At 35.3% G+C, this 72,089-nt stretch overlaps 5 protein-coding genes and 1 pseudogene across 6 annotated transcripts in view; 4 read left to right on the top strand and 2 right to left on the bottom strand.

Moving 5' to 3' along the window:
• LOC18429624 (UDP-glycosyltransferase 72B1) overlaps window positions 1–806 on the top strand; it is a 2,354-nt gene extending 1,548 nt beyond the window's left edge. The window contains exon 1 of the mRNA XM_011623342.3: window positions 1–806. This exon is cut by the window's left edge and continues 1,548 nt beyond it. Within this exon, the coding sequence (XP_011621644.3) occupies window positions 1–275 (275 nt within the window). The 3' untranslated portion in view covers window positions 276–806.
• Window positions 807–10,398: 9,592 nt separating this feature from the next.
• LOC148783001 (beta-glucosidase 44 pseudogene) lies at window positions 10,399–13,532 on the bottom strand (annotated as a pseudogene).
• A 1,394-nt stretch (window positions 13,533–14,926) lies between these two features.
• Window positions 14,927–19,845, top strand: LOC18429623 (neurogenic locus notch-like protein). The gene is made up of 6 exons (XM_006838906.4): window positions 14,927–15,063; window positions 15,218–15,367; window positions 16,353–16,436; window positions 17,095–17,220; window positions 18,067–18,168; window positions 19,564–19,845. The coding sequence occupies exons 1-6, from the start codon at window positions 14,967–14,969 to the stop codon at window positions 19,638–19,640; spliced, it is 636 nt and encodes a 211-aa protein (XP_006838969.1). The 5' UTR covers window positions 14,927–14,966; the 3' UTR covers window positions 19,641–19,845.
• A 6,341-nt stretch (window positions 19,846–26,186) lies between these two features.
• LOC18429622 (putative ribose-5-phosphate isomerase 3, chloroplastic) lies at window positions 26,187–27,454 on the bottom strand. The gene has a single exon (XM_006838905.4). It carries the CDS (start codon window positions 27,308–27,310, stop codon window positions 26,453–26,455), a length of 858 nt encoding a protein of 285 aa, XP_006838968.1. The 5' UTR covers window positions 27,311–27,454; the 3' UTR covers window positions 26,187–26,452.
• Window positions 27,455–33,775: 6,321 nt separating this feature from the next.
• Window positions 33,776–47,195, top strand: LOC18429621 (PITH domain protein (DUF1000)). Of its 2 annotated transcripts, none has more exons than XM_011623337.3 (8): window positions 33,776–33,873; window positions 34,018–34,104; window positions 34,219–34,342; window positions 34,642–34,690; window positions 34,818–34,875; window positions 35,018–35,064; window positions 35,179–35,256; window positions 47,048–47,195. In XM_011623337.3, exons 1-8 carry the CDS (start codon window positions 33,820–33,822, stop codon window positions 47,094–47,096), a joined length of 546 nt encoding a protein of 181 aa, XP_011621639.1. In that variant the 5' UTR covers window positions 33,776–33,819; the 3' UTR covers window positions 47,097–47,195. The 2 variants fall into 2 exon arrangements, with proteins under 2 accessions (XP_011621639.1, XP_020520239.1); XM_020664580.2 differs by lacking the exon at window positions 47,048–47,195 and adding an exon at window positions 46,077–46,648.
• Window positions 47,196–67,511: 20,316 nt separating this feature from the next.
• LOC18429616 (chlorophyllase-2) lies at window positions 67,512–69,711 on the top strand. The gene is made up of 2 exons (XM_088861720.1): window positions 67,512–67,914; window positions 68,776–69,711. Exons 1-2 carry the CDS (start codon window positions 67,567–67,569, stop codon window positions 69,511–69,513), a joined length of 1,086 nt encoding a protein of 361 aa, XP_088717846.1. The 5' UTR covers window positions 67,512–67,566; the 3' UTR covers window positions 69,514–69,711.
• The last annotated feature ends 2,378 nt before the right edge of the window (window positions 69,712–72,089 follow it).

The raw sequence follows: 72,089 nt of genomic DNA, 5'->3' as shown, positions 1-72,089 counted from the left end.
CTAATGAGATTAAGGTTGCTCTAAGGCCCAAGATGGAAGATGATGGGATTGTTTATAAACATGAGATAGAGAGGGCGGTGAGATGTTTGATGGAAGAGGAAGAAGGAAAACTTTTGAGGGAGAAGATGGGAGAGCTTAAGACTGCTACAGATTCAGCCTTGGCTAAGGGTGGGACTTCTTATGAATCAGTGAATGATGTTGCTGAAGAATGGAGGTTTGGCTCCCCAATATGGAAGGACATGAAAAAGGTTTCATTTGTAGTTGGAAACCGATGATGATTTGCATGCTTTAAAACTTAAAAGACACAGTGGTGTAGTTTTATAATTTGTCCAGTGAGTTTAACATTTTTCTTCTCTAGTTTTAGCATTGACCAGTGGATTAGAATGCTTTGTCTTCCTTTTTCTATCTCCCTTTATGTTTTTTCCTATGCCGCCCTGTGTGGTTTTGTCACAGCAAACCAAGCAGAATTATCAGCATTGCTACAAGGGGTGTCTATATGGAGAGAGAGAGATTTGGGGAATAGATTGTTTGTGGCGAGGGATTCATGGAATGTGATCAATTGGTGCGATCGATCTTCTAGACCTCCTTGGAATTTAAGATCTTTGTGGTTACAGGTTTTGGATAAAACTCTCGGCTGCGTGGCGAGTATTAACCATGTTTATAGGGAGGCTGATGTGGTGGCAGATGATTTATCCAAGAAGGGTGCTTCTTTAGATAACTCGTTTATTTCTCCAGTGTTGTTTTGATGTATAATTATTGCAATTACCCTTTGATCCAATAAATCTAAGTACTTGTCAAAAACAAAACATCTTGGTAATGAATTATTTTGCTCAAATGAGATATCAAAGTAAACATTTACAAGAATTTTGTACAAATGCTTTTGTGGAACCAACCATACTTGCTTGATCCTCTATAACAAAAACAATGACAAAATACATAAGTTCAACTTCCAAAGGGGTCAGAGGAACCAAACCAAGGGCTGAAAATTACTGCACTAAGAGGACATCATGGTATGGTTGACAATAGACCAAGGTTGGGCTGACCTTAGCCTTGGCCCAGCCAAGAAGCCTAACATCTTGACCCCACCCTGTGGGGAGCTAAACGACCCAGGTTCTAACATGCCCCTTTGGTAGGGTTAGGTTAGGCCTGGCCTTTGGAATTTTCTCTTATATGTGACCGAGCATGAATTGTCTGTCCAGGGCTCAGGCCAATAAGAATCTGGGCAGGAAACATCTATCCCAGGCCCCGGCCCTTGGGTCACATATAATGGCTCATGATGGGCATTAGTGATCCGGGCCGCTCGGCATTTGGCTACCCTAATCATAGGTGACATACAGCTTGGACACAAAATGGTACATTCACATTGGACAAGTAGTAGAACAGCTCATGAGCTTGTGGAATTATTCTTTTGAACAGCTCATGAGCTTGTGGAATTATTCTTTTAAACAGCTCATGAGCTTGTGGAATTATTCTTTTGAGATTGTCAGTTGTTTTTCTACAACAAGATTTTCTTAAGTTTATGATGAAATAAAGGATTTTTTGGGCATTGTTATTTACACCAATTTTTGCTGTGGAATATTGGCTATTCCACCCCAAACATGGGTGGGATTATGAATTGGATCATATGCATGTATAATTTATATACATTAATATGTCTATTTCGACTCAAAATATTTAAATGGCATGGTGAATGGCGTGAGTGCTTATTTGCCATCGTGGTGAGGGTTCCAACAACCCCACAAACACTGCTCTCATTTTTTAAAGGGTGGGGTTTGTATAGAGCCGAGGCTCTAAACAATCAAATTGGAGCCTATTTTTAAATATATCAAGAAAAGTAGTTTCAATAGTGGAAATATTTATGATAGCTTTAAAATATATTTTTATATTTAATTATAAAATTTAAAGCTTTAAAAGTACTGTAACAGATCTATGACAACTTGAAAATCTTAAAAATTGATGGTCAAAAAACACACTAAAAAAAGCACTATTTCCAAAACTTGATATCGAGATAACCATATTAAATATATTTGGGCATCAAAACAACCTCTCCTAGTGAAATTTTTTGAAGTGGGCTCAAATTTGATTGTATAGAGCTACGGCTCTATATAAACTTTTCCCTTTTTAAAAAAACTTAGACCTTTTCCTAAGGAGTACTTAAAAAAGTAATCCACCTAATCAGTACGCATTTGACGTTGATGTAAGAAATGTGGGGGTTATATAATATGAAAAAGTATACATAACCGTTTATTTTAGGACCTGGTTTCTATGCTGCTCATATGTAGAATTGAGGGGCTCTTAATAAATCTATTTTGGAGATGAATTTTAAGACTTAATTTTTAAAGATATGTACATGAAGATCATAAATAGGAAAAAATAAATAAATTTTGAAAATTAAAAATAATAATTTTAGTAAGACAACATTTGGATCGTTAGTTTCCATTGTTTTTAGAACACCTACTTGCATCCATCTTCAAGATGGATACTTCACACTTTATGGACCGCATATGTAGAAATGCGATCCAGCCTGCATGAAACAATTTTCCTTCATTTTAACTCTGGTTGAATTCTTGCCATTCTTGCATGAAACAATTTTCCTTCATTTTAACTCTGGTTGAATTCTTGCCATTCTTGCAAGTTACCTAATCAGTATGTCATTTGGCGGTTGGCGTTTATGTAAGAAATGTGGGGGTTATATAATATATATTATCAAGTCATTTTCCTATACACTAGCTAAATAATAATAATAGCAACATCCCTTCGCTCTAAACCAATGGTTTAAAAACCGGATCGGTGACCCGGATCGGGCTTTTCAAAAACCGATCCGGATCGGCGAATCGGCGATCCGGATCGGCGAATCGGCGATCCGGATCGGCGAATCGACGATCCGGATCGGAATCGGGTGAATCGGTCAGAATAAAGCTTCAAAAAAATCCGAAAAAATTATTAAAATTCATTATAAATATTGGTTTTTAGGAATTCAATAAAAAATGAGGGTACTCCATTAAGAATTTTCATGTTTTTGAATGAATATGCGAATATTGATATGTTCTTTCCCTGCATGAACCGCCATTCAGCATTTAATTTACAGTATTTCGTGCTCATCCCTACACTGTTGCTGTTGGGACTCGATATGTGAATAATATGGCTGGGATAGGGTGGCCTCAGAATCATCATCTCTCTCGTTTTCTCTTTGAATAATATGGATTAAAAAAAAAAAAAAACAAATTTTCAAAAAAATCTATCATGGATTAAAAAAAAAATCACAAATTTTCAAAAAATTCTATCATGGATTACAAAAAAAAATTTGATCATGGATTAAACAAAAAAAATCACAAATTTTCAAAAAATTCAATCATGGATTACATAAAATTCGATCATGGATTACATAAAATTCGATCATGGATTACATAAAATTCGATCATGGATTACAAAAAAAAACAAACAAAAAAAACAAAAAATTCAATCGTGGATTACAAAAAAAGAAAAAAATAGTTCGATCATGGATTACAAAAAATTCAATCATGGATTACAAAAAACTCTATCATGGGTTACAAAAAAAGCAAAAAACAAAAAATTCAATCATGGATTAAAAAAAAACAAACAAACATTTCAATCATGGATTACAAAAAAAAAACAAACATTTCGATCATATATTACAAAACATTCGATCATGGATTACAAAAAATTCTATCATGGGTTACAAAAAAAAAAAAAAAAACAAAAAAATCGATCATGGATTACAAGAAAAGAAAACAAACATTTCGATCATGGATTACAAAAAATTCTATTATGGGTTACAAAAAACCAAAAAATTCGATCATGGATTACAAAAAAAATCTATCATGGATTACCAAAAAAAAAAAAAAAAATCCCTACAGAATCGCCGATTCACTGTTCGGACTCGCCGATTCCGTACAGTGAATCGGCGATTCACTGTACAGAATCGTCCGGTTCTCTCTAGAACCGGACGATTTCCGATTTTTGGGCGATCCGGTTCCTTTTTCACTATTTCCGAGTCGAACCGGGCGAGTCCGGTTCGACTCGGCGTTTTTTAAAACGCTGCTCTAAACAATAAAATTAGAGCCTATCTCAAAAATTTCACTAAAAAAAGTTGTTTTGATTCTCAAATATCCTCAAATTGATCATCTCAATATTGAGTTTTAGAACTAGTGTATTTTGTAATGCATTTTTGGACCGTTAATTTATCTGCTCAATCTACACTATTTTTGAAGCTTTAAATTTATAAATAAAGATGAAATATATTTTAAGGCTATCAAAAATATTTCCAATATTGAAACTACATTTCTTGATACTATTTGTCAAAAATGTTTCCAATATTGAAACCACATTTCTTGACACTACTTGAATATAGGTTATAATTTGATTGTTTAGAGCCTAGGATCTATACAAACCACACCATTTTCTATAGGGTGAAGATCCCTTTTTTTTTTTTTTTTGGGATAATTCGGCAGGGAAGACACTATTTGAATATAGGGTTTAATTTGATTGTTTAGAGCCTAGGATCTATACAAACCGTACCCTTTTCTATAGGGTGGAGATCCCTTCATCTCTTTCTTTTTTTTTATTTTTTTTTTTTTATTTTTATTTTTTATTTTTATTTTTTATTTTTGGGGTAATTCAGTTAAGAAGACACTATTTGAATATAGCCTCCAATTTGATTGTTTAGAGCCTAGGATCTATAGGGTGGAGATCCCTTCATCTCTTTCTTCTTTTTTTTTCTTTTTTTTTCTTTTGCTATTTTTTTTTTTTTTTTTGTTATTATTTTTGGGGTAATTCAATAGGGAAGACCCTACCCATTTTTTCAATAAGTTGAGGAGTTACATTTAGAAGGTGTCAATTGATAATGTCAACGGTAGAAATGGATACCACGATGTTGATCGGTAGAAATGGATACCACGATGTGATAACTGAGTGTGGAGATGCTACCACCCCATTTCTTCAAAATGTTTCGCCATCCTTTTAGAAGGTTGCCTCATTCCTCTTCCTCTCAGTAGCATTTAGTCGTGGGGTTTAACGTATCAAGTAAAGGAGGCAACGGTGGTTTAGTGGGAATTACGAGCCCCTATCCATTTAAATCATTAGTGGCTTTTGAATGCGTAGGTAATAATGGAAGCCTAGATCTTAGCTAGGGCATAAGTAGTGCTACCATCACATCCCCAACCCATTCTCAAAAAAAGATTCAACCTACCCAAAAAATAATGTCATGCAAGACTTATGTGTAATAAAAAAAAAGAAGGAAAATTTAACAAAAGGAAAATTTAACAAACTATTCATATGATCTAAATTATTAAATGGAAAAAATTTATATAAGATTACAACCTTAAAATGTAGAAATAAAGATGCATCAAAACAATCCATAGAAAAATGTTGTTTTACTGTTGAAAAACCCTCTAGTTGATCATCTCAACATCAAGATGTATGAATATGAAAAAAGAAAAAAGATTTTGAGAACTAAAAATAGTTATCTTCAAATACATTATCATCTAAATCGAGAAAGCATGAGCACAGACATTGAATGTAAATACATTATCATCTAAATCGAGAAGGCATGAGCACAGACATTGAATGTAAAGAGAGATAACACAAGATTATAGAGAGAATAAGAGAGATAACATAAGATTACGGAAAGAAGAAGAGAGATAACACAAGATTTATGTGACAGCTACATCTTTCCTATTTGGATCAAAGGTTACACAAATACGTACTGCTATATATAGAGAGGACAATCATAATGAATATTAGAGATACAGGAAAATAATTTGAGGCTTATCACCGATAACAAACTTGACCAAGCAATTTGACTTGATCTATCTTCAAGACTCCCCATAACAAACTTGACCAAGCAATTTGACTTGGTCTATTTTCAACACTCCCCCATAACCAACTTGATCAGGCAATTTCACCTTGATGAAGCAATTTAACGTTTATAGATGCTTATAGATGTACTTCATTTTAACTATTTTTAGAGTTTAAAATTTTATAATAAAATATGAAAAATAGATTTTCAAATAATCCTAAGAATTTTTTACACCAAATTACATGTTACAATAAAATTAGGAGTTGTGCCTTATAATTGGATTGTTTAAGATTGCAACTTTATAAAAACCACACCCTTATTGAATATATTACTTACATCTAATTTCCAAGGAAAAGGTTTATATAAATGCGAGGGCTCTAAAAAATCAAATTAAAGCTCATGGACATGAGAAAAAAAATGGTGCATCTTGTAATGCATTTTTGGACTGTTAATTTTCAAAATTTTCAAGTTTTCATATACTTGCTCGATCTACACTATTTTTGAAGCTTTAAATTTTATAATTAGAGATGGAAGTATATTTTTAAGGCTGTCACAATTATTTTCAGTATGGAAACATTATTTTTCGAAACTATTTGAAGGTATGCTTTACTTTGATTGTTTAGAGCCTCAGCTGCACCCAATTTCAAATAGCTCGTCCTTTTGTTTGTCAAAATTCAAGCAGCCCATCAAATCACACATGAATTTTGAAATTCATAAAATTAAATGTAGGATAACATGTTAAATAGTCGAATATGGAAGTTGCGTTTTTATTGTGAACTAAACATATGTTTCTTTTCTAGCTTCCAACACTAATATCACAAATTGAATTATTCTTTCTAGAATCAAGAGGCGAAAGCACTCTTCATAAATGTGAATCCATATGGAATCTAATCTCATTTATAATTTTATATTGTGCTTGAGGTCTGAAAAGTAAAATATATGCGACTTCTAGGAAATAATACATTGAAAAAGTAGAGCAGAGGAAGTACAGATTTCAAAGTTATTTGAAAAGTATGCCCCCAAATTACATGTCTTCAACTCATTGTCCATATTTCTATTTTATTTGATGTATTTTATTCGTTTCTAAACGATTACCCAATGACCATTATAGCTTTCGTAATTTTTTTAAGAAAAAATATATATATAAGTTCATAACTTTCAAATGTAGAATTCAGATGCACTTCAAAAATCCATTAAAAAAGGTTATTTATGTTGAAAAAACCTCTAATTGATCATCTTAACATCGAGATGTATGAATATGCGATCAAATAAGTGTCTTACAACACATTATATTGACCGTATGTTTCAAGATTTTTATATGTTTATAGATCTACTTGTTTTGAACTGTTTTTGAAGTTTAAGCATTCTTAATTAGATATGAGAATGGATTATAAGGCCATCATAAGAATTTTTTACAAACAAATACATCTTATGATAAAATTTGGATGTGCTTTTTATTAAGATTGTTTAAGGTCGCGACCTTATACAAACCGCACCCATTTTTAAGGTCCCAACGAAAATGATTATGTAGGATACATACATGTTTTATTAAAAGCAGTATTAGTGAGAATGGGGTTGGGGTCGTGGTGGTAGCACTACTTGTACCCCAATTAAAGTCTATGCTTTCATTATCAGCTAACGCATTTAAAAACCGTTAATGATTTTAAAAACAGATCGAGACTCGTCATCTCCATTGAATTAAAAAAAAACACGTTAGTATTAGCATAAACCGGACTAAACACCGAGCCAAAAAAGTGTTCAAACTTATTCAATTAGTAGTTTATCAGGCGCAATAATGATGCAGTTGATGAAAATGGAAACGGGGTGTAGTTTAGGATTGAATCTAAAGCCATGGACAGTAGTGGTTCAATCTAAGCCGTCCATGTTTCAGCCACATGCACAAAATCATTGAAAGTTGTGGACCCCGGATAGGAGCAGTTTCCTGCCGCTCATCCTCCCATATCCTCTAGTGGCTGTTGCAGATGATACTAATGGCCATGACTAGAGGTTTCCTTTTTTGTTTTTGTGTTTTTTTTTTTTTTTTTTTGGAGGTTTTGGTTTTAAATAGCCCATTTTTAATGTATTTTATTATTTAAATTATATTTTGTTCAAATCATTGGGACTTGGGCTAAATAGGTGGTCAATGAGGGATTAGAAGGTTAATCTAGGCTGAAGGCTCCTAAATGGCTAAGGGTAGGCTGATCTAATAGGGCCGGACTTTTGGGTGGTTCAAACAAATTAGGCAGGTTTATGTAATGGAATAATAATTAGGCAAGTTTAGGGACCCTAAGCAAGTTTGAGGTTAATTTGACAACGGTTTTGCTAATGATGGGAACCTCTTAGGTATTTTGAGGATGTTCCTATAGTGTCTAGAGTATAGTACTATGGTGCAGTAGGATGTACTACACTAGTGTGGTCCATAGTGTAGTTTAGAATTGAAATAGCGGGGTTTAGTGGGGCAAAAGCCTAGCTTTTTGGTCCAAGGTCGGTCCTTGAAAGCTCTTGAGTCTAGAGAATCCCCTTGGCTAGAGTATGGTGTCTACACTCCATCGCAAGATTTAAAATTTCAACGGTGAAGATCCAATAGTTTCGAGGTGTCTATCCAGATATTCATCCTACCTAATCATTCCCTTCCCTTAAACAATGCTGCCATATTTCTTTTAAGCTAAACTCGCAAGATTTACACTACAGAACTGAAAAAGGGTCCCTTTTTATATAGGTCGCAACAAAGTTGTTCTTTTTTACTTAAGGTGCGGTTTTTATAAGGCCGATGCTTTAAACAACCAAATTAAGGCATACCTTCAAATTGTATAGAAATATTTTATTTCAGTATCATCAATCCTTACAAGGGCATGAAAGTTTAGTTTCATCTTTAATAAAAAAATTTAAATATTCAAAAAATAATGTAGATCGAGCATATCTGTGTATATTTGAAATCTTAAAAATTGGCGGTCTAAATAATATATGGGAAAGGTTTCTATGCTTCTCCTGCAGCATAGAAGTTCTATCCTCCCCTTACCATCCAGCTGCCCAATTTTGATCAAGAGAGCCACTCACCGTTTGATCTTAGATTTGACGTCTCAAAGTATTTAATTTTTAGTTTTTTTATACAAATTGTATGAATATAAACTTTGGTATGTGAAATCTTATCATTGGGGTGCACCTATAAAAAATATTAAAAATAATTTTTTGATAAAATATAATGACCATAACACACCTCTTGAATCTTTCAAGGGTATTTTGATCATTTTATTTTATTAAAAATATTTTTTTAATATTTTTTGCTAGTGCGAGTTTAATAGAGGAATGGATGTCCAAAATTTGGTATCAAAATCGTTTATAGAAAAAATTTAAAAAAAAAATAGTGTAGAGACGTGACATTGTGATTGGGGCAATCTTAGCCCTCCATTCAGAATGGATGGTTGGATAATGGGGAGGATAAAGCTTCTAGGCATTAGGGGAAGCATAGAAAGCTTGCCCATAATGTATTATAAGAAACACTATTTTCAAGATTTGAAATCTATTTTTCTTATGTCCATACATCTTGAGGTCGATGTGATCGAATTTGAAGGCTTTTCAGCATTTAAATAACATCGTCTAGTAAATTTTTGAGGTCGGGCCTCACCCTTATATAAACCTTTTTCCTTTGACTCATAGCCATGTCACTTAATAATGTGAAAAAACCAATAGCTATTGGACTACATGTATAACCTTAAATATAAAAATTACATTAGGTTTGCAATGCATTACAATCAAAATGAAATCCATTCACCCTTGAAAAATTCTCATGCATCTTCTTCAAGAGACCAAGTTATGGTATCTGTTAAAGAGAATTAAGTACCCCAAATGCAATGCTTCAAAAATGTGGAATTCTATGATTCTTAGTATGCCTCAAACACATTTTCTCTCCCTATTTTAGAATAAAATTTGTGGACGTGGTATTCGGTACAATACAGGAACATGCACAACACGTTCTCAAGATACGGAGTACATAAACAAAAGGTAACAAAAATACCACATGAGATCCCTAACTGTATCCGTCCGATCTGCCCAGTTGTGATGACTTTAATCAAATGTTATAAATTAGCTCTCGAGTGCTAAGTCTTGATCTAATAATTCAAAATATGAAATTTAGGGCATGCACAAATATCATAGGGGCACACATCATAAAAATAACAAAAAATTATTTTGGGTAAAAAAAATACCAAAATACCTATCGAACTTTAAGGAACACTTTTGTCTTTTTATTTGTATCAAAATCTTTTAAGCAATTAATTTAGATGTCGGCCCCAATAAGCTAAAGTTGAATCTAAATTTCACGCCAAGTTACCCCCTGTCTGGTAAACCCGGACAAGTGGGTTTAAATGATCACAACGCCCGGTTCCACCTAGTTTAACACACCTCACCCTTAGCCTCTCCCTCTCTTTTTCTCTCTAATCTCTACCCTTTCTCTCTCTCTCTCTCCAAAATGCCACCAAACCAATCCAAAACCACGTCCATGCGATCCTCTTTTTTGGGCTAAAATCCTCGCTAAAAGAACCACCAAAGATACCTACAGAGGTAGGCCTAAAAAACCTGGCTCAAAACAGCGGAAGAGCAGCAATAACCCTAAGCTCATTGCAAGTCATCCAGTTATTGACTCTGTCTACAAAAGTTTTGAAACAAAAGTCTGCATAATCTACGAAATCATCCACAACTCTGCTATTTAGCAGCTCATTGTAGGAGTTCTCAAAAGCCTATGGCAAATCATAATGATAGAGATTTGTATAAGGAGTAATACCCTTTTCAAGCAAGTAATCAATCAATCTGTGTTAATAATCCACTCCTTTATGATTAACTCGTCCTACACCTTCGGAAAAGATTCGAGCCATGAGATAGAAAATCTTTAAGCATCCGTGTTCATATTTGCCGTGATATCCACATCTTCGTTATCAACTCGTCCTACACCTTCTGGATGTTAAGAGTCTCGGGTTTCTCTGAAGAGACTCAGTGTCCATTAATTGATATGAACAGATTTGTTTTTTTATAGACAAGTTATTTGTGACATTAATAAAAACTAAATCATATATACTTAAACTGTAATAATATACAAGGCACAATATCCTATCCCTCCCATATTTACTAAAAGATTTGGGACCGGGAGATAGAAAATATGTAAGCATCCATGTTCATATTTGCCATGATATCCACATCCTCTTTGAAAAGATGCTACTTCTGTAGCATTATTTGGTATTATACCGGGTTGTTGAATAAACACATCCCATGTACTAGGTCCTCTGCCATCTTCATGTGCAACTCCTTCGACTTGATAAGCAGAAGTCGTGATTCAGAAGAGCAGCAATAACCCTGGCTCAGAACAGCTCCTTCGACTTGATAAGCGGAAGTCGTGGTTCAGAAGAGCAGCAATAACCCTGGCTTAGAACATGGTCGGGAGAGCAGGGCAATGAATTTCGACCTCAACAAGAACCTTTCATGGATTTGATGCAATATGCTTATTGTGAATGGAAAGGTTAGAAAGAGAAGAGAGAAAGATAAAAGAGAGATGGAGAGGAGAGAGAGATGGCACGGTGGGTAGCTCCATGTTGGGTTTTGGTCATGAGAGGATAGCGGATAGAGCCACGGATGAAGGGAGCAAGGAGGGTAGAGAGAGGAGAGAGAAAGAAAAAGAAAAGAGAGAGCATGTTGGGTAATTTTCTTGGGAAGAGAGAGAATGGGGCTATCGAATGATGGCGAGGTTGGATAGAGGACAGAGAACGAAAATAGAGAGACGATGAGGAGAGAGAAAGAGAAGACAGAGACAAACAAGAGAATCGATCATGGGTTTTGCTTTCGAGTTTTGATGGTGAACGAGAAAAAGAAAGGAATAAAGGGGAGTTTAGATGTTTAGAGAGAGAGAGAAAGAAGTCATCCGGTATATCGGACAACAAACTTTAAACTTAAAAAACTTAAAGAGCTGGTATTTCAAACACCGGACGGTATTTAGTTAACCGGAAAAAAAGATAATTTGGGAAAAAAAATCCCCGCCCATAATTTAGAAACAATGTATTCTCATTTTGTAATTAACCCCCCAAAAAAATATGATCCGTATGTAATTTTGCATAAAGTCACATTAAAGCTATTTCAACCAACCATTCAGATAGGTTAGGGCCATATGTAAAGTTTTTACTTAATTAAATTAGCCAGCATTATTAGGTATCATGACGTGATCTCTTATTCTAGACAACCAAAGTTTGAAACAATGTAGAGTCAAATCAAGAATCACTTATCTAGATTATATTTGGTGGGTAAGCCATCGGATTATATTTGGATAGAGGACAGTGAACGAAAATAAAGAGACATAGAGGAGAGAGAAAGAGAAGACACAGACAAACAAGAGAATCGTAAGTGGGTTTCGCTTGCGAGTTTTGATGGCAAAAGAGAAAAAGAGGGAAATGAAGGGGAGTTTAAATGTTTAGAGAGAGAAAAAGAAGTTGTCCGGTATATCGGACAACAAACTTTAAACTTAAAAAACTTAAAGAGCTGGTATTTCAAACGTCGAACAGTGTTCAGTTAACCGAAAAAGAAGATAATTTAGGAAAAAAAATCCCTGCAGGTAATTTAAAAACAACGTACTCTCATTTTATAATTAACCCCCCCAAAAAAATATGGTCCATATGGAATTTTACATAGTCACACTAAAGCAATCTAAACCATCCATTCAGATAGGGTGGGGCCATATGTAAACTTTTTACTTAACTAATTAGCCAGCATTATTAGGTACATCCATTCAGATAGGGTGGGGCCATATGTAAAGTTTTTTCTTAATTAATTAGCCCGCATTATTAGGTATGATGACATGATCTCTTACTCTAGACAACCAAAGTTTGAAAGAGTCAAATCAAGAATCACTTATCTAGATTATATTTGGTGGGTAACCCATCTGGGTTCCCCTCGGCAAGGAGGAATCCTCAGGTGTTGTAAGATAAATTATTTTTGGTACTAGAAATCTTTTTTTTTTTTTCTTCTTTTTTTTATGTTTTATTTTTTTTTTTTCATTTTCATACATCTGGATATTTAAATTGTCAATTAGAGGGTTTTTTAACATCAAAATACCTTTTTATGATGGACTTTTGAGATGCAACTTAATTCTATATTTTAAGGTTGCAACCTTATCTAAACGTCTTCCGTGGGGTGTGGTTTGCATAAGGTTGCAACCTTAAACAATCAAAATAAGACGCACCTCCGAATTTTATCATATATACAAGTTTGGTGTCATACAACTTTGTATAAATTTTTTACTGATTTTCAACCAATTTTGCTGATCCAGATCGGTACAATGGGTAGATAATCCATAAATGGATTATGGGGTTTTAAACATAATTTGGGATTAATATTCATGCTCCTATGGGAGCATATTGTCTATTTGCTCCCCTTAAGAAAAATTCAAGTTTAGGAATATTTTTTGGGTCCCAAATTTTGGAGATTTAATCTTTAAAACCCCGAGACCAACCTCAAGGAAAAGAAAATTAAGTCACACTCTCTATGTGCAAAATTAAGTCACACTCTCTATGTGCCAAAATTAATTGATGTTCAAGAACTCAAAAACTATTTTTTTTTTCTTATAATTAATAATCTAGTAATACTTAGATCCCAAAATTTTTGATGAAAAAAATCCTTACCTATTTTCCCGAGGGAGTTGTTGTACCGTACGCTCCCGCTGGAGCAACCTATACATGTTTTTGATACAAACCCTAACCTTTATTGCTAAGGAAAAAGTAAAGGGAAAAAGTTTATAAGTATGAGGCTCTAAACAATCAAATTAAAGTGCATCTCAAAATTGTCATTAGAAGAGGTTGTTTTGATGTTCAAATATTTTCAAATTGATCATCTTGATCTCAAGTTGTATGGACATGAGAAAAAAAAATAGATTTCAAGTTTTGGAAATTGTGCATCTTGCAATGCATTTTTAGACTGTCAATTTTCAATATTGTCAAGTTTTCATTGATTTGCTCAATCTATTATATTTTTTAATTTTAAAATTTTATAATAGAGATGAAAATATATGTTAAGGTCATCACAAAAATTTCCTGAATTGAAACCACATTTCTCAATACTATTTGAAGGTGCACTGTACTTTGATTGTTTAGATCCTCGACCTTATACAAAAACCGCAGCCTATTTTTTATATATTATTATTTTATCATTGTTTTATTATTTTTTAATTCATAATGCACTCAAACGAGTTATTTGGACTGGCCCGAATAACTCGTCTCAAGCAATAGGCGAGTACCCATGAATCAAGTCTCAGTACCTTGCTTTGCTTGATTTTGAGCCTTGTTACCGTAAAAAAATGTTCACAACACACACGCTCTCTCTAACTCATTTACTTTTGGCAAGTCCGAATAACTCGGTCGAGTCCACCGTAAATTAAAAAAGAATAAAACAACGACAAAAGAATAGTATATAAGAAATAACTTCCCCCGCACTGGCAAGACCGGCGGGAATGCTACCAAGAAGCTTTTGTTTATTTTTGGATAATTGCTACCACGAAGTTGTTTGCATGGTTTTGATTTGCGATAAAGAGTATAGATGGTGGGGGAGGTATAGCCCACTCAGGCAAAAACTTGCCTCGTTTATAAGGTGAGTCCGAGTCAGAGTCAGTACACTTTTTATTTATTTATTTATACTGAAGACTCGAACTTCTTTGTAAATGGTCAGGTGTGTGTGTGGCGAAGGTTTTCAAACGGAAAGGCAAGCTCTTTCTCTTTTGGTGACAAGGGAAGGCGGCCCCAACAAATAGCTCGACTGCCATTTACATGAAATGCAGGGACATTTCAGGCCAACATTTTCCCATTCCTCGGTAATTGAGCAAGCCTCCATAACGACCCGCTTTAACTCCCTTCGATGGACCGCCGTTGCTAAAAAAAAAAAAAAAATCCTCCATATTTTCAAAGCGCGTCGCATTCATTTTCCATCAATTTGTTCACATTTTCAAAGGCCTCTGAATTTCGAACCCCTCTCTCACATATTCTCAGCACATTTATTTTCATAGATTCAAAGCCCAACCTCATATAAAGACCCGTCCACCATAACCCTACGCCATCTCTTCCATCAAATTGAACTTTACTTTCTCTCTCTCTCTCTCTTTCTCTCTAAGTTGCAGGAGAACATGGCTTTTCAGCATCTCAGTCCCTTCGTTTTATTCATCTTCTTTCAATTGTTCCCAACAATCAAAGCCTTAGGAAATGATTCCTGGCCCTTTTTGGGTATTTTCCGCAGGATCTTATTCAACTATTTCATTAAAAATCTCGTGATTTCTTTTCGTATATCTAATCTAGGAACTGTTTAAATCTTCTGATTCTTCTCTGTTTTGCTGTGGAATGTGAAGTTTATGATTGTGGTTTTGTGGTTTGGTTTCAGATAACATTTGCGATACAGTGGGGTGTGGAAAAGGAAGCTGCAAGGTTAATACGAGCCATGCCATACCCTTTGTTTGTGAGTGCGACCCTGGGTGGATGCAGTTCCCTTCCAACTCTGCCTTCAAGTTTCTACCCTGTGTTATCCCAAAGTGTAATCTCTCCCTCGCAAATGAGAATTTATGCTTTTTGATCCTCCGACTTTTGGGGTTTAGATTACTCTGTGTTTCCTTCAACTATGTAACCCTCGCTCTTGATTTAAATTGACTGCAATTTTTTGTGGTATTTTTTTTTTAAGTGACTGACGAGAAAAATGTATGAGAAACGCAAAAAAAATTACAAGTTTGAGAAGCTATTATTTGATAGCGCTGGACAGGCTCTGGTAAAACTTTCTGGTATTTAATTTTCAGAGGTGAATTTAGGTCGAGTTTTGATATTTTTCAAACACAAAATTGTTTTAAAGAATTGATCGAATGTTGGAAACTTAAACTGCTTCAAATTTTCAAAAAACTAAAATCTTGTTTTCTGAATAAATATTGCAACCAGTGTTACCGTGACTCGCTCGGCGAGCAATTCGCCTCGTCCAAGTTGGGTAGACAACTCAGGGATTTAAAAATATTCTCAAAAAAATTAAAATTGTTAGATTGTTTTATAATATTTTTTATATGATCTGGATGTATTTGGTAAATATTGGTAGGTACTTTTATTTGTTATAAACAATTAGTTTTATATCTTTCTCTTTCTTGGAATTTTAAATATACTAAACTGTAAAATCGGATTTTTCAAATTTTAAAAATTGTTTCGGATTTTTATTTACTTTTAGTACAAGTTTATTATTTTTCACAAATTTTTATGTTTTTTTAATTTTTATAGGGTCCAAAAGGACATGTATTGGACACAGCATAATCTTTAAGTAGTCGGCCAAGTTATTGGGTCAGCTATTTTGGTCGAGTCTGATTTTATCTACACTGATTGCAACAATTTTAGCCGGAATTGAAGTGGTAGGGAAACTCAAAATTAGTAGTTATAAGTCGGTGCAGTTTTCAAGTATGAACACTACGGCGGTAAATATTCCAAAAGTTTGGGATGATATGAATCCATAAATTTGTTGGATTTGTTGAATGTTTACAAATGTGCAGGCACGGTGAATTACTCATGTGACAAGGCGCTGACGCCAGCTCCGGCCGTTGCTCCTCCAACCAATCACTCCTCCTTGCTTGATCGTAATTATATGTTCTATATCTTTACTCCCTCTCATCTCTTTTCTTAACCAATAAGATACAACCATTTTTCAACTAGACCTGACCTACTTTTTGCACCGGATGGCGGTGTAAACGGGTTCGGTCGGGTCACAGTGGACCCGAGCTGGGGTCCATATCATTGCCCCAAACTGACCCATATGGGTAGGTTTCGATTGGGTGCAAATCTATATATATATATAATCGGTTCGAGTTTGGATAGGTTGACCTAAAACCCATTAAACCTCATTAAGGTCTGAGGTGGACCCAGATGGGGGTGTGAGGTCGCGGTCCAAACCTAAACTCGAGTCGGGTCAAATCTTATAGGCTCACCCTAGAAGAACCTTCAATAAATGTGGAAAGGGTTATGGTTACTGTGTGTAGAATTTTTTAATTTGAGTGCCATCTCAAAGTGCTGTTACAATGGAGGAGATAATATATTTGGATTTGGGAGAGACTGTATAAGTGCAAATAATCATTGAAACAATCATAAACCAACAAAACCATGGGACATATCTATTTTTAAACTTATAACCTAGCCCACCAGACTTGTGAAATTAAAATTATGATAAAAATAAAGTATAATATTTTCATTGAAATTCTCCGCCGCTTGTACTTATGCTTTCATTGAAATTATTTGCAGCTTGCACTTATGCCTACTGTGGGGGGGGCACTTGTGTGAAGACAGGAGGTTTAGGATTTCGTTGCGAGTGCAAGGAAGCGTACTCCAACCTTATGAACACCACTACCTTTCCTTGTTTCAACAATTGTATCCACTCTCTCTCTCTTTCTCTCTCTCTCTATATATATATATAAACCTGAACTCGTAAAGAGGCCAAGGGCCGGGCCCGAGTAATTGGTAAACCAATCGGTTTACCTGGCCTAACCGAACAAGTCATGTCTATAGTGTTAAAAATATAAAAACTTCAAAAAAAGATGAAGAGTATATTTAAAGCATAATTAAACAAAACACAAAAGTAATTAAAAAAATAAATTTTAAAAATTGATTTGTGATCGTGGGTATTTTAAAAATATTTTTTTAAAAAAGAAAAAATATAAAAAATAAGTATTTATGGCCAAAACATTTTCCAATCTCTGTCGAAATGATACAAAACATTAAAAAAAATACATTACAAACAAATCCCTAATTTTTGAGGATTTTATATATTTTTTTGATTTTTTTTTAAAAAATACTTAGCCGAACCACCTAACCCGTCAAAACAAGATCGGCTAGTGCCAGGTTACGGTTTAACCGGCAGTTCCAAGTTGGATCAGCCGAATTTGGGAACATGCTCTCTCTCTATAGGTATGAATAGAGTTGTACTTTATCTAAAGCAACGTCCAAACGCCTTAAATTTACTCCAAAACTGTCAAAAAGTAATGCAGGAAGGGTAACAGACAGATGAGTCACAGGAGATCTTTTGGACTTAGTAAATAAAGCAACATATATTCCAATATTTTTTATTTTATTTTTTGAATTTTAGGACCAATTTCCTACCCTTTTTTATGCTTTACCCCCCACCGAAAGGTTTGCTAGGTGCCATATTTGGGTGACCCACCACTTGAATATTTCCCTCTTTCTAAGTATTCTTACTTATTCTTATTCTTGGTGCAGGTTATCTTGGAACTGATTGTGCAAACCTTGGAATAGGGTTGAAGAATGGATCGGATTCGCCATCTGGTCTATCTCAAAATACTCCCATATCAGGGAATCAAGGTCTTATTTCTTCCATCTTACCTACAAAACGCACAATATACATCATTAATTAATGGGAAGTTATCTAATCATGCATAAGAGTTGAAAAATTAAATGGAAAATGTCAGCTCGATTTATCTTACAAAATCATTAAAGGGCTTGAAAGATCCATTTTCCCAATGGAGGATTTACTTTTTTGAGTTTCTTTAGAACCTGAACAACTATGATTCTTTTGAAAATTTGGCTCGCTTAAGTAGCTTGACACAAATTACATAAACCTTTGGTTATACAAGGTTCGAAATTGTTATGAGCTAGCATCGTTTAACCAAGTATAGTTTTATTATTTCGCAATTTCGATTTGCAACGCTAGACAATTAGGGACATTTTTATAGTTTGATTCAAGCCACTTTAATGTGCCAAATTATCGAAATGTCTCTAGATAGTGCAGGTTCCCAAACCTAAATAGGAGAAATTCAAAAATATTCGAAAAAAGTTTTTGAGAGGTGTTTTTATGAAATGAATCTAAAAAGTAAACGTCGATAGATAGCATCTTTTAAGCCTCTTGATAATTTTGTAAGATAATTTGAGCCTATTAATGATATTTTCCCTTAAACAAATGACTCGTATATTTTTGCCTAATTTCAATCATACTATAATGTTTGATCAAATTTCAAATAACACATGTAATGAAATGTTAAATACTTTAAAATACGATTTGGTTGATTCCAATAATAAGGCATCTTTAAAAGTGTAATATTTGATTTTTATAAAGAAAACATATAGAAAGACCACAACGCCTTTTATTTGCCAAGGGTGGAAACCAGATGCCCTTGCTATTTGATAAAGGGTTTGGTTTGCATAAGGTTAAAATTAAACAATCAAACGGAGGCGCAGTTCCAAATTTTGTCATAAGATGTAATTTTGGTGTCAATAATTCTTACGATGGTATGATAATCTGTTTTATCTTTAATTATAAAATTTTAAATTTCAAAAATAGTTCAAATCAAATATGTCTATAAATCCATGAAAATCTTGAAAATAGACGATCCAAATAATGTGTTGCAAGATGTTCTATTTTTGGTACTTCAAATTTTCTTTTTTGTTCAATATCTATACATCTCGACGTCAAGATGATCTATTAGATAGTTTTCCAATGTCAAAAAAGCCTTTAGCTCAATTAGCCAACTTTCGTGACGCATCACGGGAATGGTATGATGCTGGCCATCACAATTTGTATTCTACAACAGAAGATCCGGAGGAGCCATTCTCTCACCCCGATACGTGGGGTTGAGCTCAAGAATTGCTCATCTCCACCCTCCCTTGTTGATTATGGATGATTAGATGTTATGTGTTGGAATGGTACATGTATCATACTGTGAGAATTTGCTTTTGTGGCTAAAATGTCTTCATTTTCAGCTAGCCCAGGTCACACATCAAGCAGACACACGGCGGTCTTATCGGCACTAGTTGGTGTGGTGGTCTCCTTGATATAGAGAATATGCGTACAAGATTTTTGGCCAACATTTACAATTTTTACATTGTTATGTTTTGCTTTGAAATTACTTCTATACAAAATTACCAATTTATTGTGGTTTTTATTGTACATTAGAAGTTTATAATACAAGGCTTTAGCTACTTGATATGTGTAAAATATGAGTGTAAAATTGACCTTAATCGAAATTCAGCACTTGTATGATTTATTGAGGAGTTCCAACATGAGTGGCTTAGGCTTAGCCAAAGCCATAGTTACCAATTTATTGCGATTTTATAATGATTTAGAAGTATTGATTGGGCTTTAAATACTTTGATACGTGTAAAGATGGAGTGCAATTCAGCCTCTTTGGTGGTTATTGAAGGTCTCAACATGAGTAGCTTTGACTTGGCCAATGCCTTTTCAAGAACTCAACCGTAAAATGTGTTGACATGACGCTTTGGCTTTTCTAGCATGTAGTTTTTTGGCCTTTCAAGATTCGTCCTTTTGTCTGTGTTCCTCTCCCATTGCTTTCATGGTCTTCTTCTTCTACTTTTTCTTCTTTCTTCTTCTTCTTCTTTTTTTTCTTTAATTATTCAAATAAATATTTTAAAAAGATAAGGAATCGCCAATCTAGAATGGATTTGGTGTATGCACAATCCGAGACTTTCCAGTGAACCTCTGATTATTTTTTTTTAACCAATTTTCTCAATGGTTCGGCCAAACTGGATCACCCATTTGACCGATCCAGTGCTCTAGAGTGGGTCAACCACTGATTCGAATAGAATTTTAGCTTCCAAATTCCCATGTCATTCCCTTCGTAACTTAAATGAGTTAAGAACTTAACATGCCTTGTCCCCAAATGGTGAATTGAGATTTCTGGGTTTCCATTCAAAATCTGAATCGCTTTAAACCATGTCAAGAATTTACAAAAAAAACCACCTATTACAATATCCAAATAAAATGTCCTTTATATGTTTATATAAGTGCACCAGCAGGATAGACATTGTTAACCCCAATTAGGCCTGATTAGCCTTTCATCTATTGCGATGGAAGGTAGAGGATGTAAATGGACATAATGTAAATGTGAACTTATGTTACCAGATATACCACCCGGCTGTCGCATTTGCATTTTTATTTTTTACTAAAATCATTTTATCTTCTCTCTATCCATTAGATTTAAGGCGCTTTCTCATACACCTTAGAAACATGCATGAACCGAAGCCCATTTCGATGTGTGGATAACATAGACATGAAGGAACTGACCTTGATATATGAACAAACAAAATAGAAAACAATTATGAAAAAATTGATAGACTTTCAATTGTTTGTAAAACTTTCTGGTAATTGCCGGAACCAGAAACTGAAGCTATCACTACGGCATCATAACCCAGGTGGAAATCAGCAAGAAAAGTCCATCTCCAATATATAATTATTTGGTTTCTAGACTTTTGGAATGGGAAAAGCAGGACAAATAGAATTACAAGAAAAACAGGACAAATAGAATTACAAGAAACCCATATGAAAGAATTCTAGATGTGACTCAGGAAACTTTCATTTCAGTGAAATTATAGAAATATTTCTTAGAAACAAAAGCACAAACCGAACTGCAATACAATTACAGCACACAAACCAACAATGAAGTAACCACAACAACATCAAAAACAAAACTTCTTGGACTTTGTTACTGAACAATATAAATAATAGAATTAGCTAATAATTCCATGGTAACAATAGATAAGCTGATCCAAAAAAACAAAAACAAAACAAAACAAAAACAAAAAACAAAAAACCAAAAACCAAAAACAATAATCCATATATTCCAGCAAATGAAGGATGTAGTAAGGGTCATCATTGTTCAATCACTGATTGAATAGTGATGGAGATAGAGTGGACATGCAATTCGGCTGATGCCATTTGTGGTGGGTCTTGCTCCCTCTACATCAACATCAAAGCAATTGGTTGGAGAGCAAAGATTTTTATGATCAGATGTTTCATGTGGTCATCAAAGCGTATCCTCGTTTCCTTGAATTCGGATTTCTTTAATAGAAAATCAACGGATATCAGAACACTTATTTATCCTGATATCCTGTGAAAAAGGTTGATTTGATGTTGGAAAAATGTCTAATTGATCATCTCGACATCAAGATGTATAGATACGGAAAAAAAGAAAAAAAGATATTTCAAGTCCTAAAAATAGTACATATTGCAACACATTATCTAGACCGTCCATTTTCAGTTATTTTTGTGTGTTTACAAATCTACTTGATTTGAACCATTTTTGGAGTTTAAAATTTTACAATTAGAGATAAAAATAGATTATTGCACCATCCTAAGAATTTTCAACACCAAAATTGTATCTCATGATAAAGTTTGGGGGTGAACCTTAATTTGATTATTATTTAAGGTTGTAACCTTATGCAAACCACACCCATCCTAAAAGGCAATAAAACATATGATGACACACATAGATGGGCACATACAGAGAGCCATTACAATATTGGGAATCCTGACTATGGAAGTTATAGTTCTCATATTCATCAGCATTCTACAGCAACCTAAATAGAGGAGGCAGTGGAAAAACACAAGCAGAAACCCTCAGCAACCCGTGATGATTATAAAAAAAACCCAGCAACAAACAAATTCAGACTTAATCCAGAACGGTTCAGCAAATCCAGATCTTCCTTGGAAGTTTCGTAGGTTATCTATAGTGTAGATGGTAGTATAATCCAAACATGCCCTCTTCGTAGGTTGAAGGTTTTGAAGGAACTCTTCTCCTTTGATTTCAAAGCTGCCACTGATTCCTTACTGGCGATCATTTTGACCGTTATCTTGCCTTGACTCTTTAACAAGATGAAAGGGACATGTTGGCACCATGTTATGACTTCACTAGCATTCAGATCTCCGAGTGGGAAGAGTATACGACTCAACGCTCAAGAAAAAAGGGAAAAAAAAGTAATTGGACTCTGACTACGGGAAATACAGCCAATAAATTCATTATGAATGAAAAAGGAAAAGATGATTATTTCACGGAATCAGTCAAAAGAATGTTATATTGACTCAAGAAGGAAAAGTAAGCAAATTTATGGAAGAGGTAGGACAGTTAGGCTTGGAATTGCAGTAAGAGGATCTTAGAGAGCAGCAATATTGGTCACAAAGGTGCGGAATACTGCTTTGGAAGGCACCTCATTAATGAATCACAGCAAGATGGTGCTTCAAAAACAATGGCCAGAATTCAGTCAGAGAAGAGAGAAAAACAACAATCCTGTTAAGAATAGGGCAGACGGAATCATTGAATCCCACTAGTGGGTAAATAACATAGTGACAAAAGTCAACTTGTATAGTTACCACAAATTTCACATCTAACAATCTAACTAGAGTTCATCAAATTGTAAGGCATGATTCATTAAACTATAAGATATAGCTCAACAAACTATAAGGTATATGATATACACCGGATTCAAGAAATCAAGCTCCCAAACACCTTAAACAGCCTGCAAGACCCCCGATATTCTTACTAGCCAGGATTAAATATCCTCCAGAAAACCAAGAAAAAGATTAGCCATATCAAGAACCTCCTTAGTTTACAATATTTGACTAATCATCCAACCCTTCACTTTTGAACCTCCTCACTCTTCCTACAACAATTCTCGACTAGTAGCCCCATATCCTCCCCTCCGTCCGAGGTTGTTCCACTCAGTTAAATTCTTCTAAAGCCTTTTCCTCCTAGGATATGTGGAACTGCTTTTGGACACCCATTCTCTTCCTAGCACCATTACAGAATAGAAAATGTCATGTCCCCCAATGCCACCTAAGTTTGCTTTCATTCAACCAACCATTTAACCTCTATATACAAGATCCCAGCCTCTTGAGTTACATGAAGCAACCGCCACTTCTTTCATTGGTTATATTTGAACTTTTATGAAGCACTTAGGACATACACGTTTAGTTCCATAAACTGGAAGGAATAAATAAATAAAGGATTCAGTTCATAATGGGTGAAGTCCACAAACAAAGTATTATGTGTGTGGTTTTATAATTACATCAATATGTGGGGGACATCTAACAAATCACTGAGTTTGGACTTTGGATGAGGAGATGAATGTTGAAGAATTATCAAAAAAAAAAAAAAAAGGAAGGTAAGGTTTGTGTTGTGCCATGTATTTTGTCTGACACAGCAGAAGAGGAAATGGCAATTTATTTCCTTGATAGGTCCCCTTGTGGACCTTTCAAGCAAAGTTATCTGAACCGAGCCGGACTTGCCTATCTGAACCGGGAACCTGTGAAACAGTGGCCATTCCGGTCTGATTGACCCCCCAAACCCGAATTGCCATCTAACCATCTTTGAACAATTGGACCTGCCGGTCTGATTGCTCGACCAGCTGGTCCACTGGTTTGTTGCTTGGTCCCAATGGGGGTACAAAGGACGAAAAATGACCTCCAGGTTTTCAATTTTTGGATCATTTTTCATCATTTTTTAGTAGGTTTTTTAGCCATCTTAAAAAGAATAGGAACGTTTTGGTCCTTTTTACATAATAGGGGGGCTCCAAAAGTGGAATTTTTCATAGAGAGAGAGAGAGAGCAACTTTGGCAATTTTTAGCTCTCTCTCTCTCTCCCACACACACACACACACTTGAAAACACTCAATCTCTTTGATGAAATTTGATTTCCCAGGACGATTCCGTCCATCAAACCATCCTATTTCAAGCCTCAAGGAAGTTCGTTACATTATTTTCCTCATTTGCTTGTTTTGCATTTAAAGAAATAGAAAAAAAGAAGAAAAGAAAATAGAGCTTTTAGGGTTTTTGTTAGAAACATTTTTTTTCAAATCAACACAATAGGTTGTTTCTTTATTCAATTTATTGGTTTTGTTGCTTTAATGAGTTTACTGTTGTATCTTTTTTTTTTTTTTTTGATAGCTTTTATATGCAATTTTATGTGAATTTTTATTAGGTTTTTTCCCAGTTTTTTGTTTTTATTTGCTTTTTTATTTTATTTTTTTAGGATCTTTAACACTTCAATGTAACTATGATAAATGTTTATAAATGAAAAATGTTCCATATTTTTATTCCTAATATTTTTCTGGTATTGCCCATTTTCTATATTTTTGTTTTTCTTATTTTTATCTATGTTTTTTAATTCTAGTATTTTTTCTAGTTTCATTTTTTTTATTTTATGATCATTGAAATGGTCATGTCCAGCCGGTTTGACCAGAACAGTGCCCTCACGTTCATCCACAAGCCCGGTCTTACAACATTCATTTCAAGTTAGTGAAAGAGAGAAAGAAGGATGAGTTGGATGGAGAAATGGCATCACCTTTTAGTTAATCTAGTGATTTAAAATCATCTATCCAAATCAGAATCAATGGGTACCCTTCTTGCCCAGAACAAAGATTTGGCCCAATACAGAGTGACTTGCCTGGTTCTATCAGAGAACCAAGTGAGTCACTCAAACGGAGTCACCCCCACCCTTTTTTTTTTGTCAGGGATTGTCTACAAAGAGACCATTTATCTTTTGTACAAGGAATTCACAATCATTCTTGTCCTTTAAATTTTAAACTGGGTAGTGTTATTAAATGGACACAAAGTTCAAAACAAAAATGCTCAAACGTCGTGACTTATCCTAACTGTCCAATTTGACATCTAATGAATGGGAATAGTTGTGACCTCCTTGTACTAAAGATAATTGGTGTTTTTGTCAACTATCCCCGTTTGTTATTGCTTGTAATTCTTTAATTTTTTTAAAAAACTTGAAACTATTATTTTAATTATTTTGTATAGCTTTTCTGGTTACATCACTTTGTGATGACAAATGAGAGCTGAGTTAATCTCTCACGTAACACTTTTTCACCTATCTAGTAAATAAGGTGTCGTTAAGGAATCTCTTGCCCTATGGATGAAGCAATTGTGTTCAATGAGGGGCAAACGCAGAAAAGAAAACTACTGAGCTTCCATATATATTCATTAAATACTCAAACATGTGATTTTCATGTAGCGGGAATGACACCAAACATGCATCGTTTGATCCTAGTTCCACTAGTGGCATCTTGCTTTATCTACCACCTACTCCACTCTTTGCTGCTTGAAATAGAATGATAATTGGTAGCCCATGTTACTACAGTCTACAGAGACAGAAGAAGAAGCATGTCTGTTCGCATATATCTTTTAAAGTCAAAATGCTTACTACTGATGTACTATGCATTTCTAAGTATGAACTTCCTAAGGCAGAGTATACTCACATTATAGAATATATTTTGTAGATTTTTCATATCATTTTCCCTTTATTGGACTTGAATGATACTTCCTAAGTAATTTTTACATTTTGAAAGAGAAGTTACATTTGAATCCTTTGTCTAAGTTGCACCTAATCTTTATTTCAGACAACCTCATATATCTCACAAGAAGTGAAATTCTATTATAAGTAAATCGATACCAGCAATGCAAAGAAATTGTTCACAAGTCACAATCAGCAAAGAAAATAAGGGATCAAGGAAAAATGTGACATAAAAAATCAAGATCATCAAAATTGGCATAAACTAAAAAACAAGTCTGCAACAGAAATTATATATTTGTAGAAACAAGAGTCTCAAAGGCCCTCCACTTTATTTCCCAACAGGGGAGGGTACAAAAGAAAGGCAGTACCCAAAAGTTCCCTTTTGTGTTTCTAGTACATCAAAGTAGCTTTCATTCTTAAAGGCATGCCTTTTCCTCTCACTAAGATTCCCAAATAATTAGATCGGCAAAACACCCTCTAATACCAGAGAGAGAGAGAGAGAGAGAAAGAGAGAGAGAGAGAGAGATATCTAAACAAAATGGCGCATGTGTACCTCTTTATCACTTTGTCTTGAGTGTAACACCGTCCGAACCAGCAATTATCACAGCGGTGGCCATATCCAAGAATAACCCATGTTCCACCACACCCTCGAGCTTCGAAATCTCAGCACCAGCTGCTCTCGAATCCTTAATGGGTGTGTTAAAATACAAATCCACAATATAATTCGAATTATCGGTAACATATGGCTTATCCCCATCCATCCTAAGCTTGACCTCACAGCCCTCCTCCTTGAAAAGAGACTGCAACCTCTTAGCATTGTAGCTCCAACAAAATTGCACCACTTCAACGGGCATGGCGAGCCCACTTCCACCTAAACCATCAACCAATTTGGACTCATCGGCCACAACAACGAATTGGGCAGATGCAGCTTCGACCATTTTCTCTCTCAGAAGAGCTCCACCTCTCCCTTTCACCAAATTGAGCTCAGGATCAACCTCATCAGCCCCATCAATGGCTAAATCAATATTGGGGTGGTGATCAAGTAGAGAGAGAGGAATACCCAGTGAAGCAGCTTGCTCTTCTGTGCGCTTCGAGGTGGGTATTCCAATTATATCTTTGAGAGCCCCTTCCTTCAACAGCTCACCAAGCTTTGCAACCACAAATGCAGCAGTTGAACCAGTTCCAAGGCCCAATACCATTCCACTCTTTACATATTCGACTGCTTTATCGGCAGCAAGCTTCTTGAGCTGGTCTTGAGTGAGAACAGGTGCAGAGAGAGCTTTAATGGACATGGGGGAACATGTGGGTTTTGAGAAAGAAGGACAGGAGGAGGGGAGGCGAATGTAGAAAGACGAATTGGAGCGAACCCATTTGAGGTTGGACGGAGAGAGAGAGGAGATAGGGGATAAGGTGGCCATTGGTGGTGGGATACTGAGATTGGAAGGGGGTGATGGTACTGAAACGGAGAGAGAAGAGGAATAGGGATTATGGACTTGCCAGTGGATCTTTTGGAGGAAGTGCTGTCTTTCTTCCCCTTCCTTTTTTCTGGCTCTGGTTTATTTGGGGAAGAAAACAGGCGAATATGGAATGAGAGGGATTGATGAGAGAAGCGAGACGGGTGGAGATTGGGTACCTGCGTTTCGGTTTATTTATCCCTATCAACTCTTTGGAGAGAGAGAGAATGGTCCGAAATATTCAAAATTGACCGCTAAGTACCGATTAGGGATCAACCCTTACCTTACCTCCTTGTGGCTTTGAACCTTTTTCATTTTTCTCTCTTTATCAGTTTTGGTGCGGACTAGAATTAGGTGAGGGGTTTGGTGCAAGGCCCACTTTACCAACCTCAACTTTAATAAATACTTTAATTAGTCTATTCAAGTATCCACAATTAAGTATGGATGCAATTTCTAGGCCTTAAAAAGGAAAAAGAGTAAATCCTCACTTGGAGATCTTATCTCGAAACTACTTGGGGCATGAAAAATCTTTATGATGGTTCTAAAATATGTTTTCATGTGTTTCCAGTTATAAAATTTGTAGCTCAAAAAATGATAAAGATCCTATAAATATGTGAACACTTAAAAATTAATAGTCTAAACATGATATTTATTATTTTTAAAACTTGAAATCTTAATGTTTTTCATAATCATAATGATTGAGGGCGCGATGATTGATTTGAGGGTTTTCTAACACTGGAACTATAGTTTTTTATGCACTTTTATGTGGGGCTTTACTTTTTTCCATAAAACCTTAACCTTATTTTAGCCTTCCACTTTCTTATTTTTCAAGGCTCAAACACGTATGAAGGTATATTTATTTTGCAAAGAGCTGTACAAACAAAATAAAATGTTTTCCTGCCTTCTAGAATGGTGATACGATAATAATGGGCTGGCTGGTAAAACTCCAAGGAGGTTTCCTAACCTCAATGCATGTACCTTAGGGAAATGTTTGGACCGAGAAGGATTCTCTTGTACATTAAGTACAATGAAATGGCGGGATACTCACTACATCTGGAATTAGAATAATGCTTGGAAAATTAGACAACTTAATGGGTCCGATTCTTGCTTACGAAGATCGAGCCTGACACGTTGCCAGTACAAGCCAATGCATCGGATTGATAGCCGATCCCAAATAGTTAAGAAAATACTTGACGATGATGATATATGATTGATGGACCATTGGCACTCATGGAGTTTCCACAAATAGCTATGTATGAGCATCCTTAAGTTACCTTGCATCAACTGTTTCAAGATGAATCACATCTTGATCTTTTGGAACATCCACTATGAACATCACTCTCTAAATGCGAGTGTCAACACCAGCATAAATTTGAAGAAAGCAAATCAACAAACTTTGTATTTGGAATTGTTTTTGTAGGGCGTAATTCCTAAAGTATTGAAATGTGGCTGATCGGGCTTTGTTTCAAATAGCGGTGCAAATCAGATCGGATCGACTGACCTGGGTCTTGGTCCAAATCCAACCTAGACCTATTTCAATAGGGTCCATTACCGGTTTGCAGCTTTAGTTTCAAAAATATTGTTTCGAGAGTAATTTAGTTGCCCTTGAGGCATTAGAGGTGTGGGCATCCATTATCTGAATTTTTGCAATTCTATTGCCTCAAATTCGGAAACAACATCACCTCATTCTGTGATTTGCGTTTCCTTTTTTTTATTTTATTTTATTTTTTGTTTTCAGTCCCACTACCATAAGGATCGCATAATCCTTCCCGATTTGCATGGGAAGTTTGAAATCTAGAAGTGGAAAGATAGGAGCCCCGCTGAATTTAATTAAGCCTTCTAAGAGTTGAAAGTTAAAACTGGAAATGCCTACTTCGATTTTCCCTTAATTGAATTGTGAGATTTTTTTTTTTTTTTTTGCTAAGTCAGTGGGGAAGAAAGGCCCTACCCGATTTTCATTAATAAGTAGAAAAGTAAAGCACAACTCATAGTTTTATAATCCCAAGATAAGGAATATGTGCAATCGTGAGATTTTCTCTTATTCGAGGAGCAAGTATATGTTCTTGGTGCCCCACGAATCCATGTATACAAACAAGAAAATAAGGAATTTCTAAAAATAGAGATATGAAAGCAAACTTCCATTGAAAATCATTGGTAGAGTTTACAAACTTGCCTCGGGCCAAGTAGTCGCCCTTGGCCTGAGGCGAGTTACTCGAGTAAGTCTGAGTAGACTCGGCCTACCATTGCATAGGGTCAAAAGCCATTGATTTTTTTTTAAAAAAAACAAGAAATTTAAAATCAAATAAAATGGTAAAGGTATAATAAAAGTAAAAATAAGCTATAAAGTCCAAATTAGCTTATATATATATATATATATATATATATATATATATATATATATATATATATATGGATTTAAGAAAATTTATTTTATAGTTGGGAACAAAAAAAAATCTAAAAAGCAAACGAAAATATAAAAGTAGGACATATGGCAAAAAATAAAAAACTTCAGTCTTCGCCAATAACATCGAAATCATATATAAAAAAATTTATACATCAATCCCCTTTTTTTTAAAGAATTTTTCTGTTTCTTTTTTATGCCCCGATTTGTATCGAGTAACTCAGGGTAACTCTGCTCCCAAGGGGCCAAGTCTAAGTGGACTTAAACTAAGACGGTGATGACCAAATGGAGTATGGTTTACCTATTGGTCCATTGAATTAAGGTTTTCTTCCTTTTTTTGAAAAAACAAATTCTCCTGGGAGTCATATCATGCGTTCCGAATATGACAATAGTTTTGAGACTTCAAAAATACCTTATTTTCGGTTGGGTTCCTTTTGAGGTTTGTAACAGTTGCAACGTCTCCTATGGGGTACTTCTCATATAATTTTTGCTTGAGTAAATTTGAGGACCCAGTTATGATGGATCAAATAATACTATTACAATTTAGTCCGTATTTCATATTCAATTTGCGATTAGGAACTCATTGCAAGTTGAGTCCTTATTGCAATTCGTGACAAAAGCTACTTGGAGCGGCTTTTCCACTAATTATCCACCACCATCACCACCACCACCACCATTAGGATCACCATTACCATCACCACGACCACCACCACCACCATTAGGATCACCATTACCACCACCACCACCACCACCATTAGGATCACCATTACCACCACCACCACCACCACCACCATTAGGATCACCATTACCACCACCACCACCACCACCATTAGGATCACCATTACCACCACCACCACCACCACCACCATTAGGATCACCATTACCACCACTGCAATAGCACTAGCATTCCACCAACACTACCATCCGACCCCACCATTACCACTACGACATTGCTACTCCACCACCACTACTATTGCACAGCATTGCTGCTGCCACCACCACCACCATTAAATGCTTCATCACATGCCACATGAGACCATCACCACTCGCTCCACCACCGTTGCACAGCCGCTGCCACCGCCACCACCACCACCAACTCTTGGCAACTACTATTGCCATTGTTGCTGGCATCTAGCCACCAATACCATCACTATCAAATTGTCAATGTTGTTGCTGCGATGACCACCTCCTAGCAACTACTACCACCAACACCAAGACCTAGCCCACTACGACCTACCCCACCACGGCCTACCCCACCAAAAATGAGCTATCCAAATCTGAGCATTCGAACATCATTCACCAAATTACAATTTTATCATAGTTATTAAGAATGGACTTGGACCTACCAATTTGACCTAGTAGACCATAGAAAGGTGCTTTGACCATCATGGTTCAAAGTAAAAATAGGGTTGGACTGAAAATTGATCAAAGCTAATATTTAATAGGTTTTGGTCAGAGAGATAGGTTGGTCTTAGACATGTTACCCGAGTTAAATAGATCTAAAAACCTTTTTGTAATATATATTTTGATATTTTAAAAATATAAAATGTATTGAATATGATCATTTACTTTTGATGCAAGGATGTCACAATCATTGTTGACCGTTAGATTTGACTTTGGTAGTTGATGATGTGTCATTGTTTAGACACACAATCTAAAATTAAATTTTTTGAATGTTGTGACACACTTTCATCTATTGGATTTCATTTCGAATAGATAAAATTGATTGTGACATCCTTATACAAAACACATATGGATATGGTCTCTCAACACAATTCCTTTAAAATAGGGAAAAGTTTACATAGAGCTGAGGCTCTAAACAATCAAATATGAGCCTACCTCTAAAATTTTACTAGAAGAGGTTGTTTTGATGCCCAAATATCCTCAAGTTGATCATCTCGACATCAAGATGCATGGACGTGAGAAAAAAACTAGATGTAAAGTTTTGGAAATAGTGTATTTTGTAACGCATTTTTTGACCGTCAATTTTCAAGATTTCAAGTTTTCATAGATCTGTCAATCTACACTATTTTTTAAAGCTTTAAACTTTATAAATAAAAATGAAAATATATTTTAAGACTATCACAAAGATTTACAGTATTGGAACCACATTTCGCGACATTATTTGAAGGTAGGCTCTAAATTGATTGTTTAGAGCCTAGGCTCTATACAAACTGCACCCTTTAAAATATTGCTCCTCTTTTTTGTCTAATTTTTTAAAATCCAATCTAACTAATTTGATTGGCAATTGGACCAATTTTGAGTTGGCCAAAGTCCTCATTGATTTGATGCTTGTACAAAAATTTTTTTCATCAATGAATAATTTCATGCATTTTATAGATACGTTGTCATGTCCAAAGGGTGTATAGGCCTTTTTTTCTTTTTTTTGGATAATTTAATGGGGATGACGAGCCTTTATCCGTTTTTTAAATTGTTAGTGGTTTTTTAATGCGTTAATAATTCTAAATTGCTTTGCCTTACAAAAAAGCATACATCAAAGCATTCCCAAACTGCTCTCAAAGTGCATACATTGGTATATAAATAATAGCACCAAATCAAAGGTGTTTTGAAAACAAAAACACATGAATGTAAAATTTAAAGAAAAAATATTTGGTGAATTGATCACCTATTAATGTACAAGCCCCTCCAAAATCCATCTCAAGTCTATCTTCATGTACAAGCAAGCCCCTCCGAAATTTTAGGGTTTGCTAATGTCAACGATGAGGATGATCATGAATCTAACTTCTTTTTCTTTTTTAAAAAAGTTTTAAAATTCTATTTTCCACCATCCATTTCGGCTTTTAGTAGAGGCACAATTTTTTGACATTAATCTTAAAGATGGATATTTGACACATATGTAGATGCCCAAAAATAGGTGAGTGGGCTAACTCACCACAACTGTGTCGAAATTTAAAATTTGTCAGACATATCTAAATACTTGTGGAAAAATTTATACAAGGTGTACATCTTATACGATTTCCCTAAAACTAATGCATTTTGTAATACATTATCTAGACTACTTATTTTAAATTTTAAAATACGACACGGTTTTTATGAGTCCATGTAGAAATGAGTCACCTCTTAAAAATCTATTTTTTGAGATGGGTTTTTGGACTTAATTTTTAAGGACATTTAATCTCTAACATGGAGATTATGACAATGAATAAAAAAATAAATTTTGAAAATTAAAAATAATAATTCTATTAAGAAGACATTTGGACGATTAGTTTCAATTATTTTTAGATGGACCACTTATTTGCAAATGTGGAAATGCAGTCCCTGCCGCATGAAACTACATTCAGTCCAGAAATTGTAAAGCATCCATCTTAAAGATGGATGCAAGTAGGTGTGCCATCTAAATACAATGAAAACTAATTATAATTATTATTAATAGAATTATTATTTCTCATTTTTAAAAGTCATTTATTTTTTCATATTCATGATCTCTACAGTGGAGATTACATGTACTTTAAAAATTAAGTTTTAAAATCCATCTCAAAAATAGATTTATTAAGAAGCTCTCCTTTTTACATGATTCCTCTAAAACGGCATCTTTTAGCAATTTGCCTACGGCACCAGATATAGAGCCTAGGCTCTAAACAATCAAATTAGAGCTTACTTCAAAATTTTCATTAGAAGAGGTCGTTTTGACATTCAAATATTTTAAAATTGATCATCTCGACATCAAGATGCATGGATTTGATAAAAAAATAGATTTCAAGTTTTAGAAATAGTTAATCTTGTAATATATTTTTTGACCGTCAATTTTTTAAATTATTCAAGTTTTTAAAGATATACTTTATTAACACTATTTTTTAAACTTTAAATTTATAATCAAAGATGAAAATATATTTTAAGGTCGGTCAAAGATTTCCAATATTGAAACCACACATTTCTCGACACTATTTGAAGGTGGGCTCTAATTTGATTGTTTGGAGCCTCACCTCTATGCAAACCGAAAGTATCCACTGTTTTATTATTGGAAAAGTAGGGAACAGGCTTATTTCTTCATTTAACTTCCTCTCTGCTGCGAAAAGGGTGTTTCCCATCTTCACCTGTCTTCGCGTTCGCCATGGCCGCCGAACCAGCCGCTGCAGCACCCGCTGGCGCTCTCCAGAGAAGCCAGGTACTCTACTTTCTTTCTCTATTTTCCATTTCTTTCTCTCTCCTCTGCTTTCTCTCTCTCACTGTCAACGAGAATTTCATGATGGGAACGATTGATCACATTAATGCTCATAGAAATCCCCTTTGTTCACCAAAATTCAACCAGGTAGATTTAGTGGACTTTGTGGACTGGAGCGGAGTTGAATGTCTCAATCAAAACACTGGTCATTCCCTCGTCAATGCTCTAAAACAGGTCAATAATGGCTCAGAGTTTCTTTTTCTCCTATGATTAAGTAAAAATAGGGTTTGTATCCATCTTAAGTTTCAAACTACATCTTGTTTATTTATTTATTCTTTCTTGGAACAGGGTTATCGAGAAGATGAGGGATTATATTTAGAGAGTGATGCAGATGAGCAGCTGCTAATATACATGCCATTTAAGCAAGTTATTAAGTTGCATTCTATTCTAATTAAGGGTCCGGAAGAAGATGGTATGAATGATTCATTACAATTCTAGGGTTTTGCTATGTTTGTGATCGTCCCTAGACTGTGATGTTGCCATAGTCGGTTCCAATACCGATTGCTGCTTTTCGTAGCAATCGTTATATTTGATATTGCTGTAATCGATTCCAGAAACTATTGCTTTCTTCCTAGTATCATCAGGTTTTATACGTCTGTTGCGTTATTTTCCGTTAGAAACTTGAGATCACCATGAATTTGAGAATATGGAATCCATGTTTTGATTTACTTATTTTGTTCAAATATCATTTTGAGATGATTTTTTTGGCAGGCCCTAGGATGGTAAAGTTGTTTGCAAACAAGGAGCACATGGGTTTTAGGTGCAGTTCAAACACTTTCTGACCCCCTTTTTTTTTTCCCTATCTGAGGTGATTTATTTCTGGTGATTGGATGACGAGCCTAAACATTTATAACCACTTTTATACTAAGTCAGAAGTTAATTTGCAGTAATGTTAATGACTACCCAGCCAGCGACTCCGTAGTGTTGACCACAGCTCATCTCAAGGTAAGATTTTGAATGTTGCCCCATGTAACAATGTTCCTTAATCACAGCTCTAAATTGTTAAAGAGAAGGTATTTGATGTAGTGCCATTTATTTCTTTGATATGGACATAAACCTGAATGGTATTTTTCTTATTGAAATGTAGGGAAAACCGGTTACGTTGAAGTATGTAAAATTTCAGAATGTTCGGAGGTAAATCGTGTTTTCCTTTTAATGTGCGCATCTTCTATTTCCACCCTTTAGCATGTTTTTTCTTGCTGGCTAAAACAGGAGTACAAAGAGTTATTGATTTTGGTTTGCGTTTAGCTTGACTATTTTTATTGAGGACAACCAATCTGGAGCTGATCTCACCAAGGTTCAAAAGATTGCACTCTTTGGAACAACGTAAGTAATCTGAGTCCCTTTTTGAAACTCTTTATGTGATTGAACAGTGCTGAAATTGTTCGCATTTTCAAGTTGATGTGACTATATCCTGGACATTGTGGTTCTATAATGCTTACATCATATTGTGATCTTTGTAACCTATTTTGAACTTTTTGTTAATGGAGTAAATTTATTTCCTTCATTTTGATTTTTTATAATTTCTTGATTCATTGGATATTCTGTCTATTTACACTGGATTGTGAAATGATGGAGGATGTTTGATATGAAGTTTAACTAAGACATATGGGCCATATGTTGAGATGATGAATAGATGAACAGAAGTAAATGAGGATAAAGTGTATTGAGGATGCATGACGTATCTGCGAGTGAGTTCCTATATGTGACAACTGCTAAGTAAATCAGATATTTAAGAATACAAGGTGAAAATGAATGTGTCGATAACTGCAGCAGAAATTGGTCATGTGAACCAATGGTTGAATCATTTGACAATAATTGTTTGATTTGATAGTAGATGATAATTCATCAATTGGATCAAATTAGAATTCACTAAATTGTAAATGTGGGCATTATGTCCTCGTAGAAAGGAGTGGATAAATTGCCTCATAAACAGATAAATTTTATCTGGAGTTGCTGGTTGGTGGAACCGGGTACTATACAAGCTAAATGAATGCTATAAGTGACATTTGTGGCACAAGGGTGAGTAGGAGGATTTTTTAGGTGTAGAGATGGGGTTGGGTGGCAAAAAGGATTTGGGAGACAGGTGTTTAGGTTTTTGGTCTTGGAGGTAGCCTTAAGTTCGTAGAATCATATACAAGGGAGCAACCTCCATTGTCAATATTTGGGGCAGAGTAATTTGTAAGGAAGGCTCAGCAGTCTATCAACTTTATTTATTTCTAGTTGAGATCCATTTTGCTAACGATGGAATTCCTTTTTTCTTTAATGGTTTGTGCAATTCTACAGATTTCACATGGCTCTGAGCTCTGGTTTTGCTAAGTCTCATAGTACAATCCCTGCTTATCGGTTGTTGGTTGCAACTAATAGACATTTTAGGTGCACGCTAGGAGGTGTAGCTTTGTCAATTATTTGATGTCCTATCTTCCAATTCTGCTTGATGCAATGTTGAATTAGGTGTAGGCAACTGAACCAAGGGCAGACTTTCTTCTTTCAGGTGGCTAGTAAAGCCCATTTATGCCACCAAGAATCTGTTGTACGGCTTAATGTAAGATGATATGGGTGATAGAGGGACCCCTTGTGGATGGGGTGATTGAATTTTTGGGCTCCTATTCATGTCTTGGAGGTTGCAAGGCGTCTAGGAGTGATGATTATTGCTACGTGTGCGTGGGTGGAGGATCATTAGGTAAAGAATGTGGGTGCGATTTTACTGAAGTATGCATCTTATGACCTCACATCTTTTTCTGAGTTGTGCCTGATGAGAATGTGGATAGGGACCTTAGTGATGCAAGTATATGATGAAAACCTCTTGACATGGATAATTTTAAGAGTGTGGTTGTTCAAGTTCTTGCTTGAAGTTGTGAAGATGGTTTTCCACTGTAGGATTTAAAGCTGTAAAATGTAAGGGCTTTTGCATCTTCATTGAGGTGATGTTCTTCCCATTGTACTTGTAAAAGCTTGCATATCTTTAGGCCTGGTCTACTCGTAAATCTTTGCTATGTCCTTCCTTTGCCTAGTTTTCTATTGGTTGATGTGGCCTTTCGGTTTTGGTCTTCCATTGCATTATTGAGTAATAAAAATTAAAAGTTGTTATGCATAGTGATAGTTTGGGTCTCCTGTATAATCATTTAGTGGTTATTGGGGAGAAGATTGTCTCATAATGTTTTATGGTTGAGATTATTATAGTGATGTGCTGCTCAGGAATTTGTGGCATTGAATAATGCAAATACTATTCTAGGTCAACACATTGTTGTTGAGTTGAGTTGCTAAATGTATCTGGGCTAAAGTTGTTGGAAGTGGGTTCGGTGTGGGAGTAGGCAATTTTAAGTAGCAAGATGATATCTAGGTTTCGAATGACATAAAAGTGCTTGTTCAATAAATATATACTATAAAGAAATCTAAAAAAAAAATACGCCCATTTTTAGAAATTATATATAGATATATAATAAATATATTCAATATATATTTATTTTATTAAAATACATTTCTCAAGCAAATTTGTAGACTCATTTATTTCGTCACCTCTTATCCAATTAACCCTGCCCTTCTCTTTCCCTACTCCTTCATTTTGAATTAAAAGAGAAACTAACATATGCAGAGATAATAAACAAATAGTACGATGTAATTTTTTCTATCTTTTATTAATGAAAAACGGGTAGAGGGCCTTCTCCCTCACTGATGGACCCCCCCAAAAAAAAAAGAGATAATAAATAAAAAGGGATAAAGACAGATATAAGTAAGAGATGAATTTTCTTTCAAAGTTTCTAAACTTAGACATATTGTCTCTTCTTTAAATGTGATTTTGGAACCATTACATTGAGGTTGATTGATCTGGATTTTAGCATCTTTCCTCTTAGGCAAACGTACTTTACATGGATTTGCGTCAATAGTTCTTTCTTTTTTTATTGAAATTTAAGACTTTCTTTTTTGATAGACATAGATCAAAGCATCTCCTTTCCCTTTGGAAAATATACAGAACCTGATTTTGCAATATTATTTCTTTTCTTTTTTTCATTGATATGCATTTAGACTTTGTTTCCTTTTAAAGGATATAGCTATATGGGTGTAAATTATTTTGACCAATCTCTACGGTATTGTAATCGGGTTGCCTCATATGGGAGAGGGATCTGTCCAAGATTGCACACTGGGAAAGTGGGATCACTGGAATCTCCACCAAGTTGGGGGATCATGGTAAATAGTCTGGCAACGGAGTGGTCCTGAGCCTAGTCCGGCCTGAGTCCCTATAGAGCCAGCTTGAGCCCAGCCCAGCCCGGACCAGGCCAAAGAGGCCCTGGCCTGTCAGGGTCAAGCCAGGTAGGGAAAATTACATTTAAAGGGGGAAAAAGAAAAACAATGAAGGGAAAAAAAGGCCGGGTTGGGCTGAAATAGGCCGGCCATGTCATGGCCCTGGCCCAGCCTAGCTTGGCCCTGCCCTGCCCTCGGGCCTTGGTGGCCAGGCCCTGACCTGGCCCTCTGGCCACATTTTGCGCGTAGGCCCTAGTTTTTGGGGGCCCGGCTGTTTGACCCCTTGCAACCCTACTGGTAACTAAGACTGGCCATTTCCTCACTTTTTCATCCCTTGCAATTGAATTTATCTATGCCATTCATATTGATGAGGCTTCTATGATTAAAGTTCTTTACTGTGATTTGCTATTTATTGTATTTTGTGGGTGTTTAAGTCCACACTGGGCTGTTGAATTGTGTCAAGAAAGTTTTTAATTGTGTCAAGAAAATGTGTCTGGGCAATATCCAAGGCTTCAAAAGTTCAAACTTCGATTGATCTATGCCCTCTATACTTTTTGAGATCATGGAATGCACTCTATGGTTACAAGGTTGAGGAGTTTACACTTCAATTTACTTTTGGTAGGCGAGCTATATAACTCCCGTGGGTTGAAAATTCAAAGCTCTTGCATAGTAGCGAGAGGGCAACTTTTGAGCTGCCTATTGGAAATGAATTTTCATGCCTACTTTTAGAGGTTGGCCAGTGCACTAGTAACTTTTTGAAGTTGTGGTTATCCTGGCCAGTAATGAGTAGAGTTCTTCATGGTTCAGATTTTGCTGCTGATATGATCTGGCCTGTCACGATAAGATACAATTCATGCCATCCAGGGTGCTATGCTGAAATCTAGTTATTGTCTTCCATCTGTAGTACTAAGCTTAGGACTTGCATTTGATTGATTCCAATGCACAGGGGGGCTTCTTAATCATCTGTTTTTTTTCTTTTTTTCTTTTTTTTTTTCTTTTTCTGAATCTGTTAACATTTTTATTAAAAGGAGGGTATGGAACTTACAAAAATTGCAACCCATAGACATGGTGCTGTATACAAAACTCCCGCTGTTTGGTGGACTATACAAGAAAGGGAAATAGAGTATGCTTCGAGTCTCTCCTTCTGATCCACACAAATAACCGAAACCAGGAGCTCAAAAAGGTGCCAAAATGGTTCCCGTTATGCCTCGAGTCGCTCCTTCCTTAGCGATATCCTCTGCTGCTGCGTTGGCCTTGCGCCAGGTATGCCTTCATCAGACTTGCATAACCCAGCAAATATGGAATATCTCGTAAAAAATGTATGCTAGTCTCACAGGGAAAGGCCGATAATCCTAAGGGCCAGGTGATGATGTTTTTGGAGTCTCCCCCTCAATGACCAAAAAAGTGCTCCAGCTAGGATCGAAATTTCTGAGACCCTCTAGAAGGGCTAGGGCCTCGGCGGTGTTGAAGTGAGCATGACCAATGAACTTAGAGAAAGATGCCCCCTATCCCTTGTTTCCATCGATCATGATCTCAAAAGATGCCCCCTATTCCTTGTGGGCCAGTGTTGCCTAGAGAGCAGCCATAAAGTTTAGTTTAGTCTGACCAGATTCGGGGGTCTCAGGGAACGTGTATGGGCCCTAAGAATAGCATGGCCTATCAATTTTTGTGGAAGCCCATGAAGAAGAAGTGCTTGAAATAATTGTGGCTTTTGGCCCAGAAAATTACGGACCCCCCTTTGACCTGGTCTGTCAACGTGTCCAGCATAGAGCCTTTTCTCCCCGAAATAGCCTGTTGAATCAGCTGGTTAGCTGCTAATGGTTTGGTTCGAGGAGTGGGACCTATTTCCAGCCTCCTTGACAGTCTTCTCTGAGGAGGCGGAGTGGGCATGTAGGGGCTAAACCACATGCCTTCTGTTTATAGGTCTAGTGAATCCATAGTATACTCGAACAATATCCCTCAGACTGTCCTTTGAAGGAACCAAATTGGGGTGCAGGGATTTATTTTTGTGGGTTGCTATATTCCTGTGCTTATTGATGGAGACTCCTATTTCCAATCAGTATGATACGTTTCCATTTTCCAAGTTTAAAAGTTACCTTGCAACTTGGTGAACTTTACAAATTTTGCAAAAACCTAGGAAAAAATGTAGGGGATTCAGCCCTAGTTGGTCGCCATCTCAAACTAGACGCCTAGCAGTTAAATAAATACCATTTTTCTGACAAAACAACACTCATATACATTCAACAGTTTACTTACAAATACTCTGGCGAGTTTTTTCTTAATGGAAATGAGTTTTTAATCACTGTATGTGTGTGTGCTTGTAAATATAATGTATACACTCTTATGAAGAGAAGATGAGAGCTATTTATCAGAAAAGAAGAAGAAAAAAGTGAGATGCAGGTATGACAAGTATATTTTTGTAATATGTACATAGTATTGCAAATCCCCATCGCATCAATGTATTGTTTCTCCTTGTAAATTGTCTTGTTTATAAACTAGAGTGTTCAACCCATGAGGTTTAGAATGTACCCATACATTAAGTGTGCTTGCAAACAGGTCTTAAATAATGCATTTATTCATATTTACTTGGGCCTTTTACCTGTTTGGCATCAAGACTTGTTGCTTCAGCTAGTTCTTCTTGTTCTCACTTAAGCTATTACTTGTTTGGCCTCAATACACTTGGTGAGCTGCCATTGATTTTCTTGTTCCAAGATCCCTCTCTTTTTGCCACTCATGATATCATTCCTTTAGATTGCTGTACTTATGGGTCTCTCCAAAAGCGTTTTGTTTTTACTCGTAAACCATGAAGTAATAAATTCCCATTGAATAACTGAGATTGTTGCTCCAATATTCGACCATACAAAGGATCGAACAATACTGCTTTTGGACACCAGAGGGATCAAGATTTTGTTCAGGACGCGTACTTGGCTTATGGGTGGTCTTATCATTTATTGCAGTGAGAAGTCCTGTGGGCTTCGTTGCCAATTTTCTTCATTATGAAGTGTCCTTTTAAGTTCTATGTTCCAAGCAACTTGGTAAAAGGACATAGGAGATCCTTGTACCATTCCTTTGTTTGTGGGATCAGTTTCCCAGAGGGGAAATGAGAAGAATTATAAAGTGAAGTGGATTTGGCTTTCCATTATTCTGTGATCATCTCTTTACTGATCAGATTGCAATGAGTTGTGAACATGCAAATAGGCCTCTGCAAAGATAGTGTCTGGTTCTCCAAATATATTTGTCAAGTATTTCACTACACATTCAGCTTTCTGTTTAAAAAATTTCTAAATCATTTCTCCCAGTGAACTTTGTTCTTTTGCATAGCACTATAGTGTCTGTGACAACCTGTACAACAAGATGCTCCTCAGCCTCCTTGATTCCATTCTCTATCACTTGAAATATGTAATGGGCATCATGGATATAATCAGAGGCATCAATAACTCAAAAAGACAGTCCCTGCAGAACAATTCACAAGCAAATTCATCTGACTTCTTCTCTTCCTATCACTCCAACCATCAGTCATAATAGAAACCCCATACTTAGCCCATGCATCCTTCTTAAGTTCTACAGCTTCTTTCGTGGCACTCACTACTTTTTTTAAAAAAGGCTCTTAAAGCTTATATAGGATTGGGGGTTTCATCCCAGGGCCAAATTGGCCAACTGCCTCTATCGCAGCATAGAGGCTGCTTAAGCAAGAGGTATTGAAAGAAATGCCTGCCTCATAAAACCATGTAGCAAGATAATACGCAGCTCTATCTCTCTTTTCCTTTTTGATTTTATTTTCAATGGTGGTATGCTTTTTTGTTTTCTCTGCTGCAACCTCAGGGTCAGGCCGAGGTAAAAAACTATCCATATAGGGCCTCTAACCCGAGGCTTCTTAGTCCTAGAACTAGAAGCGATTACAACTTCCTTCCCCTTTCCCTTCATAATGGATTGCTCAACCTCTTGACATCCCTCCATTTCCTCATCACTATCATCATCATCAAAATTGACTCGAACCCTAGATCTAATCTCTACTATATAGGCAAATCTCTTTTTTTTTTTGCATTTTCACGATATTCAAAAAATTGTTTATTTCCTCTTTAACAGCATTCAGAACCTTTTTACATGGGGCAACATCCTCCCTGATACTTGCAAGATATCTTTTGAACCGGTTTATGCCTCATTTTGTATCATTTTCACAAAACTTGCATCATATGCAATTTTTATCATTAGGATCTACGTTATAGCTATATTTCCAACGGGATCACCAGATCCCAAAGAAGACATCTAAAAAATAATGCAAATTACTAAAGCAATAAAAAAAGGGGTAAAGTTTATATCGAGTATTGGATCTAAACAATCAAGTTAGAGCCTACCTCAAAATTTTCAATAGAAGATGTTGTTTTGATGCGCAAATATCATCAAATTGATCATCTCGGCAGCAAGATGCATGGACATGAGAAAAAAATGAATTTCAAGTTTTGGAAATAGTGTATCTTGTGATGCATTTTTTGACCTTCAATGTTCAAGATTTTCAAATTCTCATAAATCTGCTTGATATATACTATTTTTGAAGCTTTAAATTTTATAATTATAGATGAAAATATATTTTAAGGCTATCACAAAAATTTTCAGTATGGAAACCATATTTCTCGATAGTTTTTGAAGGTGGGCTCTAGTTTGATTGTTTAGAGCCTCAACTCTATACAAACCGCACCTTAAAAAAAAAATCACTTATTTTGAGTTTGATTGCTCAATCTTCAAACTTCCACCTCAAAGATGCTTCTAAATACTCAAAATCTTCTAAAAATAACTTTGCAAAACATCAAAAAGTAAATCTAATATCAATAGGTGATGTTTTGATAAATTTTTAACTTTGAGAAACCCCTCGATCTTAAAAAATTCACCAAAAAATTGATTTTTTGGGGCTTTCTCTCTCTAAAATTGGCTCCAATAAGTTTTAGGGTTCAAATGAATCTAAAACCCTAAGTTTTGGCCCTTAAAAGCAAAAAAAATGACCGTAACTGCCCCTACCGAAAACAATTTCCGCCCTTGGACAAGGCGTAGGCCCTGGGCGGCCACCCAATGCTGCGTGTTGGGCGCCCGCCTAGGGGGGTTCCGTATTGCCTAGGCGGCCACTTAGGGATCGACCACCTAGGCGCTGGGCGGTCTGCTTTTTGAATCATTGCTGATATGAACTTTTTCTATTCATTTAGCATTTGTTTTCTCGATTATACTAATTGTTTTTACATTCCACAGTTAACAATTTCAAAAAAAAAAAAAAAGGAAAGTTCCAGACATTACATCCTTCTATTTTTCATTCTGTCTTCTATTGCTAGAACATAGACATGTAACATTGCTTTTCTGATTGGTTTTTATTTGGATATTGTCACAATCCTCTTCGCTTTGTTAAGCACTCACTTCCTCTTCATCTCCACTTCCTCTTTGGCTTTCCATTTTCCACCTTCCTCTCTTGGAGTATCCTTTTTGTGGTCACTTATTACCACATCCTTCGTGAATCATAGCTGGATCAGTGAAATAGCATCTTGTCCACTATGATTTCCTATTCTACGTTCACCTACATTATAAACTGACTAGAACCCATGAAGTTTATTATGAAGTTTATTATAAAGTATGAAGAGATTGAGGAAGATGTCACAAACAGAATTAGAGCTAGGTGGGTGAAGTAGAGATGTGTAATCGGAATTTTATGTGATCGCTGCTTATCGATGAAGCGGAAATGGAAGTTCTATATGACAGCTGTGAGACTAGCTTTGTTTTATGGAGCGAAATGTTGGGCAATTAAGAAACAACATATTCATAGAATGCGTGTAGCTGAGATGAAGATGTTGATATAGATGAGTGACAAGCCGAGAAGGGATAGAATTCAAAATGAATATATTTGGGAGAATGTAGGTGTGGCATCCATAGGCGATAAGATGAGAGAAAGTGAACTTAGGTGCGCTAGCCATGTGTTGCGCATACTCAGTAGAGCATATGTTTGGAGGTGCGAGTTAGTTTCAAGTGGATGGTTCAAAAAAGACAAGAAGTAGGCCCAAAAAGATATGGTTGGAAGTAGTGAGAAAATATATGGGGACTTAAAGTCTTATTGAAGGTTGACCCCTAATAAAGCAAAATGGTAGACCAGGATTCATGTAATCGCTCGTAGTTAGTTGGAAAAAGGTTTTGACGATGATGATATGATGGTAATTAAAATAAAATGACAATTTTATTTCTCTTATTCTATATGCGTCCCCAAACTCCCCACAGATGACAAGATGCTTTTGTACTTCCTATGTTTCTATTAAAAAGGAAGCAATTTAGGTGAAGCTCCTGTTCTTGCTATTGTTGCATTCATGTAAGAATTTCGCCTCAAAAAATTGACTATTGCTTAAAACCTATTAAGTGTGTAGGGTGTGTCCAAGTTATTTTCTTGTATATAAGTTTCATCTATCTTCAAATGTTGTAGGGTCATGGAAAAGCTCTTGTGACCACTTGGTTCAAATACCATTAGGTACTCAATGCTTTTTTCTATAAATTTTTTTTTTGATGAAAGAGTTAGCCAACGATTTTTTACACATGGCTCTTCGGCCTCCTTCAAACTAGCTACATGATTGCCTCATTGTTTAAATTGTTAACGTGCTTTTTTATATGGGTGCGCTATGTATAGAGAGACGAGGCTCTAAACAATCAAAGGAAAGCGCACCTTCAAATAGTGTCAAGAAATGTGGTTTTAGTACTGGAAATCTTTGTCATAGCCTTAAAATATATTTTTATCTTTAATTATAAAATTTCAAGCTTCAAAAATTTAAAATAGTGTAGATCAAGTAAATCAATGAATAGTTGAAAATCTCGAAAATTGACGGTCCAAAAATGCATTACAAGATCTACTATTTCCAAAACTTGAAATCCATTTTTTTCTCATGTCCATGCATCTTGATGTCTAGATGACCAATTTGAGGATATTTGAACATCAAAACAACCTCTTGTAGTGAAATTTTTTAGGTGGGCTCTAAGTTGATCGGCTCTATATAAACTTTTTCCTTTTTACATTGATCACAAAAGTATTGAAAAGACTCATTACCTGCCCCTTTCCTTCCCTGCTTATCTGCAAAAGATGCCTTACATTTTTTTTGGCTTTTCTCTAGTCCAACAAGAACCATGAGCGGGTATGTAAAAAACAATTCCCTGAGAAAAGCACTTGTTGGAATAGAGAAAAGCCAAAGAACAATTGTTCTCTAGAGTATTCACTAATAAATTGTTCTCGATTCACTAGATTTTTCGCCCAATATTTTTTGGCTTTTCTCTATTGAACAAGAACCATTTTGGGAATAGAGAAAAGCCAAAAAAACAATTGTTTTTTAGATTTTTTGCCCTATGTTTTTTGCTTTTCTCTGTTCCAACAAGAATCATTTTGGGTGGGAAAAGCAATTCCCTGACGCCCGATTCAGATGAATAATTTATTAGAGAATAATCTAGTGTCTTCCCTGCATATTTAGGAGTTAGGAGTAAGGTGCATTGTTTGGTCGGCACTGCTATTATTGTAAGGCCATTTCTCTGTTTTTTTTTTTTGGATGCCTATTTTGGAAAAGAAAAGGAAATTTATCAAAGTATACCTATCAACTATTTGACATTTGACCCATTTTCAACTACTCCAACTCATTGATCATATGTATGTTGATGGGCTCTTGAAATTAAATCAAAGAAACGAGTGACATGTTAAATAGTTCATCACTTTTCCAAAAAAAAATAAAATAGTATAAATAGTTCATCTCCTAGGTACATTTTGATAGATTTCCAAAAAAGAAAAAAAACTTGGAATGCCCTTATTCTATCTAGATAGCCCCATTTTTTAATTAAAATACGAGTGTCCATGCAAAAGACTACTCTTAAATCCTAACTTTGGAAATTACTCATTTCAACAGGGTTCAGTTAGGGCAAGGCTGTGGCTTTATGCCCTTCCGGTAAAAAGTAAAGCTGTCCCTCGAAAACCTGCCGAGACCTTTGCGGGAGTTAAAGGGTGGCAACGCGCAGGACCAATGTCCCCATAGGGTTGGGCTGGGCCATGTAAAAAACAACTGAGGAAAGAATAACAGAAAAAAAGAAGGCTGGGCTGGACCGAACCAGGCTGGCACTTTCCCTGACCCAGCCCTCTGACCACAATTTGTGGCCCGAGACCTATTTTTACTGGACTGTCCAGCTCAATTCCACCTTTAGCGGGACTGACCTTTCCCTAGGCTAACCTATTACATTGTCGTTAACACCGTAGTTATTGTGTCTTGATGGAATAGCGGACACTGTGTTCATGTGGGTATACTTTGACGGACCCGCCATTTCTTTAGACAATGTACGCAGTGATACATCAAGGGTCCAGATTTAGCTGATAAATTCGTAATCACTGAGGCACGTTTTTTTCTGGAATGCCTTGAGCTCTGAAATGTGAACAATTTACGAGCATTTTGTATATTTGTTTATAAAGTGGGCCTGCTATGCTTCCTCTGTTGCTTTGTGGATTAAATCATTCTTTTGAACGAGAGTGAGAGAGAGAGTAAAAATTACGTATCTGTAATATCAAGACCGCAGATCTGTTTTTGATAAGATTTCTTTCACATGATGAGATAGAGAGAGAACCTACAGTGACCGTGATATCTTTGTAATTCGTATTTAGAGATAGACAAAGCGTGAGACATTTTGGTCTCATTACCCAGAAAATAGCTTTTGTGGTATACTTTTCAGTTGTCTTGTGGATGAAACTTGTGTAATAAATAACTCAGATATTTCTCATTTACCACGACTCACTCGTATCTCTCTGCAAATCTCACTTTTATAGAAATTACTCTCTCTCATCACGTAGGACTGTGTTCCTAAGTTGGTGGCTTTGATGTTATTTTCGCAGGGTGGAGACAACGGACATGAAAGGCTTGAAAAAGATGGAGGATCATTAGTATCCATACTCTCCTATGTAAAAACATATTTCATTTAATTTTCTGTACTCGTTTTGTCTCACAACAAATTTTATAAAAACCCCATTGCTTTGATTACCATTTCTCGAATTTCTGTTCTCACTACCTCTCTTTATCGATTGCGACAAGGTCACCTTATCTCCTCTCTCTCTCACTCAGCGTCTGTTAAACCCCTGTCTAAGCATTTAACTAGTTTCTCTCTCCTCTCTCTCTCTAACAATTTTTACTTTCTTTTTTTTTTTTTTTTGGCTGTGTGGATGTTGAAACTTGAAATTTCTCTTTGGGATTTTCAATTTTAAACAAAAAACGAGTGGTTTACTCATTAAAAGGCGAGGTTTGTAAAATCTCGAGCGATTCTGTAGAGGGTGTATGGGGATGCGTTTCTTGCTTTCTCGGCTTCTGCGTAGCCGCCCATTCGTTCCCGTTCTTTCACTCCTCTTAAACCTTCCTTGGATTGATTCCTCCTCGCGATTATGCTGCTTTATCTCTCCTCCTTAATGAGACATGACACAATGTGTAACATAGGTTTTTTTTTTTTACAAAGCATGATACAAAGATTATGCCGCGGCGACTCCGCCGTTAGATGTCGTACTTGGGGAGTATTTTTTAATCTAAAATTTGGGGAGCTGCCCAGTAGTGTTACGTATTTTTTATTTTTATTTTAATCTTGAGATATTATTTTTTTGAAAAAATATCTTTATAAAACTCATTTTCATCTTTTTTTTTTTCATTGACTTTAGGATGCTAACCCTATCTTACTACAACTTTTATTTGTTCATTAGCCTTAGGTTACAAAACATATCTTATTATATAGAAGTTCACACTGGTATATCTTCTAACTTCTGATCAAATTTTATTTATTTATTATTAATTTTTTTGATTTAAACAAATTAAAAAAGATATGGTTTCTGAACCCCTTTCGCTTTTTATGTGATCCCTTTCTCTTTCCCTCATCAACCTCCCAAACCCCTCTCTCTCTCTATCTCCCCCTTACCTACTCGTCGGAAACCATTTTTTGTTGGAATTTTGATTGAGATTTGCAAGGGAGAATTCACAAATTTTAATCTTTTTGGCTGGTCACCATTTTAGCTAGAATCTTGACCGGGATTTGCAGGGAGAACCTACAAATTTCAATCTTTTAGCTGGCCATCATTTTGGCTGGAATCGTGATCGAGATTTGAAGGGAGAACCCACAAATTTCCGATTTAGGGTTTTCACATACTGAATCTTTTTGGCCGACCACTATTTTTGCATCTTGATCGGGATTTGCAGGGAGAACCCACAAATTTCTAGTTTAGGGTTTCACAGACTGAATCTTTTTGGCTGGCTACCATTTTGTTTGGAATCTTGACCGGATTTGCAAGGAGTATCCCACGCCCTTGGCGATCTCGACGACCTCGTCCTACCTCCTCAGCCTTGGCAAAGCGTTCCCTTTCTCGATCCCCTAAACTATCTCCAAGTGAGTTGGAGTCTTCGAGTATTCGCCTTTGAAGGGCCAATGCATAGGTGTAGCAGCTCATAGTATAATCATAGCGAGAGAGGGGAAAGTGCATGTCACCCAAGCAGATGAGGCTCGAAAATGAGGCATGGGCTAGCTCTGGGTCAATTCCTAAATCAAGAAGAGGATTGGAGGAAGAAGAGAAGAAGTGGTTCACAACTTGAATTGCTTTTTCATAGTTCCCATGTTCCATCAATTGTTGTTGTTGTGATGTTGCTTTTCTTCTTATGGCTGCCTGGGATTGACAGTACTTATCACCACTCGCGATCTCCTCTTCCATTACCATGCCTGATATTAATCTTCTTAGGAGGAGGAGAGCAGCTGCAGGACGGTGAGAAGTCGAATGCTTGAGATTCATTTCACAATGTTCATTGATATAAAAAAGTGGCCAAAATGCAACGTTTTCGGTGAGCTCTTGAACAATTTAGAGAGAGAAACACATGAGGAAAGAGTTTGAAACACGCGAGGAGAGAGAGAGTTAAAAAAAAGATTGGCTTTTTCAATTTGTTTGGGTTAAAAGTTAGGATAAAAATAGATAAAGTTATTTGGGGGTTAGTAGAATTTTTTGGTTCAAGAAGAAATACACGTTGAAAATTGGGTCCATGGAGATACTTTCCTTTATTTTTTCAAGTACATAAATAATGCGGCTAGGGACTTTTTAATTGAAGTTAATTTATAGGTTGAAGAGGTTATATCCCAAAATTTGTGTTCCTAAAATCAATCTTAGATGGAACTTTACCTGAAGTAGTAAATAGACACTATAATTAGAATATAATATCTTTTGCAATCTTATTTTAATGAGTTTTAAACCTTGTTCAGGCTTGTAATTCAGGCTCCGTTATCGGGCTGGACCTGGGCCAAAGTCGGTGGCCTAAATGCATGGATGAAATTTGGAAAGATGAAAATGTTTTTTTTGGAGGGTTCACGGGGATATGAGATGGGTGAGGTTTGCATAATATATTATTGAAGTAAGGTGTGGGCCCTCCAATGAAATTAAAATCTATTGTTACTTGCAATTATGAAATTTAAAGTAAAAAAAAAAAAAAAAGGTGACAATCAAACAAATCTATAAGTATTTGAAAATCTTAAAAATGGATGGTCCAAATAATGTGTTAGAAGATGAATTATTTTCAGGATTAGAAATCTTATTTTTTTCACGTCTATGAATCTCGAGGTTGAGATGATCAATTTGAGGGTTTTTAAGAAAAAGAACAACCTTCTCTACTGATTTTTCAGGTGCACCATACCCGTATAGTATAAAGTTGAGACTTTATACAAACTTTTTCCATATGGGATATAACGTATTTAAAAATGTGCGCATTAATAAATGATGTTTTCATGCATTGCGCATTGCTAATATGTTTGAGGGCATATATGCTCAATGGTGAACTAAATCCATATAGTTTGATCATTTTGTATTAAAAGTAAATGATCTCGTCATATACTTTTTCATATAATTTAGCTTTTAGAACAAAGATTTTTGTTCGACGTTTCAACATCATTGGGGAGAAGGTCCAGCCCCAAGTTGCACAGCAAAATTACCTCCAGGGTTGTCTCAAGGTAGTGGCCCGTTGAGCTTGTGGTTGGTAGGCATGGGCAAACCGAAGGCAAACCTCTAGAGTTCAGGGGTTGGCTTGGGTTGATGGTGGCCCTATTGAAGCCCGACCCACTCTCACTGTTTAACAGTATTAAACAACTAATTTTAATAATTAAATTTATATAAATATATCTTGATTGGGGAAAGCGGTTTGTTAAGCTAATTTTAACCAATTCGACCCGTCAACCTCGTATTCAAACCTGAGTGTGGGATTTTGGATATTTAAAGTTTTATCCCACTCTTTTTAAGTTATAATATTATTGTCATTATCAGCTTTATCCCAATTTTTAAGTTATAACATCATTGTTATTATCAAGCCTTATCCCAATTGTTAAGGGTGGTCTACTCTAATTCGATTCTTATTAAGGGTCATGCTTTCTCTACACACAAAAGCTAAAAGATTTTAACTTGGTACGGGAAACTACATTGTTCATTTACTCCATCGGATAAAACCTAATTTATGAGGAATTCTAGGACCCTAACTTTAGGGATGTAATCTTTTACAACTTGTAGACTCACTTCAATAAAAAATTAGAATTGAACTTTTTGTATATATAAAAAGCAATATAATGTCTCAAGATTGAGCACATATCGTTTGATTTCTAAAGGGTAAGATCTAAGCATCAAGAACTTAAAATTCAATTTTTTTTTCTTTTGAAATAAGTACCCGTTCCCAAAATTTAAGATTAAAAAAATCGTCGACTTTTGAATAGGGCATAGATGCACAAAATGCTTAGTACAGCATAATATACGTGCTCTTTCATTGTTAAATGTTGATTAAGCATAATTTGGAAGCTTTTGGAGAGATGGTTCTTAGGACATTTCACGTCTAACAAGAAAGTATTTGCATGGTTTATCCTTAGGGTTAAGGATAGGTGGTAGGGGGCCAGAAAAGTGCAAGGTTGATTATGGGGCTTGAAAACGAGGTACACGTGTCAATCACATCAAATGCTCGTATCGAGAAGCCTGCATCAAAGAACTCTCACACTCTCCTTACGCTGTCTAACCTAAACCTAAACCTCTGTCAAATACTCTAATTTTCCTTTCATCTCTCTCTCTCTCTCTCTCTCTCATAAAAAGCGCTTTATCTATCTTTAGCCTTTTTGGCCGAAGGTCCTCACCCTCTTGACTCTTCACACTAGTCTCTCTCTCTTCTCTCTTCTCTCTTCCTTTTGAAACCAGTTTCATACTACTCTCTCTTCTCTCTTCCTATTGAAACCAGTTTCACACTACTATCTCTCTCTTCTCTCTTTCACATTTTGGTCGCATCTCTCTCTCTCACTCATCTGCCTGAAGTCATTTATCCATCAGTATTCATTTCAGGCCACGCCTCGCCTCGCCCAATCATGTGTAGCATCATCTTAGTCATGGTTGACAGAAGTTCGGTGAAGTGTCTTCAGAGAGAGAGTGTGTGTGTCGGGGACGGGCCCTCATTTTCTCGAAAAAGGTGCCAACACCATAATCACTCTCTTAGACATTGCTATGGAAGTGTCCTTTCCAATTCTACTTCAAATTACCAATCCACCTGCTATAATAGTTGAAAAGTGTAAAATATTGAATGCTTCGTCCTTCAATTTACATTTCATGTTGGAGGACTAGAGAAATTTTTTTAGGCCCCTCAGAACCGGACTTTTTGGACAACTTCACTCCAACCAAAATTTTTTTTATTTATAAACATTCCTGTACCCATACAGCCAAACATTAACGTGGACTCGCTGACTACCAAAATGCCAGATCCCTTAATAATCCGCAGCCCAAGTATCAGACTGCCTTTATTTTGTGCCAGACCACATGCTTTCTAAAAGCTCAAAGTGCCAGACCGTCTCTATTTCGATTCCAACACATATTTTTGTGTGAATGTTGGATTCAGAGTTTCAAGTTCCAAAACCCAGTTTCACTAAAAAAAATAGACTCGTAACTTGAGGATCGGCACTGTATTCGGACTTCTAATGTGTAAACCCAACACACATTTTTTAAATGAAAGTTCGATGAAGGTCTTCAAATTTTGAAGCCAGCTTTCACTAAAAAAACGAGTACATTATTTAAAGTATTGGTCCCAATCTTCTCTCATAGGAAAACATTACATTCAATGTTGGACCCGGAGTAGCTTGAAAAAATAAAAAAATGATGAGAAAGTGAGACTTCAATGTAAAATTAGTATAATAGGTTATTTTTCAAAAGGAAAAATTTTATATAAGGCTGAGGCCCTAAACAATCAAGCGCATATAAAAAATTCACTACAAGTGGTTGTTTCGATACCAAGAAACCCTCAAATCCAAATATCTCAACCTTGAGACACATAGACATAAGGAAAAATGGACTTCAAATATTGAAAATAGTGCATCTTGTAATTTATTCTCTATACGGTCAATTTTCAAGATTTTTAAGTGTTCATTGATCAAATTAATCTATACTATTTTTGAAATATTAAATTTTATAGTAGAGATGAAAATAAGTTTTTGGCCATCATAAAAATTTTTGACGTAGAAATGATATTTTTCGATATTATTTAAAGATGCATTTACTTTGATTATTTATGACCTCTTTTTTTTTTTTTTTTTTTAATATTACCAAAATATTTGATTGTTTAGGACCTCAACCTTATAAAAACCTCACCATTTTCAAATTATTATGTACTTCCTCTAAAATTATATTTGAGAACACCTTAAATTGCCTTTGTTCATGATTGATGACCTTGAACAAGCAGATATATTGTAATAACTTTGAAAGCATCATGATACTTTTATCATTTTGTTAGGAACTCATAGGCTAGTCAAATAATTAAAGTGCTTCTATTTATTGAAAACTACGACATGGTAACTAGGTCTGAAGGTGCTACCATCACGACCCCACCCCTTTCTTAGTGTTCTTCTCTAGTTTTTTAGAAAAATGAACATATAAAGAAAAGTGGATATAAAAATCACAAAACGCCAGGATGTGGTCTACATGCGCTCACAGAAACATGCATCTTCTGGTTAATATGATGCATGGTAATTGATTAGCATTTTAATGGTTTTTTTTTCTCATTTTTTGATCGTAAAGTTATTTTCATTTTCGCCCATTCTCTCGAGAGGAAGAATTCAGAGAAACGAATAAAAGATTCAATATTTTGATTGGATGTGCCGTGATCAGCAACATCTCAAGTTCTTTCTCTACCCTAAGAATGATCATTGTTCGCAAAATCTCCCGATCGAACCGTTAACCGCCTAGTTAAATCGAAACTAGCCAATGGCCGGTTTCGGTTTTGGGCGGTTAGGGTGATCAACCGGAATTTAAAAAAAAAAAATTCAAAAAAATGAATATAAATTCAAAAAAAATAAGGGATTTGATTTGTAATGCATTTTTAAATATTCTTTACATTATGGTATAGATAAAAAAAATAAAATAGTCATTAATACTCACTTTTATATTTTCCGATCTTTTTTAGAAAATTTTCAAAATAGCTCTTGAAAAATATAAAATGGGTTAAAATCCATTTTTTTCATTAATTTTCAACTTCATTTGAATGTGTTTTGTTTTAATAATTCTATATATGCTTTTCATATTTTAGTTTTTTTTTTTTTTTTTTTTTTTTTTTTTTTTTTTCAGTTAGCCGTTTCTGTTCGTTTTTTCGAACACTGAGAGTGATATACAAGATTGGAGAGGTCTTGAAAAGTGAAAAATGGACTATGCACACAAGCGATTAGGGGTCACAATGGCGTAGCCCGGCTCTAAAACTAGGGCTTACGTTCTAAAATTCGTTTCTAAAGAACTTTACGATAAAAAAATGAGAGAGAAAAATAAACATTAAAATGCTAGTTAATTCCTATTCATCATATTAACCAAAAGTTGTTAAAAAAAAAACTAGAGCTTAGATCACGAAATATGAGGAGCCGAAAGAAGCCGGGTTTCGGCCAAGGCCACAAACACGATAGGCTAACCCGGCCCAACCCTAACCTTAGGGTAAATGAGGATATATCTATTAAAATTATAATTTATGAGAGAGAAAAATAAAATTTGCATTAGAGGGAAAGAAAAGGAAAGGTTAAGATGTGTTTTAGAGGGGCACGGCGCGTGGGATTAAAACCTTGCATGAGCCGAAAGATGATGATGATGCCGCTACGCTCCTCTGCTCATACGGCTACCTTTTTTTTTCTCATAAAATAGGGACACCCCCCTGCCACCAAAAGCTCCTCTAATTTGTCCCTTTTTCTTTCTAATCTTGTCTTATTTTATCTCTTTAAATCTTGTTTTATTCTCTCTCTAAAATTTTTTTTGGAAAGCTTTTTATTTTTCATTTACAACATAGAAGTTTTATATTCCCAATACCATCCAACCGTCCATTTTTTTATCAATAGAATCACTCATCGTTTGAACTTAGATCCGACGTCTCAAAATATTTTATTTTTAATTTTTTTAATATAATTTTTTTGAATATGAAATTTGGTACGTGCCATCTTTTCATTGGGGTGCACTTATAAAAAATATTAACAATAATTTTTCGATAAAAATTAATAGCCAAAATACCCCTTGAAGCTTTCAAAGGTATTTAGGTTATTTTATTTTATTGAAAATAATTTATTTATATTTTTCGTTAGTGCAAGTTTAATATAAGAATGGACTTTCAAAATTTGGTGTCAAAACAATTTATAGAAAAAAATAAAAAAATAAAACAGTCTAGAAACATGACATTGTGATTGAGGCAATCTTTGCCCTCTATTAAAAAATAGATAGTTGGATAAAAGGAAATATAGAACTTCAATGGTGTTGTAGGGGAACATAGAAAGCTTTCCCTTCTTTTTTATCTAGTTCCCCTCTTTTTTTTATCTCTCTAAACTTTCATGTGTCATTTATTTCTTTTGGTAAGGTTGGTGATATATCTTTTTCCCTCTTTATCTCCTAATAAAACTCTTCGCTTTCTCTACCTATAACTTTGTCTTCGCATTAAAATTCGAAAACGAAACCTTCCCTCCCCGCCACTTCATCTCTTTAACCTTGTCTTCTACTCTCTCTAAAACTTTTTTTTTTTTCTCTCTCTAAACTTTCATATGTTATTTATTCTTTCTGGAAAGGTTGGTGATCTCTCTTTTTTTCCCATCTCCTAATAAAACTCCTCGCTTTTTTTACCAATAACTTTGTCTTCTCATTAAAATTGGAAAACGAAACCCCCGCGTCTTCATCTCTCAACGCCAAGGCCTCTTTCTCTCCCTAAAATTGTGTCGGCTTTGATCGCGGCCAAGCCCAGAAGCCCGGGAAACACAATCAATCTCGCCATCTTGTATCCGACGGAGCCACTGTGGGCCCACCCTTCTCTTGTGGCCTTAAAAAATCATGCATTTTAACCAAAAAAAAAAGGTTGAATGAGAAAAATGATGAAATGACCCTTTTATCCTGGCTGCTTGCATAAAGCCCGGTTGTCGAGTCTCCCTCAAGGAAAATGGTTTCACAGGGCTGAAGCCCTATCCAACTCCTCGTTTCATAACTCATGGGAAATTATAATTCGGAAAACCTTTACATCAAGGGAAAAGTTTACGTAGAGGCGAAGCTCTACACAATCAAATTAGATCCCTCCTTAAAAATTTCACTAGAAGAGGTTGTTTTGATGCTCAAATATCCTCAAATTGATCATATTGACATCAAAATACATGAACATGAGAAAAACATGGATTTCAAGCGTTGGAAATAGTGCATCTTGACACGTATTTTTAGACCATCAATTTTTAAGACTTTCAAGTTTTCATAGATATGTTTGATCTACATTATTTTTTAAGCTTTAAATTTTATAATTAAAGATGAAAATATATTTTAATGCTATCACAAAGATTTCTAATATTGAAACCACATTTCTCGATACTATTTGAACGTGGGCTTTATATTGATTGTTTCGAGCCTCGGCTCTATACAAACCGCACCCTTACATCAATCGTCTCAGGTTATACATTATGGTTGTGGAAAAAATATTATGATTTCAAACTCTGAAATATTGTATATTGTAACATATTATATGGACTGTCTATTTGGCCTTAAAAGTAAGTGTTCACAGATCCATAAAATCTGTACTATTTTTTGAGTTTCATATTTTTACTGTCGGTGTTGAAAATTATTTTGAGAGCCATCATGGAGATTTCAATCGCCGAAAGTGATTTCTGGACAAGGATTTGAGGTGAGGCTTTATTTTGTTTTCATAAAGTTAAGGCCTTGTTGAAACTTCATTCTCTCTAGAAGTTGGGGAAAAACATGCTAGTTTCATCCAAAAAAAAACTTTGTAACTTTAAATAATCAAATTAATGCACATCTCTAAATTTTATCATAAGATGTAATTTTAGTTTCAAAAATTATTAAGATGACTATAAAATATATCTTTATATTTAACTATAAAAATATAAACTTCATATATAGTTTAAATCAAGTAGATATACAAACACATAAAAATATTGAAATTGGATTAGTCCGATAATGTGTTGCAAGATAAACTATTTTTGAGACTCAATATATTTTTTTATATCCATACATTTTGATGTCCAGATGATCCATTAAGGGATTTTCCAACATCAAAATAATTTTTTCTATTGGATTTTTTACGTGCACTGTAATTTTACATTTTAAATTGTAAACTTGTATAAATTTTTTTTCAAAACAAAAAACCAAAGTTTGGCCAAAAAATTTGTTCGCCTGACAATTCGGTCACGGCAGCGTTCCCCGTCTCCACTTTCGAAATGGAAACGAAGATCACAACTTCACGAGTGTGAAATGTGGGAATACGAAAGTGTTTATTGGGATACGGGGGCAACGCTGTCGGAGAGCGCTCAGATGGTGGAAGTGGATATTTTTCTTTCCCTGACGTCCCCTCCTCTCTTTGAAGATCCAAAAATAGGGCTCAGTATGTCTTTTATTATAAACTTCAAACATAAAAAAATAGTGCATATTTATGAACACTTTAAAATCTTGAAAACATACCATGTAGATAATACATGATGCATCCTTTCCAACACTTGAAATCTGTTTTTTCTCATCTCCGTATCTAGGTTGAGATACTGGAATTGAAGGTTTTAAAGTATCAAAACAACCCTTTCTAGTGAATTTTTGAGGTGCATCTTACTTTGATTGTTTAGAGTCTTGTCCTTAAATAAACATTTTTTTTTTTAAATTACATTAAATTCCAATGTCAGAGCAATTTTTTTAGCACATATATCATGCTCTAGTGGGAGAATACTGTGCATCTATTACCTCACTCAAAATACCTATTTAGGAAATTGTTTATCTAAAATTTTGATAACTAAATAAGAATTACGAGATGATTATTTTCAAAATGAAAATTTTGAATTTTTGAGTTTTTAACACTTGAATCTAGCCCTTCAAATATTGGAGGGCCTCTATTCAATCTTGAGGCATTCGTTTTTTCTACTATATATGAAGTTTATTTCAAAAATTCTTTGTACTTAGATTAGTTTATAGGTTGTAGAGATTACATCCGCAATATTTGAGATCCAAACAATATCGCTACCATGTGTTTTGCCCAAGAGAGTAAATAAATAGTAGTAAATCTTTTTTTTTTTTTTCCTTTTCTTTTTTCTTGTTTTAATAAGTGAAGGCTGGGTTCAAAATTGAAACTCCAAATCCAACTTCCACTCAAAACTATATTGCATGACCTTGAATTTTTTAAACCAGCCATCACGGGGAAATAAAAAAAACTATTTGGAAGGGGATTTATATCTCCAAACCCGTCTCGCGTGAACCCCATTTTTTTAGCTAATAAATCTGCCTTGTCATTGGCTTTTTCTATCGACATGATGAAAAGCAACCACCTAACTCCCTGACAAATATCTATCATTTCTAGCCAATACTTCCTTAAGCACCATGGAGGCCTCCCTTTTTTAGAGCACCAATTAATTACTCACATTCAAAAAATCTCCCTCCACCCTCCAACTTAAATTAGCACAACGACCCTTCAAAAATTTTATGCCATGTAATACCGCCAAGATCTCAGCACAATTTGCCCTAGCAGTGCCACAAGGACCATAAAAGGAGAAATTCTCCACGCCCCCCCTCGAATCCCTACTACTCCACCAAAACCAGCCACACTTCCCACAAAATCGACACCTTAAAGATCTTCCAAATAATTGCTCCTTTCTTTGGCAAAGTAAGAATCAATAGTTGATCAATAACAAATGTATGCTTTTGAGGCAAAGCAAGAGGGCACCGTACTACTTGAAAAGCCCATATCCACAAATTGAATGTGAATTTATAATAAATAAATAGGTGGTCCTCACTCTCTTCATCCTCTTTACACAAAATAGAGATATTGGCAATAAGTTTACCCATAAGAAGGTCGTGTAAAAATCCTTTTTGCAGGAGTGTGGTCGACCTCTCTCTCTTTCTTTTCGTAAGATGGTAGTGGAAAAATCCTTTTTGCAGGAGTGTAGTCAAGCTCTCACGGTCTCACCTCTCTTAAAGTTCGATTCCAACAAACATATTTTTGTGTGAATGTTGGATTCAGAGTTTCAAGTTCCAAAACCCAGTTTCACTAAAAAAAATGGGCTCGAAACTTGAAGATCGGCACCATAATTGATTCGAACCTCTGATGTTCAAACCCAACACCCATTTTTTAAATGAAAGTTCGATGAGGGTCTTGAAATTTTGAAGCCAGCTTTCACTCAAAAAAATAAGTACATTATTTAAAGTTTTGGTCCCAATCTTCACGCATAGGAAAACATTACATTGAATGTTGGACCCGGAGTAGCTTGAAAAAATAAAAAAAGGTGAGAAAGTGAGACTTCAATGTAAAATCAGTATAATAGGTTATTTTTCAAAAGGAAAAATTTTATATGAGGCTAAGATCCTAAACAATCAAACTAAGGTGCACATCAAAAATTCACTACAAGACGTTGTTTTGATACCAGAAAACATTCAAATTTGAACATCTCGACCTTGAGATATATAGACATAAGGAAAAACTGACTTCAAATATTGAAAATAGTGCATCTTGTAATTTATTCTCTAGACAATCAATTTTCAATTATTTCAAGTGTCCATTAATCATCTTGATCTATACTATTTTTGAAATATTAAATTTTATAATAGAGATGAAATTAAGTTTTTGGCCATCATAAATATTTTCGGTACATAAATGATATATTTCGATACAATTTGAAAATGTGCCTTACTTTGATTGTTTAGGAACTCTGTTTTTTTTACTTTTGAATATTACCAAAAAAAATTGATTGTTTAGGACCTCAGCCTTAAAAAAACCTCACCATTTTCAACATATTATGTGCTTCCTCAAAAAATATATTTGAGAATACCTAAATTGCCCTTGTTCATGATTGATGGCTTTGAACAAGCATAGATACTTTAATAACTCTGAAAGTATTATGATGCTCTCTTATCATTTTGTTGGGAACCCATGGGCTAGTCAAATTATTAGAGTGCTTATGTTTGTTGTTTTATTCCCGATTATTAAAAGAGGCAATTTGGAAACTTTTGAAGATATTCTGTTAAGGAGTATAAATGAAAATTTTAAAATATGCCCTTTGATGTTAAATGAAACACGATATCTTTAATAGTTTTATAAAATTTTTGGCATGTTTTCCCTTTTCTCCAATATATGTTTTTTATTAAATTGATGTGTAGGCTAATTACCAAACATTCAAAACATGTAATTCCTTAATAAGAATGTGGTAACTATTAATTGGTATTTTCTTTGATTGTTTCTCTCTTCTTTTTTTTTGGGTAATTCAATGGGGAAAACAGCCTCCTACCCTTTTATTCAAATAAATTAGGAGTTAGTGGTATTGAAAAATACAACATGGTAACTAGGTATGAGGATGCTCCACCACGTCCCAACCCCTTTCCCAAATTGCTCCTCTCTAGTTTTCTAGATTAAAGAAGATATAAAGAAAATAGGATATTAAAATCACGAAACGCCAGGATGTGGTCTACATGCGCTCACAGAAACATGCATCTTCTGGTTAATATGATGCATGGCAATTAATCAGCATTTTAATGGGTTTTTTTTTTTTTTTCTCAGTTTTTGATCTTAAAGTTATTATATTTTTTTGCCCGTTCTCTGGAGAGGAAGAATTCAGAGAAAACGAGTAAAATTTTCAATATTTTGATTGGATGTACCGTGATCAGCGACATCTCAAGTTCTTCCTCTACCCTAAGAGAGATCCACAGGAGGAGAGGTCTTGAAAAGTGAAAGTTGGACCATGCACAAAAGCGATTAGGGGTCGCAACGGCGTAACCCGGCTCTAAAAACTAGGCTTACATTCTAAAACCTCGTTTCTTTAAATTCTTCCTCTCCACAGAAGGAGAGGAAAAGAACATAACTTTACGATCAAAAATTGAGAAAGAAAAATAACCATTAAAATGCTAATCAATTCCCATGCATCATATTAACCAAAAACCATTAAAAGTAAAAACTAGGGCTTAGATCACGAAATATGAGGTGGCAAAAGAAGCCAAAACTAGGGCTTAGATCACAAAATATGACTAGGCGAAAAAGCCGGGTTTGGGCCAAGCCACAATCAGACAAGCCCAACCGGCCCTAACGCAAATGAGGATATATCTATTAAAATTGGAAAATGATCTAATACAAATGGTTGTATAGTAGTATTATGCAACCACACCTCTAGAAAACTATATTTTTGGCATTTGTATGACTTTAAATTTTACACACACAATCGCTTCATTCTCATAATCAATCCTACAAAAGAAAAATTCAATTTACACCCTAGATATGGTCAAAATTAGTATCCATCCAACAATGAATCTCGACCATGCATTTAGTGAATTTTAAGATCTAGGCCTTAACAAATTCAAAATCACTTTTTTCATTTTTAGCATTATTAATCTAATGATGACAACACTATATAATGCAAAAACATGAGCGATCCAAAAGGGGGATTGTTTTTGTAAAAACAAGATGCTTTCCGAAAACAACTGTTTTTGGAACAATCTCCAGATGATCTTGAAAATCTTTTTGCAAGCTTTGAACTCCTGCCACGGATGGCTGCATTGAAGCTCAAAACAATTTTTTCATAATGCTTCTGGATAAAGAAAGAGGAGCTCTCTCACTAGCAATAGTTCAGAGCAATGGTTTAAAAAACGGATCGGTGATCCGGATCGGGCTTCCAAAAAACCGATCTGGATCGGCGAATCGGCGATCCGGATCGGAAATCGGGTGAATCAGTCAGAATAAAGCTTAAAAAAAATTCGAAAAAATTATTAAAATTCATTATAAATATTGTTTTTTAGGAATTCAATAAAAAATGAGGGTACTCCATTAAGAATTTTCATGTTTTTGAATGAATATGCGAATATTGATATGTTCTTTCCCTGCATGAACCGTCATTCAGCATTTAATTTACAGTATTTCGTGCTCATCCCTACACTGTTGCTGTTGGGACTCGATATGGGAATAATATGGCTGGGATAGGGTGGCCTTAGAATCATCATCTCTCTCATTTTCTCTTTGAATAATATGGATTAAAAAAAAAATTAACAAATTTTCAAAAAAATCGATCATGGATTAAAAAAAAAATCACAAATTTTCAAAAAATTCTATCATGGATTACAAAAAAAAATTCGTCATGGATTAAAAAAAAAAATCACAAATTTTCAAAAAATTCAATCATGGATTACATAAAATTCGATCGTGGATTACATAAAATTCGATCATGGATTACATAAAATTCGATCATGGATTACAAAAAAAAACAAACAAAAAAAAACAAAAAATTCAATCGTGGATTACAAAAAAAGAAAAAAACAGTTCGATCATGGATTACAAAAAATTCAATCATGGATTACAAAAAACTCTATCATGGGTTACAAAAAAAGCAAAAAACAAAAAATTCAATCATGGATTACAAAAAAAAAAAACAAACATTTCGATCATGGATTACAAAAAAAAACAAACATTTCGATCATGTATTACAAAACATTCGATCATGGATTACAAAAAATTCTATCATGGGTTACAAAAAAAAACAAAAAAAACAAAAAAATCGATCATGGATTACAAGAAAAGAAAACAAACATTTCGATCATGGATTACAAAAAATTCTATTATGGGTTACAAAAAACCAAAAAATTCGATCATGGATTACAAAAAAACAAAAACAATTCGATCATGGATTACAAAAAAATCGATCAAGTATTACAAAAAAATCTATCATGGATTACAAAAAAATCTATCATGGATTAAAAAAAAAAAAAAAAAAAAAAAAATTCCGTACGGGACTCGCCGATTTACTGTTCGGACTCGCCGATTCCGTACAGTGAATCGGCGATTCACTGTACAGAATCGTCCGGTTCTCTCTAGAACCGGACGATCTCCGATTTTTTAGGCGATCCGGTCCCCTTTTAACGATTTCCGAGTCGAACCGGGCGAGTCCGGTTCGACTCGGCATTTTTTAAAACACTGGTTCAAAGAGAGAGTAGATTTCAGGTTAAAGTAGTTTAGAGAGAGAGAAGATTTGGGGTTTCTCACATTTTATGGTGTGAGTTGTTGGGTCACAATGTGGGGTATGCACGGGGTGAGAGAGCCGAACTTTTGCCTTGACACTGTAATACTTTTTATTTCAATCTAAAAATCTAGTAAAATCTTGCGGTTGTCCAAATGGTTCAAATCTACTTTACAAGATTTTTGGATTGCAATAAAAAAATATTGCAATTTTGGGTACATCCAAACTATCACTTAAAGTATTGGAAAACCTTTACATCAAGGAAAATGTTTATATAGACTCTAAACAATCAAATTAGATCCTACCTTAAAAATTTCACTAGAAGAGATTGTTTTGATGCTCAAATATCCTCAAATTGATCATCTCGATATCAAGATGCATGAACATGAGAAAAACATGGATTTCAAGTGTTGGAAATAGTGCATCTTAAAACACATTTCTAGACTGTCAATTTTCAAGATTTTGAAGTTTTCATAGATATATTTGATCTACATTATTTTTGAAGATTTAAATTTTATAATAAAAAATAAAAATATATTTTAATGCTATCACAAAGATTTCCAATATTGAAACCAAATTTCTCAACACTATTTGAAGGTGGGCTTTAGTTTGATTGTTTAGAGCCCTCGGCTCTATACAAACCGCACCCTTACATCAATCGTCTCGGGTTAAACATTATAGTTGTGGAAAAAAATATTATGATTTCAAACTCTAAAAATAATGTATATTATAACATATTATCGAGACTGTCTATTTCTCCCTAAAAGTAAGTGTTCACAAAACCGTAAATTCTGTACCATTTTTTGAGTTTCACATTTTTACTGTCGGTGTTGAAAATTGTTTTGAGAGCCATCATGGAGATTTTGTATTGTCGAAAGTGATTTCTTGACAAGGATTTGAGGTGAGGCTTTATTTTGTTGTCATAAACCTTAGGTTTTTGTAGAAACTTCATCCTCTCTAGAAATTAGAGAAAAAGAAAAACTTTGTAACTTTAAACAATCAAATTAATGCACATCTCTAAATTTTATCATAAGACGTAATTTTAGTTCCAAAAATTATTAGGATTACTCTAAAATCTATTTTTATATTTAACTATAAAAATTTAAAGTTCAAATATAGTTCAAATCAAGTAGATCCACAAACACATAAAACTATTGAAACTGGACAGTCCGAAAATGTGTTGCAAGATATACTATTTTTGAGACTCAATATATATTTTTTATATCCATACATTTTTATTGTGTGTGGAAGCTTTAAATTCAATGGGTTAATATTTGACAAATAAAATATGAGAAATACAGCATGAAATACATACAACAAGAACACGAAGATTTATATGGTTCACCCCAAAATGGCTACATTTACCGTCATGCAAACAGAAATCCACCATACCAATGAAAGTTACATCAAAGATTTTGGAACAAATCTCGACAAAAATGCAGTCGAGCAAACCCTTTTAAACTTGCTTTCCCAAACTGTCGATCTCTCATCTCTATTCTATAACCAAACCACTGTCTAGGAAGAAAACAACATTGATAGCAAACGAGACTTTATCTTACTAAAATGATAAACAACCCAAAAATCTCCATGGGAACCGCTTCTCTATAAAAAACCAATATCTCATTCTTTAGGAATCTTCAAGAGGCATCATCAATGTTTCTCTTCATAGGAAGCTATCTTCTCTCTAAGAGAAAATTGCATTTTTTGCTTATGAGGCTCTATCTCCTTCTAACTCTAGAGGAACTACCATTCCCATATAATGACTCAAATAAAGCACACAAATTCTTTGCACTTTCATACCATATATATATATATATATATAAGATTAGAAGTCCATATTGAATAGGAAACTTCTTAAAGATCTTATATATATCTCAAAACCAAGTCATTGGTTGTACATGAGTTTATAAGAAGAAAGACAAGTCATCAGAGACTGGTGGTGATCGATTTATATTTGGTTGCAGAAGGCTATGTGCAGAAAGAAGGTATTGATTATAATGAGATTTTCTCTCCAGTTGTGAAACACACTTCTATTCGAGTTTTTCTAGCCATGGTTGCATTGTTTGATTTGGAGTTAGAGTAGCTTGAGTTAGAGTAGCTTGATGCCCAAAGTGCATTCCTTCATGGAGAGTTAGAATAACATATTTATATGACACAGCCAAAATTGTTAAAGGAAAAGAGGACCATGTCTGCAAATTGAAGAAGTCGTTGTATGGGCTAAAGCCGACTCTTAAGCAATAGTACAAACATTTTGATACATTCATGATTGAACATGGGTATGTCAGAAGTAAGTATGACAATTGTGTCTATTTTAAAAAAATTATTGATGGTTCGCTCATCTACTTATTGCTTTATGTGGATGATATGCTTATTACTGCAAAGAATTCTTTAGAAATCAGTAAATTGAAGACTCAGCTTACCAGAGAATTTGAAAAGAAAGATTTAGGTTTAGCAAAGAAAATTTTGGATATTCATAGAGATTGAAAGTTGGGTAAATTGGATCTATCTCAGAAGGAGTACATTGAGAAGGTCATCGCTAGATTCGGGATGGAAAATTCAAAGCCCGTGGGTACTCCTCCTGCTACACATTTCAGATTGTCGGCATCATTATCTTCAAGTTCAGATGCTGAAAAGGAATACATGTCATGTGTTCCTTATGCGAGTGTAGTTGAAAGTCTTATATATGAAATGGTTTGCACTCGTCTACGAGGAAATTGCATCTTATGTACGGGAGGCTCTAGCTCCTTCTCTCCAAATGAACCACCATTCCCATATGGTGACCCAAATATGACACATATTCTCTATCTAAAAATAGCCCATTATATAGAGAAAGAGACCCACCAAAAAAAGGCTCATGTAATGACCCTTTATATACGTTCTTTTATGAGAAAATAATTTTTATCTCTTTAAATATAGGCTTTCAAGTTCATTTTAATCCAATAGAACTTATCCTAATAACCAGCTCCTAAAGAGTATCTAATTGCTCAATAGCAATCCCGCATAATATGATGTTATTTTAATCCCACAAAATATGGGATTTTTTTATGTTGGGGATTTTGGATAGCACCAAATCCAACACCTAAAACTCATGGGAATACCGCACCTTTATCAGAGCCATGTTTCTCTCTTGGAAACTCATCTCCATATTGGAGTTCCATTCTCATAACCCCCAAAGGGGTAACCCTCAAAGGATGCGTATTATATCCTCCTCCAATCTCTTATAAAGATATCACTTTCTTGCTTATCAAGAAAATCAATTTTCTATTTTCCATAATACCCTAATTTTTTTTTAAAAAAATATGGGTATGGTGATTTAGCTATCATCAAAACCAACAATCTCCACCTTGATAGCAAAATCACCATAATTGCCTTGACAACCTTCATTGAATAGATTTTTTGATTTTTCCATTGTGGAATTTTTACAAACACTTTGCCTTTATGTTTCTCCACCTCAAACCATGGATATTTCTTGATTTCTTTTCACTTGCCTCCACTGTGGAATTGTCACAAACACTTTGCCTTCATATTTCTCCACCTCAAACCATGTATCCATAAAATCATTTTTTTTTTCTTAATACAAACCTTAGCCCCGTACACACCTTGTGCTCTGACACCAATTATAGGGTTCTCGTGAACCCCTAGCTTGCGGAACTAAGAATCACAAACACCGGTATCCCACCCAAGATCGTGTACATGATTGTCTAAATGCGAAGTAGATGAATACAATTATAAATCGAGTGCGAGAAATAAAACAAACATAAAATGCACACCATAACAATACACAATTTACGTGGTTCACCCTGTAGGGCTACATCCACGGCCTCGATAACTAGAAATCCACTATCACAAAAGATTACAGTTTTGGGTTACAAGAGATAATACTTATCTCTAAACATCGGTAAAATATCATCACCAAGCTTCGCTTCTAAACCCTCTCTCCCGACCGAGCAACATCAACATCATCTTTTCTACCGTAATACCGCTATTGATAAGATAACATCGAGAGCAACATAGAGATTTTTTCTCTCAAGAAGTGAAAGTTAACAAACCCAAAACTGATGGGAATATTGCCCCTCTCTCAGAAGCCATGTCTCTCTCTTGGAGACTCATCTCTATATTGACGATCCAATCTCATAACTCCCAAAGGGATGACTCTCAAAAGATAGGTATTATGTATTTTTTCAATTTCCTTCTTGCTTCGCAAGAAAATCAATTTTATATTTCTCATAATACCCTAATCTTTATAAAACAATATAGATACGATGATTTAGCTCCCACCAAACCCAATACGTGAAAAGGGAAGAGAGAGAAAATCAAAAACCAATTTTCGAGCAAAAGAGAGTGGTGAAAGAGAGAACCAATGCCTACAAATTTCAATATGGAAATAGAAAACAAAGGCTCCCCAATAAAAAGCAGAAGAGAGAGAAAAAGCAAAGGCTCCCCCCGTAATAACGAGGAGAAGGGGAGATGATTGTTATTTTATTTTTAAAATAACAACAAATGGTTTGAGGTTTTTATCTTTGGACCGCTAGTTTTATCCGAAGATGGGGCCTCCGACCGCATGGGCAATGCTCTGCTAAAATAAAAAATAAAAAATAAAAAATAAAAATAAAAAACCAAAAAGTTAAATTAACTCGGTGGTATTTTTGTGTGGACCACCTTTCGTTTAAATATATGGATATAAACGGAGCAGCTCGTACTTTTCCAAATGTAGTGCTTTTTTAAAGTTGGACAGATAAAGTCTACAGCAAAGGGCAATAAATGCGACTCCACACCTACTAGCATTCCACCGTCTGAAAAACATGTCCCCTAAAAGTTTCTCTCTATTTAAACGCCATGGACCTTTATTCCATCCCATGCAACTCAGTGTTGAGAGAGAGAGAGATCGATCAACTAAAGCCTCCGAGTGCAATGGCTCAAACCTGTGTTTCTTTTTTTTTCTTTTTATTTATTTTTGGTGGGTCAATAATGGCTGAAACCTCTGTTAAGGCATCAAAAAATGCAGGTGTCGGTGAGGTTGGTAGTAAATTGAGTTGGAACAGTGTGTTCGACATGGGTAGGTACCCGGTGAAAAGAATTGATGTAGAGGAATCCAGAAATCGAGCATCCCCTCCAAGGCCTCTAATGATAGTGGCTCCCACTGAGGAGGGGGAATACCCTGTCATCATTTTCTTCCATGGCTTCATCCTCTGCAACTCCTACTACAACCAGCTCCTTTCTCATGTCGCTTCTCATGGCTTTATTGCTGTTGCCCCTCAGGTCAACCTTTATATAAACTTTGCTAATTCCTCCAAGTTTTGAAACCACGTGCGTTCTATTCATTAGATTTTTAATATATTCATAATTATATAGGAAATTGATTTTAGAGCCATTGTAGATATTTTTGCCAAAAGTACTTTCCTAAGGACGAAGGTTTGAGATGAGACTTTATTTTACATAAACTACATTTTAAAGCTTAAAAATGGGGAGGATGCGAGCCTCCAAATTTGTGGTTAACCTAGCCAATTAGGCTCCTTAAGCTGCAACTAGTTCATATCTTTATATGTTATACACTATAAATTCATTTTTTTTCTTAACCGTATCGTTAATGTGGCGGATCTAATTAAAGCAGAGGGTGGGCAGTCCAACCTATCAATCCGTTTATTGAAAATTTGATTGCTATAAAATCTGAACCCTTTATTATTTTCGTCATGAAATCGCTTTCCTTTGTCATCCACACTAAAGTATTTTAAAATAGGGAAATGGTTGGTGCATTCCACCAATCCCGATCCGGATCAATCAGACTAGCAATCCAAGTAATCCAAAAATAGAAAAGCACACAAAAAAAAAAAAAAAAAACTAAAGAAATGTTTTTGGGGTTAAAACATTTTGAAAATAACCAATAATTCAGAAAAGACCCTCTCTTTTGCTTTCTCTCTCATTTCACGCAAGTAAAATACTCCTCTCTTTGCTCTCTAGGATTTAAGACAAGGGTGCAATTAAATCGTGATACGATAAATTCTGAACTCGTGATTTTACTCCGAATTTGGGCTGGCTGGGCCTGGCTCCTGTGTCTTCCTATTTATTGTGGACTCTCCTGAGCATCCACGCCACCAGGCTCATACTCCTCTTTCTCCACAGCTCTACCCCATATGGAGCATGAATGTCCGCCTCACATATGAGATAAACTCCGCCGTCAATGTCATCAACTGGCTCTCCAATGGCCTGGAAAACGCCCTCCCCACATCTGTAACGGCCAATCTTACCAAACTCGCCATAGCTGGACACAGTCGTGGTGGCAAGGTTGCGTTTGCGCTTGCCCTGGGCATTGGCGAAACACCCAACCTCAAATACACCGCTCTCCTCGCCATTGACCCGGTCGAAGGCACGACACCGGAAGTCCTTACTGGGTTGAACGATTCTCTTTCCACCGGCATACCAGTCTTGGTGGTGGGCTCGGGCCTCGGCGACAGAATGAAATGGTCGATGTTCCCACCCTGCGCTCCTCCTAAAAATAACCATGTCAATTTCTATGATGAGTGCCGGTCTCCTGCTTCCCACTTCGTGCCATCGGATTATGGTCATATGGATATGTTGGATGACCAGTTAGGTCCAGCTGGGGAAACCACGGCTTTTTTTTGCACGGCGGGTAAGAGCCGGGAACCCATGCGACGGTTCGTGGGTGGCGCGATGGTGGCCTTTGCCGAGGGCTACTTGGAAGGGCAGCTTCACGATCTTTGTACTTTGCTTATTGAGCCTGAGTCCTCCTCTCCTGTGAGCCTCGATGTTGCAGAAACTAAGCAGATGCCTACCTACTGTACACCAAACGGGTTACCTCAGTGTGGTATCGAGTCTACTGAGTCCGTGAAGTTCTGGTAGACGCACTGAATCAAGTGAGACTGGGATTGGGATCGGGACTATGGCAAGGACCATAACGAGTCCAAACCGATATGAGTCCTCTTTCTAAATTATGGATGATAGTTCTTGATATTGCTATGCTGTTATTTAGAATAAAATGGAATTATGGGGTAGGTTGTCAATAAAGGCATCATATATCAAGTTTGAGTTTTGAGAAAATGGGTTTTTGCTTTCATGGATTGATGTGTGTATTGTTAAAATAAAGTAGGAGGGTTGGTGGGTGAAATAAGTCGGGGCAATGATTCTTCACAAATCTATATCACAACTTCCAAGACAAAAAATAAAATAAAAAGAGTGATTTATGTACAAACCCTAAGATTTTAGGTAAAATACATAATGGTCCACTTATATGTGGAAATTACAAAGAAAATATGTTTGTTCAATTTTTTTTTTATTTCTTCGAAAATTGTCCTTTGGTCAACTTGAGTTTTGATTTTTTTTTTAGATTTTTTTCGTTAGTAGGGCAGTGCCCCAAGCTTTAAGCCACTGTCCTACTAACGGAAAAAAAAAAAAATTAAAAACAAAAATTAAAATTCAGGTTGACTGAGGGGTAGTTTTTTTTAAAATAAAAAAAAGTGAGTTGACCGACCTTTGTAACTGATGCATATAAGTGGAGCATGTCGTAATTGACCTAAAATTTTAAGATCCGTACGTAAATCACTCAAATAGATAATCTCGAATTGCTCTCTAGTGGAAAGGAGGAAAAACAACTAATCTGCCTTTAAATTGTGTTACCTCAAAAATTCTCAAAAAAATAGCAATAGAGCAGCCAAGAACTTGAGAGAGAAAGGAACTCTTTGAGAAAATATTTGTGCCTCACACTACTCTTGTGGTGGTTTATTATTACATATATAATGGTAATACAATAGTGTAGTATACACTTTTCTATCTTGTTACATGTAATATATACTTTTTTATCTTGCTACATTTTCCTCCAAAAAGAACTAACAATATCTCTTTTCTTACTAGTCAAACACTTTTTTATTGTAGATTTGGTTTCTATTACCCCCTCTCAAACTCGGCTGGGGAGGCATTTAAAGCAAAGCTCTCGAAAAACATCTCGTGGCAAAGAATCAATGAATATATCAGCTACTTGATTGCAAGACGAAACAAAACGCGTGATAAGTAATCCAAGAGCAATATTTTCACGAACAAAATAATAGTCTAACTCAATGTGCTTTATCATGCATGGAAACAAGATGAACTGTCTTGTAGAGAGCTATCACACCCCAAGAATTTACAATACTGTTATTCCTGAGATGTGACAGACAAAACATATATACATCTATTGATAGGACAAATTTACAGTGGCGAGGTCTTACAAAGTAAATAAAGAAAGCTAGTACAACAACAGTATCTTCCAAGGTTGATCTTGACTATCACTCAAAATGAATCCGCAGTTATCCTGAAAAAATGTTTACCATAGTTTGATGAGTTTGGCTACTCCGTAAGTGATCATCATAATCCTAAAAATAATCATGATTGAAAGATATCAATATTTTCCAAAATGAGATCTATTAACAGAAATGCATCAACAGTTTCACTTTCAATAAATGCATAATTAAGTCTAATCCGAGTAATTGAAATGCTTATAACACTTTTAACGGCAGTACATAATTCAAAGGATTTTACAAAATACCCTACTGGCGTCCCAAGTAGGTCACCTATATACCCCATCAGCGTCCTGATGGGTCCACTTAATCCCTATCGGCGTCCCAGATAGGTCCACTTAATCCCTGCAGGTCCACTTATACCTCACCGGCGTACCGGATGAGTCCACTTAATCCCTACCGGCGTCCCAGATAGGTCCACTTATACCTCACCGGCGAACCGGATGAGTCCACTTGCATACTTAAATTATTTCTAAATCTCTTTAAACATTCGAAAGCAGCAATATCATGTACTCAACATATCACTGAAACCATTAATATGAATTTCACTTAAACCATTAATAACAGTCACTCTCTATAACGTTTCAAAAATAACCAATCAAATATTTTGGGCTCAAATTTAGAAAGGTAGCAGTTTGTAAAGGCATTCTAGCATAATTGCCAATTTAATATATATAGAAAAACTCTTATAAAAATTCAAGAATACGGAATTATCACAATTTATGGAATATCAATTCACAAATAAACATTTCACAACAATACTATAATCAATTGCAAAAATGTCAATTTTTAAATAATAAGGCAGTCATTTGCACATGAATTTTACAATGTCTAAATATTCAAAACAGTAGAAAGAAATATCACAATTTTACTAAAAGCAGAAATATCACATTTATTTCTAACAATAGACAAGAAAAATAAATAAATTTATTTTTTTAATTTACAGCATTCAAAATTTTTAACATAGATAAAATATCACAATTTTTATTAAAAAGATTAATTTTCAAGATAATGGGGTCACGTGCGCATAAAATTTATCGCGTCTAAAATTCATGATAATAAGCAGAAATAATTATTTCATTTCATTTTTAAAAAGAATGGATTATTTTTCGAGACAATGGGGTCACTTACATATAAAACTTATAA

This window comes from Amborella trichopoda, chromosome 3, assembly GCF_054954075.1.
Source record: "Amborella trichopoda isolate Santa Cruz 75 chromosome 3, AtrichopodaSantaCruz75HAP2 v2.0, whole genome shotgun sequence".
Taxonomy (NCBI): Eukaryota; Viridiplantae; Streptophyta; class Magnoliopsida; order Amborellales; family Amborellaceae; genus Amborella; species Amborella trichopoda.
This window is presented reverse-complemented; position numbering and strand designations above follow the sequence as displayed.

What these genes read in the sequence shown, in the direction of transcription:
- LOC18429621 (XM_011623337.3), top strand. Translation starts at nt 33,820, where the DNA reads ATGGCCGCCGAACCAGCCGCTGCAGCACCCGCTGGCGCTCTCCAGAGA. An exon ending in TAAGGGTCCGGAAGAAGATG is followed by an intron (nt 34,343 to 34,641) that starts GTATGAATGATT and finishes TTTTTTTGGCAG; the next exon opens with GCCCTAGGATGGTAAAGTTG. An exon ending in TGACCACAGCTCATCTCAAG is followed by an intron (nt 34,876 to 35,017) that starts GTAAGATTTTGA and finishes ATTGAAATGTAG; the next exon opens with GGAAAACCGGTTACGTTGAA.
- LOC18429623 (XM_006838906.4), top strand. Translation starts at nt 14,967, where the DNA reads ATGGCTTTTCAGCATCTCAGTCCCTTCGTTTTATTCATCTTCTTTCAA. An exon ending in ACCCTGTGTTATCCCAAAGT is followed by an intron (nt 15,368 to 16,352) that starts GTAATCTCTCCC and finishes ACAAATGTGCAG; the next exon opens with GCACGGTGAATTACTCATGT. An exon ending in TCACTCCTCCTTGCTTGATC is followed by an intron (nt 16,437 to 17,094) that starts GTAATTATATGT and finishes AATTATTTGCAG; the next exon opens with CTTGCACTTATGCCTACTGT.
- LOC18429616 (XM_088861720.1), top strand. Translation starts at nt 67,567, where the DNA reads ATGGCTCAAACCTGTGTTTCTTTTTTTTTCTTTTTATTTATTTTTGGT. An exon ending in TTATTGCTGTTGCCCCTCAG is followed by an intron (nt 67,915 to 68,775) that starts GTCAACCTTTAT and finishes CTTTCTCCACAG; the next exon opens with CTCTACCCCATATGGAGCAT.
- LOC18429622 (XM_006838905.4), bottom strand. Translation starts at nt 27,310, where the DNA reads ATGGCCACCTTATCCCCTATCTCCTCTCTCTCTCCGTCCAACCTCAAA.